The sequence below is a fragment of the Ochotona princeps genome, chromosome 15, assembly GCF_030435755.1.
Source record: "Ochotona princeps isolate mOchPri1 chromosome 15, mOchPri1.hap1, whole genome shotgun sequence".
NCBI classification, from domain to species: Eukaryota; Metazoa; Chordata; class Mammalia; order Lagomorpha; family Ochotonidae; genus Ochotona; species Ochotona princeps.
This window is the reverse complement of record NC_080846.1, coordinates 58,328,274-58,400,362: the sequence shown is the minus strand read 5'-3', so window position 1 is coordinate 58,400,362 and position 72,089 is coordinate 58,328,274. Positions and strand designations below refer to the sequence as shown.

The following is a 72,089-nucleotide window of genomic DNA, read 5'->3' as shown; positions in this document are numbered from 1 at the left end:
TTCTGGGTTGCCAGAGCGATGGTGAAGAAGGCATCTATCAGCACCTGTTGCAGGGAGTGGGATGCTGGATGAGTCAGTCCTGTTCTTGTGCTGTGGACAGGGTGTGTGTGTGCTGGGGAGAGGCTTGCTGCTTGCATGTGTGAGTTTTATGGGATGTTAGCCCAGCCTTCTGAGAACCCTGGAGTATTGGATAGGTGGGTTGGGGACATAGGAGGCATTGCCTGGGCCCATCTGATCTGGCAGCACCAAGGGTGGTCAGCAGGTTGGGAATGTTGTATGGTCTATTACTCTGGCTGAGCTGGTCTGTCCTTGGAGCAGCAGATAGAATGACTAGAATAGCCTGAGATGGACGTGGAAAGAGGATTTTAAGTGCAGATATTGCCAGCTGAGAAAACCTGTGTCAGCTGCAGCAATCAAGTCTAGAATGCTAGAGACTCTGTGGGCCCAGGAAGAGTGAGCCCAGCCCTGAGGTACAAGATGGAGGGTGGGGTCGCAGTGTCCTTAGCAGAGCCAGCCTAGACCTGAACTCACAAGCAGGGCAGCAGTGGGGGGTGCTTCGAATGCATGATGGTCTGCAGAGCTATTCCAGACCTGAAGCAGCAGCCTTAGCTTCAGGACCCAAATGGTAGTGAGTTGTGGATGGTGACACACCAGGCCTAGCCCTGTAGTCATCAGCAGGCAGGTTGCGGATGCAATGCAGTGAGCACTGCTGGAGTTGGCATGGCCCTTAAGTGATGGGACTGTGGGGCAGGCATGCTTAATAAAGAGGAGGTTGGCCGCCTTGCCTGACTGGCATGGATCAATGGAGCAAGCAGGGTGGTTGTGGACATGAGGGTGCTGGAGTAGTGTGTGAGGAGTCAGACTGGATAGCAGGCAGTTAGGGTCTTATGGTCCTGGTAAAATTAAACCTCAAAATGTAAAAACAGGACTTTCCCATATTTGCATACCATTCCTGGTGCAGGGTCTCCCTCTGGGGAGGGAGCAAAGGGACAGAATCAACATATCAACCCCCATCTCTGAGAGCTGTTGTCATATCAAAAGCAATGGAATATGGCTCACACAAATCTCATCTCTGAGTCACTCCAAAAGGAATGGCACTTTATATTTCAGTTTAGCATCAGGATGGTATTGCAGGGTGCCAGCAAGCTTACATTAGAAAATCTAGGATATAGGAGAATCAAGACGGCGGAATAGGGTAAGGATATGTTTAAACGGACCGAACAATATTCAATCAGGATGAAGCAGAGAGGACACATTCCAGGAAATAAGAGAGGACAGACTAAGAGCAGAGGGGTACCTGGAGAGTGACAGACACAGGAAAGCAGAGGACACAACTGTGTGGTGTTGCAGTGACTGATACTCCAGTGGCATTCAGCTAACAGGTGATCTGAACTCCACCAGTAGCCAGAACTCCACCAGCAACCAGGTGGGAAGGGACTTTCACTGAGAGCGCCGGAGGTGAACCCGGACAAAGAACTGTCCCTCTTGCTGGTCTGTTTGATTTGAGCAGGAGCAGAGACAGAGCAGCAGATCCCAGATGGGAAGTGTGAGAACAGGGTGGATTTCACAGCCCAGTCAGACCCCTAGAGCTGAATTGGTTGCCACTTTGCACAAGGAGGAAAGGCAAGGAAAAGCATTGAACATAAACTGAGCTCAGAGTGAACTCATTTCCAACTCAGTGAACTACATCAACATGGCATTCTACAGGTTCCACGCAAGACAGGTCTGGGTAGCCCTCAGGTCTGATGGCCAGCAGATCAAGAACTCTGGTAGTGGTACATCAGGCGCCATTTCGTACACCATGGAAAATACTTTAGGACTGGAGGGGACAACAGTGAACTGCGCATGTGATGAGCTCACCAGAAATCACTATATTCCACGGATTGCACTGGTCCCGCATGAAAATAATACGAACTATGGCATCGTACATGTCAAAATAGGTCCTTGTGGCACCCAGACCTAACAGCCAACAGGTTCCAGGAAGATCAGCACCACCAACAACCTAGCAATATGGGACACCTGGTTTCTCTCTAATCCTGGGACTCGCTGCAACCAGAAGAGGGAGGAAACTTGTACAGACAACAGTGCAGCCTCAGCATGGTATCACAGGAGGTGGAGAGTGGTGAGCCAGAGGTTGGGGCTACAGAGTTCTTTGTGGAAATCTAACATAAGAACCCAGACCTGCAATCGCCGGAGGGAGTGTCACAATTGGCTGCAAGCAAAGAGTTGTGTACCAACTGCAATAAATAAAATCAAACTGCAGACCTGAAGGTGACAGCCTTAGAAACCTACCTCAAGGAGAAGACTCTGCTAACCAGAAGCACAATGACCAAGAGCAAAAGAAGAGACAAAGACACAATGAATATGACTAAAAACTCCCCTGCAAAGAAGCAAAACCCTATGCCAACCTCAGAGTTAGATGAGGAAGACATCGAGAAAATGGGGGACACAAAATTCAGAAAACTCCATTTAAAGCTTCTGATCAACACAGAAAAGCACATATAAGTACTCAAAGAATTTAAGGATTATTTTACACAAGCAACAGCAGCAATAAAGCAAATCAAGGCTGATATATCAGAAATTAAAAACTCAGTAGAGCAAATTAAAAGCACAGTGGGGTGTCTCCAAAATAGAATGAAGCAAGCAGAAGAAAGAATCTCAGAATTGGAAGATATTTCCTGTCATCAGGGGGAAGCAAACAAAAAGCTGGAAGCAGAGCTGGATCAGGCCCAAAAAGTATTCAAGAATTGGAAGACACTATTAAGGGGCCAAATCTAAGAGTTATGGAAGTCCCAGAAGGTGCAGAAAGAGAAATCGGTTTTACAAATATATTTAATGAAACAATAAAGACAAATTTCCCTAATCTAAAGAAAGAATTGGGAAACAAGTTCCAGGAGGGGCACAAAACTCCCAACAGGCTTTGCCAAAAGAGATCTTCACCAAGACACATGATCATCAAACTCTCTTCAATTGAACATAAAGAAAAGATCCTTCAATGTGCACGTGAAAAATATCAGTTGACATATAAAGGAATACCAATTAAACTCACAGGAGACCTCTCACAGGAAACTCTACAGGCAAGAAGAGAATGGGGTGATGTATTCCAGATTCTAAAAGGAAAAAATTGTCAGCCCAGGATAACATATCCAGCAAAGCTTTCTTTTGTCTTTCAAAATGAAATCAAATACTTCTACAGTAAAGAAAAGCTAAAAGAACTTGCCTCTTTCAAACCTGCCCTACAAATAATACTTCAAGATGTTCTCTTGGGGCCCGGTGGCGTGGTCTAGCGGCTAGAGTCCTCTCCTTGAAAGCCCCAGGATCCCATATGGGTGCCAGTTCTAATCCCGGTAGCTCCACTTCCAATACAGTTCCCTGCTTGTGGCCTGGGAAGGCAGTCGAGGACGGCCCAAGGCTTTGGGACCCTGCACCCACGTGGGAGACCTGCAAGAGGTTCCTGGTTTCCGGCATCGGATCAGTGCGCACCAGCCCATTGTGGCTCACTTGGGGAGTGAAACACCGGATGGAAGATCTTCCTCTCTGTATATCTAGCTTTCCAATAATAATAAAATCTTTAAAAAAAAAAAAGATGTTCTCTTGGCAGAGAAGAGGAATAGCACCTACCAAAACCAAGGGCAAACGGGAAGAACATCCCAGTGAAATGACAACAGAAGACTAAACCAATGAACAACCCATTCCTAAAATGACAGGACTAAAGTACCACCCATACATGTTAACCCTGAATGTAAATGGCTTAAGATCAATCAAATGTCATAGATTAACACACTGGATTAAAAACAAAACTCATCTATTTGTTGTGTTGAAGAGACACATTTCACTAACAAAAATCAGCAGAAACTATAGCACATGGGTTTTCATGTTTTCTGTTAGTTTCATCTCTTCAAAACGCTTTCTTCTGATTAAATCATTCAGTGATTCATAGATCATAAAGTAGCATCATTTTCTTCAAGAAGGCTCTTGATTTTCATTTCTTCAGCTACATGTTAGTCATTTAGTAGCATGTTATTTAACTTCTTGGTGTTGTTAATTTCCTTTTTCTTCCAGATGCTGATTTTGTTTTGTGGTTTTTCATTTAAGGGGATGTACAGTAGTTGTGTAATGGAAACTGTCATATCTAGTAACATGTTATTTAACTTCATGGCATTGTAAATTTCTATTTTTCTTCCAGTTGTTGATTTTGTATTTTGATTTTCATTTGAGGGGATGTACAGCAGCTGTGAAATGGAGACTAACATATACAGAAGTGAGGATACAATGCAGTATGCATCGCTAATTCCAGACAAAGATGGACTTACAATGAAACTGCTTACTATATCTTGACAATAGAATGCTGAACTCTCTGCCATTATCCATGCCCGCAATGATGAATAAATGACTGTGTATGAAGAACTATACTTTAGTAATCATATAGAGAAACTAGGTGGGGGTGTGAATTGGGGCTGGGATAAGAGAAATTCCAGGAGCCTATGGAACTGCATCATAAAAAATAAATAAATAAATAAATAAATAAATAAATAAATAAATAAATAAATTCTGGTTAAAAAAAAAGAACAGTTTTTTTAAGGAATCTATTAGCCACTCTTGGTGATAACAGGGCCCACTAGAAATTGACAAATGACAAGTTCATGTGACAATACAGTCTGAATCGAAACCCAAAGATGAAGGAATGATCATTATCCTGAAGTCTATCTGTTAATCTGAAGACCCATATCCCAGTTTCCCCAGCAATATAAGTTATCCTAAGAGACATACAACAAGCAGCATGGATAGACTTTAAAAGTCTGCAAGCATTCATATTTCCCTGCCTTCTCTGCCTACATTCCATTACTGCTAGGCCTCACCTCTCCTGGAACTCTTGAAAGCACACAAGTGAGCAACACAAAGCACCTTAGAAATAAGATCTTTACTGTCATGCTCAAGCAGTGAGCAGAGTGTGAGAAATACAGACACACAAGGGCTATGCTCAGGGGCTACCTATCCTCAGACTCTGTCTTTAGGAAGCCAAAAAGCAAGCAGGTTCTGGGGAATCCAAGAGTCAGAGTTCCAGAGTAATGGTAGTGTTGTGCCAGATTTTTGAAATTCCCAGAAAAGCATAGAGTCTGAAGTCAGCGATAAGGCATAAAGGTGGTTTATTCAGTTTAACCTAGGTTTCCCAGCCACTTCCCCCAGCCAAGGTTGCTGTAGGAACAGAAGGACAGAAAAAGAGAGCAAAACAAGGGCCAAGGTTAAACAGCATAGGGTTTTTATACATTTCAGGACAATTCCATATAATTATACAGTCGTCATTCATCAGTCTTAGCTGTTAACTTTCAAAATGAGCTTTTGGCAGGCTTGTATTGGTAGGTTGGAAGCAAGCAACTTTCAAAAGGTGCAAATGGATGGGCTATAGGGCAATGACTCTTATCAAACACCAGGGACCTCCTTCCTGAGGAGTGGTCTACCTACGTGAGCTTCCAGGTGTCCTGCTGGGTGGGTGTCACATAGACTGTCAGGCCAGGAGTTCACACAGCCCTCAGCCAAGCAATTAAGGCAGAATCACAAAAGCAGAAAAACATCCAGATTCTTCAGAAGCATGTGACCAAGAGAGTGAGCCTCTCCTTATCATGGGCCTTTATAGAAGCTTGCGAGTGGAGTGGCTACAAAAAATTGCAATACCCCCCCCTCTCAGTTCCAGTGATGATAGGTAAGAGTCACAGGTGGGCAGAAGGGAAAGCCTAGATGGTGTGGGGTGTGGCTTCCAGGCTGGTGACCCTGAAATGGCTGCCTAGCCCATAATATTGGGAAAAGGAAGCCACAAGTCTCACCCTTTTTTCTGGATTAGGTGGTAGACATTTTTGCCTATTGTGAATAAGTTTTCTTTCTCTTTGCCCTTGGGGTGACTCATGTGAACACCTCCCCAAGATGATGCATAAAAAAACACTATTTCCACCATGTTCTTCAGTCTTTCCTCCTTTGGAGTGCCATGCTTCTGCTAAGGCAGGAATCACTTTGGCTCCTATTCTTAAATAAATCCTGCTTTGCAAACTAGAGTTGTCCACATGAAAATTCTCCCCTGTGAAACAAGAAATGATGTTGTTGCAGTGTTTTGCTTGAATTCCCTGCAAATCTAACCTGCCTTGCTCTGGAGCAGTTGAAATTCTGAAGGGGTGGGCAGGTTAGAGGTGAGTGTTGGGGATGCACAGGTGCCGTGGCCCTGGAACAGCTTGCAGGCAGGCTATAGATGTAGGACATCTGACTGGTAGGACTAGTGAGGTGACAGGGTGTTTTGGGGTGGGGGGACTCCAGACATACAGGCTCTGAACTCAGGGTCACCAGCAGAAGGGACCCAGCCTTGGAGCAGCTGGCAAGCACACTGCCTGCCTGCTGAAGGAGCAAGATCACTGCATGAGCTGGAATGACTTTCAAGTGGTGGGAGGTCGACAGTGTGCTGGCACTCATAGGCTAGAGGCAAGCTGATGACAGCTCACTGAGCCTGCCCCTGGATGGGTAAGTGCAGACATGGATGGGACATGTTAGTGGTGTATCTTCCACTCAAGCGTAATTCAGTTTGGCCCTGAAGTGGATGACTATTGAGCTGTGGGATTAGGGACACTGCCCAGGCCGTCTTGGCTATGAAGCAGATGTCAGGTGGACAACAGGAACAGAGTGCACTGGCTTGTTGAGCTTGGCCCTGGAATAGCTATTGGTGGAGGCCTTTGGCCTTTGGCTCACTATAGTAACCTCTAGGTGCTGGAGTGCATGATGATGTGTGTGCTGGGGATGCATAGGGGTACCAGCTAAGCCCTCGTGGCCCAGGAGTGGACTGTGGGCTGTGTGGAGTAGGTGTTTGAGCATACCTGGACAGGAAATGTCTGGCAGGTCTGTTGCATCCCATAGGGTTACTTACCTGCTGGTGAAAAAGCAACCAACAGAATGAGAGAGAATTTTAGCACACTACACAAGTGATAGGGGGCTATATCCAGGATTTACAAAGAGCTTCAGAAAACCAGGAACAGTAAATAAATAAATAAATAAATAAATAAATAAATAAATACTCTGAAACAATGGGCAATACAAATGAATAGACATTGTGCAAAAGAACAGATCTAAATGGAAATCAGTATGGAGTGTGCTTAGAGAATTGCAGATAAATCTGCCACATTGGATAAAGGGTGCAGATATATTCAAGATGACAGAGAAACACTGGACAGGATAAAGAACAGAGAGCAGATTGCAGAAAAACATAGGTGTCAGGCAGTCAACACGGATGTACCTGGAGACCTCCTGAACACAGGGAAGAGGCCACGGTGGAGGAGCAGTGCTACAGGGTACAGAAAACCTACCAACCACAGGTGAGCTGTGATGCAAACTCCAACAATACCCAGGGATCCAGTGGTAGCAACAGAATTAACCCACATGGAAGCCAGATGGGAGCTTGTGTCTGCTCCTGGAGCTCCAGAGGTGAAGGTAGGTTGGAACTGACATATCCTACTTAATAATCTGGCCCAACAACAAACTAAAAGGGAGCTGTGTACTCCTCAGGGCAGGTTGGTGGTGGGTTGGATCTAACAGCACAGATATCGAACGTTGGAGTGGGCAAGTTTCCAACTAGTCACACCCAGCTGATCCCACATTGAGGACAGCACCAGCTTACCATCCTACATAATCTGTGTGGTCCCTGGATCAGAAGCCCAACAGCACCAGCTCCCTGGCAGGGCCCTGCTGGGCACCATCTTGTGTGTTTAGATATCAATGCCCACTGGCGTCATCTTGTGTTTAGATAAGAGCAGTGCTGCAGACAAACCAGTTATCTGGGACAGTTGGCGTCTTCCTAAGCCAAATGATTGAGATTGATTGAGATTGATTTGCAGATCTCTTGGCAATACATCTTAGAAATCCAAACTAAGGAGCAAAAATCCACCAAACAGGATTAAATGTCAGAGTTAACTGAGGAAGACATTGAAAAAATGGGGAACACAGAACTCAGGAAACTTAGTATAAAGCTTCTGACCAACACTGAAAAGCACATAATACAAGAGTTCAAAGAATTTAAAGAGTTTGACACAGACGAAATGAATTAAATGAAAGCTGACATTTCAGAAGTTAGAATTACAGTAGAGCAAGAAATGAAAAATATGTCCTGTCACCAGGGGAAACAAACAAAAGCTAGAATAGAGCCAGATCAAGGTTAAAAAAAAAAAGTATCCAAGCATATAAAAATACAATTAACAGGCCCAACATAAGAATTATGGTAACTCCAGAAGACACAGAAAGAGAGGTTGGCATCTAAGGATTATTCATTGAAGTAATAAATGAAAACTTACCTAATCTACAGAAAGAATTGGGAAACAGCATCCAGGAGGGGCACAGTACACCCAACAGAGTTGATCACCATGATACATGATAACCAAGCAAGCTTTCTCAGTTGAACATAAGGAAAAAAATCCTTAGATGTGCACATGAGAAAAATCAAGTGACCTATAGAGGAACTCTAGGCAAACTCACAGCTGACCTCTCAGAGGAAACACCACATCGAGGAGATAATGGAGTGACAAATTTCAGATTCTAAAAGGTAAAAAGTGTCAGCCCAGAATAACGTATCCTACAAAGCTCTCCTTTATCTTTGAAAATGAAATAAAATTCTTACTCAGTAAAGAAAAATTCCAAAAATTCAAATCCTCCAAACCTGTCCTACAGCTGATATTCAAATATGTTTTAGTGAAATACACTTTTTTTGTCAGTGCATGGAACCTTCTCCAGAATTGACCATATTATAGGCCACAAAACAAGCATCACAAAATTTTTAAAAATCAACATTACACCATGCATGTTTTCAGACCATCGTGGAGTGAGGCAAGAGACCAAGAAGCCAAAAACTTAGGAAAGCTTGCAAACACATGGAGACTGAATAATATGATATTAAATAAGCAATGGGTTATAGAGGAAATCAAAGGGGGAATAAAAAAAAAACTGAAACTAGAGAAGGCATCAACATATCAAAACATATGGGACACAATCAAAGCAATGGAAAAAGCAATGTTCCTCTCAATGCTTGTGTTAAGAAACTAGAAAAGCATCAAGTAAATCTCTTAATCTTACAGTTGTAGGAAATAGAAAAGCAACAGCAAAGCAATCTCAAGATTACTAGGAATAAAGAAATAATCAAAATAAGGGAGGAAATAAACCGAACACAGACCAAGACAACTGTACATAACAGCAATGAATAAAAGAGCTGGTTCTTTGAGAAACATCAACAAAATAGACTCCCAACTAGCCCAACTAATAAAAAAGGGGGGAGAGAGAAAATATGCATTAATAGCGTCAGAGGAGAGAAAGGAAACACAGTAACAGATATGTGAAATATACAGAGAAGTATTGGGAACTATTATAAGCAACTGTATGCAAACAAATCAGAAGACGCAGTAGAGATGAATAGATTCTTGAACACATACAATCCACAAAAACTGAATCAAGAAGCAATCAACAATCTAAATAGACCTACAATATGCACTGAGATTGAATCAGTAATTAAAGCCCTCCCAACCAAGAATTATTCTGTACCAGATGGCTTCACTGCTGAATTTTACCAAACATTTAAACAGGATATTACCCCAATCTTCCACAAACTTTTCAAGACAATAGAAAAAGAGGCAATTCTTCCAAACTTTTTATGAAGCCAATACCACATTAATACCAAAGCCAGATTGAGAGGCAACAGAAAAAGTGAACTACAGACCAATACCCTTGATGAACAGAGACAGAAATTCTCAACAAAATGCTAGCCAACAGGATGCAACAGTTCATCAGGCAGATCATTCTCACAGACCAGGTGGGATACATTCCAGGTGTGAAGCGATGGTTGCCCATTCACAAATTGATGTGACACATCACATCAATGGAATAAAAAACAAAACCACATGATCTTCTCAATAGATGCAAAGAAGGTATTTGATAAAATGCAATACTTTGTCATGTTAAAAACGCTAAGCAAGAGAGGCATAAAAGGAACATTCTACAATACAGTAAAAACAATTTATGAAAAACTCTAATACAAGCAGCATTCTAAATGGGGAAAGATTGGAAGCCTAACCACTAAAATCTGGAACAGGATTTTATCTGGATTTAAAAAAATTTTTTTATCTGGATTTTAAAATTTTAACTAGATTTTAAAATCTGGAAGTAGTGTAGTGGTAAACTGTCACCACTACACTTCCATATTGTATTGGGCAGAACTATTAGGCAACAAAAAGTAATTAAAGGAATTCAAACTGCAAATGAGGAACTAAATTACCTCTATTTGCAGATAACATAATTTTCCACACAGGAGAACCAAAAAACTCAGTGAGGACACAACTAAAACTCATATAAGAGTAGGGCATGGTAACAGGATACAAAATTAATGAAAACAAATAAAGGGCACTAGTATACAAAAATCTTCATTCCTAAGAAATTTTAAGGATCCCATATGGATGTCAATTTTAATGCCGGCAGCCCTGCTTCCTTTCAGCTCCCAGCCTATGGCTATGGAATGCAATCGAGGGCAGCCCAAAGCGTTGGGACCCTGCACATGCATGAGTGACCCTGGGGAAGCTCCTGCCTCCTAGTTTCAGATGGGCTCAGCTTCATTGCAGCCACTTGGGGGGTGAAAATTGGATAGAACATTTTCCTCTCTGTCACTCCTCCTCTTTGTATGTCCACCTTGCCAATAAAAATTTTTAAATTTTAGAAAAAAAGAAATTGCGACTATAGTCCCCCTTAAAATAATGGAGATGAATCTTAAGTACCTAGGAATTAAGTTACAAAATATGTAAAAGACCTCTATGATGAAAACTATAAATCATTAAAAAAGGAAATAAAGAAATCTTTGAAAAATGGAGAAACTTGCCATGTTCCTTCACTGGCACAGTAAACATAATCAAAATTGCCATATTACCAAAAGTAACATACAAGTTTGATGCAATCCCAATCAAAATCCCAACAACATTCTTCTCAGAAACAGAAAAGATGATACAAAGGTTCATCTGGAATCACATGAGACCAGGAATAGACAAAGCAATCCTGAAGAATAAAAATCAACCTAGAGGAATCTCAGTTCCAGATCTCAAGACATACTACAGAGCAGCGGTCATCAAAATAGTCTGGTACTGGTACAGAAACAGAGAAGATCAGTGGAACAGAACTGAAACACCAAAAGGAGCCCACACATGCAGGGCCAACTAATCTTTGACAAGACAACTGAAAATAGTCCAGGCAAAAATCCTGGCCTATTCAAAAAATGCTGTTGGGACAAGTACATAACAGGTTGCAGAATAAGAAAACATGACACATACCTGTCACATTATGCAGAAATCAGCTCTAAACGGATCAAACAACTAAATCTATATCAAGTAACCATCAAACTATTTAAGGAAAAAATAGGAAGCACTCTCCAAGAAATAGGAACAGAGAAAGACTTCTTGGAAAAGACGCCAAAAGCACAGGTGTGTCATTACCTAACATCATCTAGCGGATCTGAGAACCATCACGGGGAGAAGGATCAGTGCTGTATTAGGCCACAGCAATAGGCAACTCACATCAGGGCTGAGACAGGGGACATGCTGTTCCTAGATAGGTTTCAGCAAACAGCAACATGGAGTGGAATTGGAGGAAGACTAGACTGAGCCAGGCTGCAATACATGCTGGTGGAAAATGAGTGGAGGCAAGCCATGGCAGTCAGGGGGATGTTGGTGCTGGACACATGATCTCTGGGTGCAGGAGATCCAGTGGGGGCCCTGGTAGCCTTGTCTGGGCCCTTGGGCACAGTTGTGTGATGAGCCTAGTTTATGAGCCCCAGTGGCTGTATGTGTGGTGGTTTCTGTTGCTTGGCCTGGGTCCTTGGCTGGCCAGTGCAATGGGTCCTGGGTCTGCGAAACCTGGGAGTAGAGGGTGTTGCAGGCCTCAGATCACCTGGCTTGGATACTTTACATGCCTGCTTGGTGGTGCTAGCTCAGTGAGCGCTGAGGGTGGGGCTCCACTGAGGCAGGATTGACTGGCTCGAGGTCTTGGTGCACTTGCAAGAACTGGTCCTCCTCAGTTGAAAAGGTGTTTTGGACAACTGGCCTGGCTCCACCTGGAGATGGAAGCCCACTGAGGCCTGGAAAGCACATCTGGACCATCCAAGAGAAAGGAGGAGAGAAGAGATTGAATAACTACCCCAGCCATACGATGACAGCAAATATCAGGGAGAAAGGAGACTCCAAGGTCAACCATGACAGCCAATGAACATTGAAAGGGTTCCCTCTTGCTTGAATCAGTGAGATGGACATCATTTCAGAACTATTGGAACTTCCTAGACAGAAACTGCAGGGCCTGGTCTCCCAAGCATTAACTCCACAGGTTAGCTTCTTCTTCAAGGGGTAACATGATGCACAATCTTGGCCTGATACATTTATGCCAGAGTCCAGCTCCAGTCGAGGTTCAGAACTCGCGAAGTGTGTGTGGAGTCGGCACAAAGAAAGAAAAAGACGGACCACCAGAATTCATTGATGATAGTGGACACGGCAATAAAGCCGTCTACTTTATTTATACAGAATCAATCAAACTCTGGCTCAGACCTTTAATGTCATGATTAAATGGATGTTTCTAAGAACAACCCTGCCATCTGCTTTATCCAAAAACAATAGCAATTCCTGCTACAATTCTTACCCTACAACCTAATCTTGTATCACAAAGAAAAGGAGAACCTAAAGATTAAGGAAAGGATGAAACCCTAAATACAGGTCCCTTGATTAGCATAAGGTCAATGGGGACAGCCAAGACAATAGGAACAATAGAAAGCCTTAAGACATTATTATTGACATTAACCTCCAAGCTTACATTGTGTAAAAAGCCAGTCTCACAATAGCGAAAATGCCTGGACAGATTAGAATTCTTCTGCTGAGCCAGCATAGTAGGCGCGGCGAATGTCCAAGCAAAAAGCACCCACGGAGACCATGGTGGTGGTAGAAGTGCTGGGAGCCGTCTGTTCCTAAGCCTCTTTGTTACATATTATCTCCTCTTCCCTCCAAGTCCATTAACAGGACAATAGGACGCCAATGAGTCTGCCTTAGGCCTGATTCCTGAGTGCTCAGCTAAAGCAATGTAAATCAGCTCCACAGCCCACAACACATTTAGTTCTTGGCTTACCCACAAGTTCCTGCTTCCCTGCTTCCCGTTTATCAGGATGCAACTGGGGGTCTTAGGAACTGCTAGAGCATTGGAAAAGTACTGGGAGGAACCAGATAGTATAAAAGGCAGGCTAGACTTCAGCAAAGTGGCATTCTCTTTGCACGAATGGTCCAGTGTGTGTTGTCTTCTTTTTAACCCTAGTCCCTCCTCTTAACTTGGGGTATATGGCGACGTGGGCGTTGCTGACAAGAAACCTTGCAGGGTGTGCCACATTGACAACCTAGTTTGGTATCAGGGGTCCAGTACCCATCCTTAAATACTAGGATGGTTGGGAGGCCTGGTATGGCTTCTCTGAATATCATTTAACCCTGACCTAAAACAGGAAGGAAAAATACAAACTTTGGAAATGATCACACCAATTTCTCCTTAATGATCTAATACACGCGCACACACACATTGAGTATAATTAAATTGCATACACACACACACACACACACATACTACACAGAAACCCGACTCATGAAAAAAATGATTAGGTCATACTCCCCCAGTCCCACCCACCTCTCGATGTTGGAGCTGCGTGGAACCTAGGCCTGCCTTGTTCCCAAGGCATCTGCTCCCAGTGTACTCACCAGGAAGGGTGAAGCCTCTTGAGTCCAGGCAGGCCAAGGCCCAGCTCATCCAATGGTCATAGTGGCTGAACCTAGGGTCCCAACCATGGACTCCAATCTGGCTCAGGTCCTCCCAGCAACAGCAAGTGTATGTGAGGATAGAGAAAGTATGTAGATTTCTACTAAATACCAGTTGCTCACATTTAGGAGGTGGATACAGAAACTGGATCTCAAGGTCATTTTTTAAATGTATCTTTTTAGAGACAGAGAAGTTTTATTTGCAAAGTGATCATGTGAGCAGGGGAAGAGGAGGGAAGGGGAAAGCACTTCTCGAGAGAAAACTAGGTGTTGGTGTGCTTCTTGAAATTGGAGACACCGAGTTAGTAACTTGAATGTTGTCCCAACCCTTGTTTACTGAAGCAGGATGTATAAGTGGAAAAAATGACCCACTCCTCTGTTTTCTCCCAATTCCTGTGAATCCCATCCTTCCACCCTATTCCACACATTCCTAAAATGTAATTACAAAAATCAAAGGATGTTAGGATGCTGTGAGACTGCGAATATTTTAAAACAGGAACTGCAAAAAATTCAATAAATCTCACTGTTGCAGGAAACCCTCTGAGGAGTGTCCTACTGAGGACTTGAGCCACAAGCTGATAAGCAACAATAGCAGATGAGGGGGCTCATGAGCAATATGGTGGGAAGCATGTAGATGTGTACAACTTCATTTTGTAATTTAAGTAAGATACTGATTACATGACACACTTTTAAAAAAGATTTTATTTTTATTACCAAGTCAGATTTACGGAGAGGAGAGTCAGAGAGGAAGATCTCCCATCTGATGATTCACACCCCAAGTGAGCGCAACGGCCAGTGCTATGCTGATCTGGAACCAGGAGCGTGGAACCTCTTCTAGGTCTCCCACATGAGTGGAGGATCCTAAAGCATTGGCCTGTCCTCAACTGCTTTCCCAGGCCACAAGCAGGGAGTTGGATGGGAAGTAGGGCTGCCGGGATTAGAACCGTCACACATATGGGATTCTGGCACGTTCAAGGTGAGGACTTTTGCCACTAGGCCACGCCAACAGGCCCTACATGACACATTTTGCAAAAAAAAAATTGCCTCTCTTACCCTCTGTGCTCATCATTGTTGGTCTTGATAGGGCCTCAACTCTAAATAATAAGCGGTAGAAATGCTCTAGGTTGTCGTACATGAGATGCAAGTCAATGGGCTTCACATTTCCCTCAACACCATGCATGGGACCCACTTTCTTCAATATTTTTTTTTCTTTGAAAAGCAAAATTACAGTGAGAAAGACAGAAGCAGGGAAATATCTTCTGTCCAATGGTCCAATGGCTCAATTGCAGTAGCTGAGCTGCTGTTGTGAAACCAGAAGCCAAGAGCAAAACCATGGTGGATTGGCAAGGATCTCGGACAGCTTACCTACTATGTAACAATGCCCATCCTCTTGCTCACTCTTACAATTGAAAGACTTCAGGCACAGGCCGACATCTAGTAGCTCATACAACGGCAAGAAACTTACTGTGAGAAGCCATGATACATGAAATCAGTGTGAATCTGAGTAGTAGTGGTGGCAGCTAACACATAAACTCCTCCTGAAAGAGGAACTCGAAGAATCTGATGTCAGACAATTCTTTTGTCTCTGAGATATGCCTCCTAGAGTCTTGGCAGTGTTTTGACCATCAGTCACCAAGATTCTTGAGGGCCATGACAATGGTGTTGCTTGGCTGCAGATCCACCAGAGAGAAACTCGTGAGGGATGCCCATTGATTGGGAAGATCATACAAGCATATATACAGTGGCGGGGGAAGGCAGAAGGGTGGTCTCAATAGTACTCCCACCATGCACTGTTATTGTAACTGGCCAGTAGGCATGCCTATCTCTCAGGACACTCTAATCAAGTCACCAGTTACATTCTGTAAGCAGGGTTGATACCTTAGTGTTTTAGGTCATTTGCAGGTAGACCAAGATAAGCTAGCACCTGGGCTGAAAGCTATGCCTTTGGGCATGATCATTACGTGTGACTGGTAAACCAAATGAGGGTTGCACTTAACTACTTAGAGTTGCTTATCAGGGAAATTCTAGAACAGCTTTGCAGAGACAGAGAAATTAAGATACAGCCTACTGCTCTGTATGTATGCCCAGTGAACAGGCCAAGATGGAGTCCCTGTTAGCTGAGACCACTGCCAGGGCTTTACCTCGGAGACACAATGTGCCATGTGCCTATGACGTGTTGTATCAGATAAGCTGGCAGAGATGCAGGAGTGATCTCCCATACTTACTATTCAAGGAGAGACAGTGGCCAAATAGGATCCACATTGGGCCAAATATAACAACACAATTTTGCCTCTGGAAAATATTCATCCTTCAAATCTGGGTCTTTAAAACTACAACTGCCACATGCATCATTTGATATCTGTGGTTCCAATATAATGATGTAATAGGATGAGCAAGTTTGTGATTCTAAAGAAGACAAATGTGTAAATGACAAGAATGGCTTTTGAAACAAGTGTTACATACTGAGCATTTATTATTAACATTTAGTCTGAAAACAGAATTCACATTTACCACCTCACAACAAAGGGAGATCACATACAAATTGCATTTTAATTATTTTAGCAACAAATACCCTCGCTTGTGAAATAAAATGATACTGCTCATGTTTATTATTTAACACTTGCTGAGACTTTCAGAATATGTTTTCACATCCGTTGCCTTTTACAATGTTTTGTATTTGCACTTTTGCTAATGGTTGCTTTTTCATTCACTTTGTAAGCTTCAACACACCATAACAGGTTTATGGTGGCCAGTCTTGTGATTGACATTCTTTTGTAGTTCTGAGGCCTGTGACCCTGCTAATGATTGACTTCAGAAAATGATTTTTCAGTCAATGCTGTGTGTTTGCTCATGTCTGTGAATATGCTACTTACTGAAGCCTGTACGCTTTCCACTGTGCTGAAAATGTTTGTGTATGATTTTTAACACACATGTAGCACATTTCTGCTTTCCCACGTGAATTGAGATGTTTAATAAAACTTGACTGCCTGTAACAGGATTTTCCATTTGTTATATGCATGCGTCTCTTATCATGTATGGATACTCTGATGTTGAATGAAACCTGTCTGGTAAGTAAAGGCTTGAAGATACACACTACAACCTTAAGGCTTCTCCCCTGTGTGGATTCTCTGATGTCTAAAGAGCTGTGACTTATCAGAAAAAGCTTTTCCACACTCACTATATTCATAAGGTTTTTCCCCAGTGTGGACCCTCTGATGTTTAATGAGGGTTGTCTTACAAGGAAAGCCTTTTCCACAATCTCTACATTCATAAGGTTTTTCTCCGGTGTGGATTCTCTGATGTATGATCATGCTTGACGTATGAGCAAAAGCTTTTCCACACTCACTACATTCATAAGGTTTTTCACATGTGTGTATTCTCTGATGTGATCTAATGCTTGAGTTATCAGAAAAAGCTTTTCCACACTCACTACATTTGTAAGGCTTTTCCCCAGTGTGGATTCTCTGATGAGTAATGAGGTTTGATTTATAAAGAAAAGCTTTTCCACACTCACTACATTCATAAGGTTTTTCCCCTGTGTGGATTCTCTTACGTCTAATGAGGTGTGACTTTTGAATAAAAGCTTTTCCACACTCACTACATTCATAAGGTTTTACCCCACTGTGGATTCTCTGATGTCTAATGAGGTGTGACTTACAAGGAAAGCCTTTCCCACACTCACTACATTCATAAGGTTTTACCCCACTGTGGATTCTCTGATGTGATCTAATGCTTGACTTCTGACAAAAAGCTTTTCCACACTCACTGCATTCATAAGGTCTCTCCCCAGTGTGGATTCTCTGATGTCTAAAGAGCTGTGACTTATCAGAAAAGGCTTTTCCACACTCACAACATTCATAAGGTTTTTCCCCAGTGTGCATTCTCTGATGTATGATCATGCTTAACTTATAAAGAAAAGCTTTTCCACACTCACTACATTCATAACGTTTTTCCACAGTGCAGATTCTCTGATGTGCAATGAGGTGTTGCTTATAAGAAAAGCATTTCCCACACTCAATACATTCATAAGGTTTTCCCCCAGTGTGCATTCTGTGATGTGCGGCCATTTTTGACTTACGTGTAAAAGCTTTTCCACACTCCCTACATTGATAAGGTTTCTCCCCTGTGTGGACCCTCTCATGTATGATTAATCTCGACTTACCAGGAAACTTTTTTCCACACTCCTTACATTCATAAGATTTTTTTGTGTTGAGTCTCTGTGGCCCAATTAGCGATACTTGCTGGTGAAAGGCTTTTCTGTAGTCATTGCATTCATACTGATTCTCTGCACTTTGAAAGATCTGATCGTTAATGAGTTCTGACTTCTGCTCCATGTTTTCTTTACCTTCATTGGACACATACAAATTGTCTCCTGTGTCAGTTCTCTGTTTTGTGGTAAGGCAAGATTTATAGTAGCCAACGTGAATTGCTTCTCCCACACTGACAGGTTGCTGATTACACGGTTCTTTGTGGTAAACTTGCTCACACATAAGGACTATCTTCTTCCCGCTGAAAGTTTTCTCATTTCCATTGTGTTCAAAAGACTGCTTAAAAATGTGGATCTTGTCAAACTGACTAAGAATTTTCTCACTCTCGAGGTCGTTCTCAGGGACATTAGAGGCATGCTTCTTTTCAAATGGTATTTCATCAGGCTTCCTGTGGGAAAAGCAAATTTAAAAGAAACTATGATATCATTTTCTCTCCATTGAAAAATGCAACAGATCTTAGAACTCCTCAGGGAGTTGTTGTTCCGCTCACCTCTTCCAACTTCAACTGGTCAATTAACAGTAAAAATTTGGTCTACAACTGGTTTTCATAATTTTTTTTCTATACTATCTTACAGGAAAGAATCACCGAGCTTTTCTGGTAACATTTGGTTCAGTGGACAAGATGGGAATTGAAAAAGAATTTTGGCTCTTATACAAGAGCTTTGAGGCTGAATGGAGCAAAGAGAAGATTTCAAGAGGTTTGTACTAAACCTCTGGAAATGACCCTTGGCACCTCATGCCTCTGCACAAAGAGGAACACAACCACACACTCACATACTCCCCAGCCACTGCCTAGCTCCAGCTAAACATTCAGATGGATTGTACTTGGATAGGCTTCAGCACACAGCAACATGAAGTGGAATTGCGGGAGACTAGACTGAGCCAGGCTGCAACACATGCTGGTGGAAAATGAGTGGAGGCAAGCCATGGCAGTCAGGGGGATGTTGGTGCTGGACACATGATCCCTGGGTGCAGGAGATCCAGTGGGGGCCCTGGTAGCCTTGTCTGGGCCCTTGGGCACAGTTGTGTGATGAGCCTAGTTTATGGGCCCCAGTGGCTGTATGTGTGGTGGTTTCTGTTGCTTGGCCTGGGTCCTTGGCTGGCCAGTGTAATGGGTCCTGGGTCTGCGAAACCTGGGAGTAGAGGGTGTGGCAGGTCCCAGGTCACCTGGCTTGGATACTTTACATACCTGCTTGGTGATGCTAGCTCAGTGAGCGCTGAGGGTGGGGCTCCACTGGGGAAGGATTGACTGGCTCGAGGACTTGGTGCACTTGCAAGAACTGGTCCTCCTCAGTTGAAAAGGAGAATTGGACAACTGGCCTGGCTCCACCTGGAGACGGAAGCCCACTGAGGCCTGGAAAGCACATCTGGACCATCCAAGAGAAAGGAGGAGAGAAGAGATTGAATAACTACCCCAGCCATACGATGACAGCAAATATCGGGGAGAAAGGAGACTCCAAGGTCAACCATGACAGCCAATGAACATTGAAAGGGTTCCCTCTTGCTTGAATCAGTGAGATGGACATCATTTCAGAACTATTGGAACCACCTAGACAGAATTCTTGCAGCGTGTGCCACATTGACAACCTGGTTTGGTATCAGGCGTCCAGTACCCATCCTTAAGTACTAGGATGGTTGGGAGGCCTGGTATAGCTTCTCCGAATATCATTTAACACTGACCAAAGCAGGAAGGAGAAATAGAAAATGTGGAAGTGATCACACCAATTTCTCCCTAGTGATCTAATACAGGCACACACACACATTTAGTGCAATTAAATTGCATACACACACATACTACACAGAAACTCAACTCATGAAAAAACAATGATTAGGTCGCATTTCCCCAGTCCCACCCATCTCTCGATGTTGGAGGTGGGTGGAGCCTAGGCCTGCCTTGTTCCCAAGGCATCTGCTCCCAGTGTACTCACCAGGAAGGGCCCAGGCAGGCCAAGGCCCAGCTCATCCAATGGTCATAGTGGCTGAACCTAGGGTCCCAACCATGGACTCCAATCTGGCTCAGGTCCTCCCAGCAACAGCAAGTGTATGTGAGGATAGAGAAAGTATGTAGATTTCTACTAAATACCAGTTGCTCACATTTAGGAGGTGGATACAGAAACTGGATCTCAAAGTCATTTTCTGTAATGTATCTTTTTAGAGACAGAGAAGTTTTATTTGCAAAGTGATCATGTGAGCAGGGGAAGAGGAGGGAGGGGGAAAGCACTTCTCGAGAGAAAACTAGGTGTTGGTGTGCTTCTTGAAATTGGAGACACCGAGTTAGTAACTTGAATGTTGTCCCAACCCTTGTTTACTGAAGCAGGATGTATAAGTGGAAAAAATGACCCACTCCTCTGTTTTCTCCCAATTCCTGTAAATCCCATCCTTCCACCCTATTCCACAATCCTACGTTTCTATACTAAGTTAAAGAAAAGAATCACTGAGCTTTCCTGGTAACATTTGGTTCAGTGCACAATATGAGACTTCAAAAAGCTTTCTGGCTCTTATACAAAAGCTGTGTGGCTGGACTTAGCAAAGAGCAGACTCCACAAGTTTTGTATTAAACTTGTGGAAATGATCCGTGGCTTCCCGTGCATCTGCACAAACATGAGCACACCCACCCACACATGTAATTAATCCCCAGTCACTGCCTACCTCCAGCTAAACCTCCAGATTGATTGTGCTTTTAGGAAGTAGTGGGTAGACATAGGAAATATAAAAGTTTAGGACTTTAAAGTCTCTAATCACCAACTGCCTTTTTCATTTTTGCTATCATGTCAATTTTCATTTTAGAAGCAAGTCTCTGGGTCTTTATATTTTGAAAAGTGTTAGATTGACAGTCCCCAGAAAAGGCCAATTTTCTTCATGACATAATACTCTCTAAGCGGATCCTGAATCCCAACTACCTGACATGGGACCAAATTTCTGGCCTCATTTCTCATGCTTCACGTTGGCTTAGTCTCAGGCACAAAAAAATATTCACTTTGGTTTGAGTTTTTATGCACCATCTTGGGGAGGTGTTCACATGAGTCACCCCAAGGGCAAAGAGAAAGAAACTTATTCACAATAGGCAATAATGTCAGCCATCTCACCCAGAAAAAAGGGTGAGACTTGTGGCTTCCTTCTCCCAATGTTCTGGGCTAGGCAGCCAGTTCAGAGTCACCAGCTTGGGAGCCACATCCCCACACCATCTAGGATTTCCCTTCTGCCCACCTGTGGCACTCACCTATCATCACCTGGAACTGAGAGGGGGTGGGATTGCATTTTTTTTGTAACAACTCCCCTCGCAAGCTTCTATAAAGGCCCATGTTAGGGAGAGGCTCTCTCTCTTGGTCACATGTTCCTGAAGAATCTAGATGTTTTCTGCTTTTGTGATTCTGCCTTAATTGCTTGGCTGGGAGCTGTGTGAACTCCTGGCCTGACAGTGTATGTGACAGCCACCCAGCAGGACACCAGGCAGGTCATGTATGTAGACCACTCCTCAGGAAGGAGGTCCCTGGTGTTTGATAAGAGTCATTGCCCTATAGCCCATCCATTTGTACCTTTCGAAAGTTGCTTGCTTCTAACCTACCATTACAAACCTGTCAGCTTGCTCATTTTGAAAGTTAACAGCTAAAATTGACCAATCATAACTGTATAATTATATGGAATTGTCCTGGCATGGGTTGGGGGGCAGAACAGGCTGAATCAGTTCACGTCATCCACTGGCAAATCCAAGCACCGGAACAGAGTGTGGGTCGAGCCAGAATTGGTTGCAACAAAAAACAGTACACATTACGGAATGCCAAGGTGAGGTGACGTATGCCAGATGTGAACACAGCATCCAACCAGCACACATGAGAACCAGGAGGGAGGGGGCGGAGCTGGCAGGGGGAATATGTGAGTGGGGGTTTCCCTAGCTGGACAGCTACTCCTACTGGAGATCATGAGCTGGGATGAGGACAGATCAGACAAGGCAGGGCTACAATACCTGTGGGCCTCATGTAGACTAGATCAGAAAAGGCTAGGCTGGGTGGATTATTCCTGCTGGTGTACACTACATCACAATGGTTGAGGGTTGTTTGGGCTTAGCCGCAACATCAGCTGGAAGAAGCTGGCACCGGGTGCTAATTCTGTCAAGTTGAACCACAGAACCACCTGGAGAGTGCATAATCCGGTAGTGGGAGTGGGCTGGGAGGAAAACAGTGGGATCCTCCCTCTTGGGTTACCACTAACACAGGAAGGCACAGAAACAAGAATAGGAGCAGGGGTGGCTAGACAGAAAGGCACCCAACAACATACATGAGGGCTGGATAGTTGAGCTGCTTAGATGGAACCAAGCTTTAATACCCACTGACATGTATGAGAGCTGAATGGGATGTGGTACAGACTAGTCTGCTACACATACTGGCAAACCAGGGTAGGGGGCAGGCTTGGTGGGGGTTACTGTGGGTTGCTTTGACTAGGCTGCAGCCCACGCTGGTTTGTGTGAGGGCTGAGTATGAAGTGGGAAGGATTCAGGCTAGACTGCAGCACCCATTGGTTCCAGTAGAAGACAGGGTTGGAAACAGAACCAACCCAGCAATTGCAACCACCAGCTGATCGAGCTTATGGACTGTGCCGGGCCCTGTGCTTGCTAGTACACACAAGAATCTGGTCTGGGAACACCTCAGACAAAGTTTCTTTGGGGATACCTCAGTCGAAATGCAGACTCAGAACCCTAACCATGAAAAGACAAGAGGACAGAACAAGTCAATCAACTACCTCAGCTATACGGTGCCAGTGAAAAACTGGGCAAATGGAGCCTCTATGAAGGACTGTGTCAATCAGTGGTTTCTTCAATGACCTCATCGTGCTTGGAGTGGAGAGACTGGCAACAATTCATACCTGTTGAACTACCAAAACCACGTGAGCAAGAGCCTTGGCGCATGCCCCACATCAGAAACCTGGGATGGGTGGAAGACTGGGTGGGCTTCTCCCATAAAATTTTTACCTCAGATATATGAAGGAAACAATATGGAAATAATAGTCTTTCCCATTTTCCAGTAACCCTGGAACTTTTTTACCCTAATTAACTATGTAACGATTGTAAAAAATACAATTTAAAAAATGGGAAAAGGAAAAAAAATTGTATTTATATTTACTGGAAATTTAGATATACAGAGAGGATGTGAGACACACAGGAAGATCTTCCATGTGCTGATTCACTTCCCAAAAATTTGTAACTTTCAGAGCGGAGCAGCTTTAAAGCCAAGAACGAGGAGATTTTCTGGGTCTCCCACGCAGCTGTATAGTCACAAGCCTGTGGGGTGTCCTCAACAGTTTTCCCAGGCCAAAGGCTGCTGAGGTCCATGCAGTTCGCGTGAAAGACACGAAGTTGTGAAGAGAACTTTTCCATTGAAGGCAAGGCTGCAAGGAATTTCCTGTGTCTACAACCAACTGAATAGCAGTTCCACCTCCCTTTGTATACATAATCAACAACCCCACAGAGATTTCTGTAATCTATTTAGGCATTGTCAGCCACTGTGGAGTTGCTTTTTATGATCAATGTTAGCTTGGAGGACGATGTTGGTGATAACGTCTTAGCAAATGGGCCTTTTACAATTCCGGTTCTCTCAGCTGCCCCACTCATCATGATAATCAAGGGTGTCAAGTCCCTACATGTAGCAGGAACCTATGCTTAGTAATGTCCTCCCGCATTGACCATAATCTAATCAAGGATGTTAAGTCCCTAGATGTAGTGGAAATCTATTCTTTCCCTCTTTCTCTAATCTTTAGGTCCCTCATTCCGTGATACACTTCCTCCATTAACTGATTCAAGAGTAAGATATAGGAGATGGAAAAAATGGCCGACCATGGAGGGTTGATGTAGAGGGGAAGGCAGAGAGAGAGGGCCAAAGAGTGCCGGAAGAAGGAGGAAGTATAGTTAAAAATAGTATAAGCAGGTGTGCGAACCTCCCAAGACACTGCGGAATCAACAAAATCCACGCAATCTGGAGAATCAACCAAAAATAACAACAACAAAAAAACCAAGGCAGCGCTCGATGGTCGGCTCAGCGGCGCCTCGGAAAAGGGTGAGTTGGGAACCAAGCAGGGGAAAGGCCGGCGGGAATTTTGACAGGAGAATATAGATAGGCAACTTTGGGAAGTCGCTGCACAAAGCCCCTCCAGTGGAGGCTAGAGACTGCAGGAGTGCTGAAACCTCTAGCACTGGTGGCGATATTAGTAACCTTGGCGGGACCCAAACAAAGACAGGGACGGATAACACACATTCCCCCATAACGAAACGCTGCAGTACAGGAAGGGCGCTAGGACCCTGAAGTGCGGTGGCTGGCAGCTGCTGCAGCAAGGTTGAAATCCCCAGGATCACAGCTAAATTAAATTCTGGGCCAACCCAGGCCGGGGGAAAGAGGCGGCGGAGCAGGGCCACCAGATCCCATACCTCAGACAAAAAAACAAAGCAAAAAAAAAAAACCATCAAAGAGACAAGACGAGCGCCTAGTGGCTGAAACCTAAGGCGCTGAAACCTGAAACCCAGAAGGGAAACAAAAAAAAAAACCGAAAACTCCCTGGGCCAGAAGGAAAACAAAAACCTAGGCTAGCAAGACCTCAGGCCACCCACTAGGTGGCAACAGAGGTCAAGGGTGAGAATCCAGCAACAACTTGGGCCACAAATATGAGACGGAATAAGAGAGTTAGTGACATAGACACAGCTTGCTCCACCCCAAAAAGCCACCATAAAGCCTGGTCAATTGCAGAGATTACAGATGAAGAAATTGAAGACGTCTCTAATAAGGTGTTCAGAAAAATAATTATAAAACTCTTCAGAGACAAGGAAAAATGATGGGATGAGCCCAAAGATTTTAAAAACCACATAATCACAGAAACAAAATCACTCAAAAACGAGATCCTAGACTTGAAGAACAAAGTTGAGAGCTTAGCCAACAGAATTACAGCAGCAGAAGACAGGATATCCAAATTGGAAGATTCCCAGAATGAAAGCAGGCAGATTATTAACCAACTAGAGTCACAACTACACAAGGCAACCAAGACGATCCAGGAGATGAACGACAACATCAAGAAGTCAAATATCAGAATCATGGGGCTCCCAGAAGGAGTGGAAAGAGAGAGAGGCATACAAGCAGTACTTGAGGAAATTATGCAGGAGAACTTCCAAAATACCTAGAACATGAACCCAATCCAAATTCAGGAAGGCCAGAGGACTCCCCACAGGGTGGACCCAAAACGATCCTCCCCAAGACACGTGGTAATCAAGCTACCCTCCAATGAATACAAAGAAAGAATCCTAAGGTTAGCTCAAACCAAAGAGAAGCTTACATTTAGGGGCAGGACCATCAGAATCACTGCCGACTTCTCAGAACAGACACTCCAGGCAAGAAGGGAGTGGAACAAAATCTTTCAAGTACTGAAAGAGAACAACTGTCAACCAAGAATACTCTACCCAGCAAAGATTTCATTTGAATACGAGAACGAAACTAGATACTTCCACAGCAAAGAGAAATTAGAAGAATATGCCAACACAAAACCAACTCTACAAAATCTCCTTAGAAATGTGCTATTCCCAGAGAAAAAGGAAGCAAGCCATAAGCAAGGATGGCAATCAGGGAGATCTCAATAAAGTTCATCCACGGAAATGACAATCAATTACCAAAATCCTCAAAAACACAGGCATATGCCACGGCAAAATTATAATTTCTCAATATTAACCCTCAACACAAATGGCTTAAATTCATCACTCAAAAGGCACCAATTAGCAGACTGGGTTAAAAATCAGGACCCAACTATATGCTGCTTGCAAGAAACACATCTAACCAGAAGAAACTTCAGGAAACTAAAAGTGAAAGGGTGGAAACAAATATTCCATGCCAATGGACGAGAGAAAAAGGCTGGTGTGGCAGTCCTATTCTCAGATGATACGGACTTCAAAGTAACAAATGTCAAAAAGGACAGGGAAGGGTGCTACATTTTCTTGAAAGAGAGTATCCAACAAGAACCAATCGCAATTCTTAACATATATGCTCCTAGCCAGGATGCACCCAGCTACGTGAAACAACTACTTTTGGACTTAAAGGTAGACACAGATGAACATACGATAACTCTGGGAGATCTGAACACCCCACTAACACCAACAGATAGATCAACGCAGTTCAACAGAGAGCCACAGAACTCACACAAACAATAGAACAACTGGACCTAGTAGACATCTATAGAATATTTCATCCTAAAGCCACAGACTACACCTTCTTCTCAGCAGTGCATGGCACCTTCTCCAGGATAGACCACATAATAGGTAGGACACAAAGCAAGTTTAACTACAAAAATATCAGAATCATACCATGTACCTTCACAGACCATAACAGAGTGAAACTGGAAATCAACAACTCAAAATGTCCCAGGAAATATGTAAACTCCTGGAGGCTGAAGAATATGCTATTAAACGAACACTGGGTTAGAGAAGAAATTAAAGACGAGATCAAAAAATTTATGGAAACCAACAAAAACCCAGATACAAAAGTCCAAAACTTATGGGACACTGCCAAAGCAGTATTACGTGGTAAGTTTATTGCAATTAGCGCGCATGTCAAAGCCCAAGAAAGGCAACAAATGCAGGAATTAAGCACACACCTCCAGGAACTGGAAAAGCAACAGCAGAAGGACCCCACAAACAAGAGGAAACAAGAAATTATCAAAACAAGACAAGAACTAAATCAGAAAGAAATTAAAAAAACCATTCAGAAAATAAATGAATCAAAAAGCTGGTTCTTTGAGAGGATAAACAAAATAGATACCCCACTGGCCCGACTGACAAAGAAAAAACAAGACAAAGCAAGAATTAGCAGTATCAAAGATGAAAAAGGCAACATAACAACAGACACTACTACCATTAAAGAAATCATTAGAAATTATTACAAAGAACTATACGCCAACAAATCCGATAACCACTTGGAAATGGAAAGATTCCTAGACTCCCACCACTTACCAAAACTCACCCCAGAAGCAACAGAAGACCTGAATAAACCCATTACCGAATCAGAAATAGAATCAGTGATTAAAGAGCTCCCAAAAGAAAAGCCCAGGCCCAGATGGTTTTATCGGAGAATTCTACAAAACATTCCAACCAGAGCTAACCCCAATCCTTTACAAGCTCTTCAAAACAATAGAAAAGGAAGCAACTCTTCCAAACTCATTCTATGAAACTAATATCACCTTAATTCCCAAACCGAATAGAGAATTAACAGAGAAAGAAAACTACAGACCGATCTCCCTGATGAAAGTTGACGCTAAGATTCTCAACAAAATCCTAGCCAATAGAATACAAAAAAACATCAGACAGATCATCCATCCAAACCAAGTAGGTTTCATCCAGGGAATGCAGGGATGGTTCAACATTAGGAAATCCATAAATGTGATACATCACATCCAAAAACTGAAAAACAAAAACCATATAATAGCATCAATAGATGCAGAAAAAGCCTTCAACAAAATTCAACACCACTTTATGTTAAAAACCCTAACCAGGGCGGGGACAGAAGGAACTATCCACAATATAATCAAAGCAATATATGAAAAACCCAAAGCCAGCATCATACTAAATGGAGAAAAACTGGAACCCTTCCCACTGAGATCTGGAACAAGACAAGGCTGCCCACTATCACCACTGCTATTCAATATAGTCCTAGAGGTAATTGCAGAAGCCATAAGACAAGACAAAAAAATCAAAGGAATCCAAATTGGAAATAAAGAAGTCAAGCTTTCACTATTCGCAGACGACATGATTCTTTACATAGAAGAACCAAAAAACTCAATACAAACACTCCTAGAACTCATACGAGAACTTGGCAGAGTGGCAGGATACAAGATAAATGAACAAAAATCAACAGCCATAGTGTACGCAAACGGCCGCAAGATGGAAGAAGATCTAACCAACAAGCTACCATTCAAAATAACAGAGAAAAGCATGAAATATCTGGGAATAAATTTAACCAAAAGCGTAGATGACCTTTATGAAGAAAATTACAAAACACTCAAAAAACAAATAGAACAAGACCTTGAAAGATGGAACAACATCCCATGCTCCTGGATAGGCAAAATTAATATCATCAAAATGTCTATACTACCAAAAGCAATATATACATTCAATGCAATCCCAAATTACCCACAGCATTCTTCATGGAACTGGAAACAATGATACACAGATTCATCTGGAAACACAAAAAACCACGAATAGCCAGAACCACTCTGAAGAATAGGAACTTAACAAGGGGAATTACAGTACCAGATCTATGGACATACTATAGGGCAGTGGTTATCAAAACAGCCTGGTACTGACACAAAGATAGAGAGGAAGATCAGCGGAACAGAATAGAAACAACAGATGGAAACCCACACAGATACAGTCAATTAATCTTTGACAAAAAGACAACAACCCAAGCAAATGGAAAGGTTTGTTCAATAAATGCTGTTGGGACAACTGGTTGATAGCCTGCAGAAACAAAAAGATAGACCCACATCTCTCACCATACACCCAGATCAAATCTAACTGGATAAAAGACCTAAACCTACATCCAGAAACCTTCAAACTTTTGGAAGAAAATGTTGGAAACACACTGCAACACTTAGGGGTAGGCCCTGACTTCCTAAAAAGACTCCAAAAGCAGTAGAAATCAAGACCAAAATAAACAATTGGGACCTCATCAAACTAAGAAGCTTCTGTACAGCTAGAGAAACAATCAACAAAGTAAAAAAACAACCTACAGAATGGGAGAAGATCTTTGCACAGAGAAACCGAAACACCAGAACAAACAAACTGCTGAAGAAATCGGCACGGGAAATGGGCAGACATTTCACAAAAGAACAAACCCAAATGGCAAACAAGCATATGAAAAAATGCTCAAGTTCCCTGGCAATAAGGGAAATCCAAATGAAGACAACAATGAGGTACCACCTAACTCCAGTAAGGATGGCACACATACATAATACCAGCAACACTTGCTGGCGAGGCTGTGGGGAAAAGGGAACCCTTCTCCACTGCTGGTGGGACTGCAGACTTGTACAGCCTCTATGGGAATCAGTTTGGCGAATACTCAAACAACTAAAAATCAACATACCATATGATCCAGCAATAGCACTCCTAGGGATATATCCAAAACATTTCCTACACAAGAAACCAACATGCACGCCTATGTTCATAGCAGCACAATCTACAATCGCAAAAATGTAGAAGCAGCCAAAATGCCCATCAATAGAAGACTGGATAAGAAAGCTATGGTTCATCTACTCTATGGAATACTACTCAGCTATTAAAAAAAAACAAAATGCAGTTCTTTGTGGTCAAATTGGCCCAACTGGAATCCATCATGCTAAGAGAAATGAGCCAATCCCAAAAGGTTAAATGCCACATGTTTGCCTTAATCTGAGATGAAAAGATGACAATTTGGAAGATAGTATCTGTATATTGTAATATTAGTGCAATCTCTAACAACCTGTATCCAATGCAATAAGATAATGCTTTATAATCTATAAACCAACAATTAATGTCAGAATACTTAAGATCTACATCGAAAAACTGTAAAACCTACTATACCCTCAATACGCTATGTTAATCCGTAATGGGGAGGGAGTGCAGGGAAGTCTTTCAGGACCATAAAAAAAGTGAGAAAAAAGTACAATATAGCCTATCAAGATCAAATCTGGTAATTCATAGACAACAGACTCAAAGCGGCACTAAACAACAATAAAACTACTATAACAATGCATGAGGGGGGAATCGGGTGCGATCCTGACAACCTCTTAACAGGAAGTCATGTGCGTGGAGCAGGGGGGCACTCCAGAGTGGAGCAGGTGGTAAGGAGGAAGCTTGGATGCCAACCATGAAGACTCCCAGACCTTCACCACAAACTATTAATACGAGCAACAAGGACTATATCCCAACTGCCAAGGAGGCCACAGGGAATTGGATGCCCTCAGAGGCCGAGTACTCTGAGGTCACCCACCCACCACTGGAGCTTCTGCAGGGGATGGAAGAAGTCAAACACTACCGTGCAGAAATCAACGTCATCAGAAAGACAACCAGAAGCCCTGAGCGGTCCGCGGAAACAGAAGAACAATAAATGTCCTTCGGGACCAGGGAGGAGAGCGTTCTCTGGTCCGAACCTGGCTCCACCTCTGGAGCCCCGCCCTCCCTCACAATGACCATCGGGATATCTTCGAAAACCCCTTACAGCAAACAAACAATCATACAAACTAAAAAAAAAAAAAAACTAAAATAAATAGACAAACAACAGAAAGTAGAGCTTGAAATCTGACAGGAAAGAGCTGGCGTGGATTGGCTCATGCCTCGCTGGGTGGGACACAAAGATTAGTTACTCCTCACCATGGTGTTGAGGATTTTCCTGCACACCCACCGCCCCAAAAAACTGTTCTGCACCTTAAATGTCGACAAATATCTTGTTAGAGTTACAAGCCAATCTAGATTATCCTAAAATCTGCCAAGATCAGCAAAATTATACTTGAACACAACAAATGGCTAAATACTAAAATGAAATAGACACGAGACAGCTGAATGGTACCTTATAGCCATTTTAAGGTATATAGCAGCCAGTCCTGAATATAAACTAAAATTGAAATGTCAATGAGATAATCATAGGACTTGGTTAGGACTTGCTTTTTTTTTTTTTTTAACATACAGGTTACTCAAAACTATGTCAATTCCGTAATATAGCAAATTGCTGTTGATGTTATATTGGGACTCTTAATTGACTGTGATGATATTCTACCAGCTCTAACTTCAGACCAGAAATGGTCTCCCCAAGAAACTGTTCAATCCATCTGGACAATAAGTAGCTGGACTCTGTGCTTGGTATATGTTTGCAAGGAAAGAATCTTGATTGAATCTGAACTGTAATACTGCATCAAAGTGGAGGAATCCACCAGGGGGAGAGGCGTGGGGAGGGGTGGGGGGATTCTCAGAGCCTGTCAAACTGTCACATAATGCAAAATAATTAATAAAAAAATTTAAAAAAAGAGTAAGTTGTAGAATCAGGATTGTAATAGAAATGTGTTACGGATTGACATGTACCATCTATTGAGAACTTCTTGACCACAGAATTAGGGTGGCTGATATCCTGCCTCAAGGGGAAACAATTGGCAGAACTATCCTTAGGAATGCCTGCTTGACCAGGTGTGAAAGGTGGGTGTCAGAATTTGTGAAGGCTTCTGTATAAAAAAAGAGGACAGTTTTTAAAATTGTCTATTATGATCCTGAAACTGTAGTGGTCCATTTATTTTTCTATGCCTACTCCAAGCACCCTTCTCAAGTTCTGAACTTCACTTGAGCTGGACTCTGGCAACAGGCAGAGAGCTGGATGTTATGTGGGGCTGCCAGGGCACAAATCACTGTCCATATATAATCCCAGTGCATGCAAGGTGAGGGTCAGCCTCTAGGCTACCATGCCATGCCCTAGGGTTTGGTCTTTACAAATGACTTTTGTGGGCCTTTGAATGACCCCCCTCTACATTTCATACATGAGTTGAGAAAAAGCCAGTTTCTTCAACTTTGTCACTCATGTGGCTTCCTAATTCTGAGAGCTGAACAGCTATAGAATGGCCAGTGCAGATTTGAAGCTGTGTAGTAGCAGCTATTTCCTTGCTGGTTGAGAGACAACCAATACAATGGGAAGTGTCTTACTCACAGGTTCCTGTCCAGACAAGAAATGCTCAGGGGACACTTAGAAATTTAAGACCTTTCTGAAAAATTTTGCTGTCTCCATTCAAGAGGCATACCATCTCCTGACTCTCTCCCAAGAAGTGCTATTTGATTTCCTCTGCTTTCTATATGCACCTAGTCACTTTGCAAATAAAACTACTGTCTGCAAATGAAAAAAGAAATAGAAAGAAGGAAATCCTATTTCTCAAGTCTCATTTTTGTACAATTTCCCTTTCATATTGCACTGCAATTATGGCCAGAGCTAATGCTAAGCATCTTTGTGGCAATGCAGCTCTCTTTTCAGTTATTATATAAATTTTGTGATTCAAACTTGCCTGAAGATTATTTCTTGATCTTTCTGATTAGCTCCAAACAGCTCATTCTTTCCACGGGGATCTGAAATGAGGAAAAGAGTAACCATATCTCTGAATCACATCTAAATGTTTCTTTTCAAATGTTCCAGTGAAGCCAATGAGATTTGTTGCCATTCTAGATACAAGACATTTTAATACTAGTGAAATGTGGACATTTATGAGCATTTTTAAATAGGCATTGCATCTCATCTATTAATGCCTTAACATAATACCTACTTTTTAAAATAAAAATTTCAATTATGTGAGATTGCATATTTAACTTAAACTGGGATATGACAGAAAATATGGTATAAAATTCAAAATAATGCTTGGGGTATCTTAACCCTATCTCATCAGTAGTTTGCCTTTTCCTGGCTACTCTGCTTCAAAAACAACTTCCTGAAAATGTATCTAGGGAGGTAGCAGATGTGATTCAAGTGTTTGGATCATGAAAAGACCCATATATACTTCTAGATTTTTGGTGATAGGCTGGCAAATTGCTAGAATAAACCTATACATGGAGACTATAGAATGCCTGTGTCTCACCAGCTGTCCTTCTGGAAGAAACTCAGTAAAAATCAAATATAATTCCAGTCAACATTTACTGAGCTATGTATCAATTCCCATGCCAATTACGTGCTGACCTACCTGGAAGTCTCTGCTTCACAGGTTTTTCCACTGTCCATGGTGCTGATTCTTGCTCCAACTTGAAGATCACATTAGGCTTTGTCATGGAGTACCCTGTTAATGGAGAATGATGCAGAGTTTCCAAAATCACCATTAGTCCTACCAACCACCACACTTTATAAACTCTTCTTTCACTTGTCATCTATACAGAAGTATTCTGTTTTGGTATGACAGAGTTTCAATCACCCAAGGACAGCAGATTGTGGTAAGTCTCAAGCATCACCTCCCTATACAGGGTCCTCTGAGTATTGTCCATTGTCTGCCATTCTTCCTGGGTAAAGTCCACAGCCACATCTTCAAATGACACCAACACCTGTAACAGCATGTCTCCTCACTTCTGGATCATTAAATAGAAACACTAACAGTACATTCTCTGTATATTTAATTTGCAACTTCTATGAATGTAGTTTAATTTACAATTTATACAGCATCACAGAGTAACAGTTAAATGAAAATATCTTGTGCTGTGTTACTTTTGCAATTTCAATATTACAACAGAATATTCCATATTCTCATAAAGGTTGTTTTCTGTAAAGATTCTAATTCTAATGAACTGTTGAAGCCATTGTTAGAATAGCTCTCCAAGTGGAAGATATGTCTCTGTTATTGCCACTCTCATTTTCAACCAAATTAACATAAATAATCATATTGACACTGAGCCAAAATATTAACTCAGCAGCTATAATACTAAGCTGAGTTTAATTCTTCTCTGTGTGTTCAATTTGCATCTTCTAAAAATGTACCCTGCGCACTGCCAAGAGGGGCTGGAGCACAGCTCTTCTAGGATTTTGTAGAGAACTTTAGCATCAGTGTTCATCAGGGAGATCAGTCTGTAATTTTCCTTCTCTGTTAATTCTCTATCCAGTTTTGGGATTAAAGTGATGTTGGCTTCATAGAATGATTTTAGAAGAGTTGCTTCCTTTTCTATTATTTTGAAGAGCTTGTAGAGGATTGGAGTTAGCTCTGTTTGGAATGTTTTGTAGAATTCTGTGGTGAAGACATCTGGGTCTGAGCTTTTCTTTGTTGGGAGATCTTTAATCACTGACTCTATCTCTGCTTTGGTTATGGGTTTGCTCAGTCTTCTGTTGCCTCTGAGGTAAGCCTTGGTAAGTGGTGGAAGTCTAGGTACCTTTCCATTTCCTGGTGGTTTTCTGATTTGTTGGAGTACAGTTCCTTGTAGTAATTTTTGATTATTTCCTTAGGGTTGCAGCGTCTGTTGTTATGTTGCCTTTTTCATCTTTGATGCTGCTAATTCTCACTTTCTCTTGTTTTTTTCTTTGTCAGTTGGGCCAGTGGGGTGTCTATTTTATTTATCTTATCAAGAAACCAGCTTTTTGTTTCATTGATTTTGCATAGTTTTTTATTTTTATTTGGTTTATCTCCTCCTTTGTTTTGATAATTTCTAGTTTCCTATTGTTTGTGGGGTCATTCTGCTACTGTTTTTCCATTTCCTGGAGGTGTGTGCTTAATTCCAGTATTTGATGCCTTTCTTGGGCCTTGACATGAGCACCAATTGAAATGAGCTTACCACATAACACTATTTTAGTGGTGTCCCACAAGTTTTGGAATGTTGTATCTGAGTTTTCATTGGTTTCCATAAATTTTTCTTATCTCTTCTTTAATTTCTTCTCGAACCCATTCTTTGTTTAATAGCATATTGCTCAACCTCAAAGAGTTTATGTATTTCCTGGGACATTTTGAATTTTTGATTTCCGATTTCATTCCATGGTGGTCTGAGAAGGTGCATGGTATGATTCCAGCTGTTTTGAAGTTAGTTAGACTTGCTTTGTGTCCTATCATGTGATCTGTCTTGGAGAAGGTTCCATGTTCTGTTGACAAAAAATGTAAAACCTGCGGCCTAGGCATATAAGGTTATATAAATGTCTACTAAGTCCAGTTGTTCCATTGTTTGTGTTAGCTCTGTAGTTTCTCTGTTGAGCTTTTGTCTCATTGATCTGTCTATTGGTGTTAATGGGTGTTCACATATGGCATGATTATTTTATGTTTATCTGTATCTCCCTATAAGTCTATAAGTAATTGCTTCACATAGCTGGGTGCATCTGAATTTGTGGTATACATATTAAGGATGGTAATCACTTTCTGATGGATCATTCCTTTCAACAATATCAAATGCCCATCCATGTCCTTTTTGATGTTTGTCACATTGAAGTCTGCAATATCTGAAATCAGGACCACTACACCATCCTTTTTTTCTCATCCACTGGCGTGAAATATCTTTTCCTATCCCTTCAGTTTCAGTTTCTCAGCATATTTTCTGATTAGATGTGTCTCTTGTAGGCAACAGACAATTGGGTCCTGTTTGTTGATCCAATGTTTTAATCTATGTTTTTGACTGATGGCTTTAGGCCATTTATGTGAAGAGTTGTTACTGAGACACTGCGATTTTGTCCTGCCATGTGCGTGTTTTTGTGGGTGTTGGTATCTGATTGTCTTGCCTTGCGTGGACTTTAGTGGGGAAGTCTTCCCGTGTGCCATCCTTGCTTATGGTTCCCTTCTTCTTTTTCTGGGATTAGCACATTTATAAAGAGATTTTGTAGGACTACCTTTGTGCTGGCATATTCTTCCAGTTTCTCCTTGCTATGGAAGTATCTAATTTCATTCTCAAATACAAATGAGACCTTTGCTGGGTACATTATTGTTGGTTGACAGTTGTTCTGTTTCAAGATTTGAAAGACTTTATTCCATTTTCTCTTTGCTTGAAGCATTTGATCTGAGAAGAAAGCAGTGATCCTGACTGGTCTGCACCTAAACGTAAGCTTGTCTATGCTTCGTGCTAGTCTCAGAATTCTTTCTTTGTATTCGTGGAGGGGAGTTTGAGTACCACATGTCAGCATGAGGATCTCTTTGGGTCAAATCTGTTGGGGGTTCTCTGACCTTCCTGATTTGGGCTGGGTTCATGTTCCAAATGTTTTGGAAATTGTCCTGTATAATTTCATCGAGCAGCGCTACATACCTATCTCTCTTTCCACTCCTTCTGGAAGGCTTATGATTCTGATATTCGACTTCTTGATGTTGTCATTCATTTCCTGTATAGCCTTATTGGCCTTGTTCAAATATTTCTCCAGCTGATTGATGTTCTGCCTATTTTCATTCTGGGAATCTTCCAATTCGGACATGCTGTCTTCTGCTGCATTAATTCTGTTGGGTAGGCTCTCAACTCTGTACTGCAGGTCAAAGAACTAATTTTTTGACTAGTTTTGTTTCTGTGTTCATGTGGCTTTTGAACTCCATAAGCTCCTTCCATCAGTTTTCATTGTCTCTGAAGAGTTTTATAATTATTTTTCCTGAATTCCTTGTCTGATAGGTCAGCAATTTCTTCATCTGTCATCTCTGTGATTGACCAGGCCTTTTGATGACTTTTTGGGTGGCACTGGCTCCTTCCTCTGACTCATTTCTTTTCCTGTTACCTTGCCCCATATCTATGTGATCTGATATTGCTGGCTTCTAATCCCTGACCTCATCTGCCACCTAGTGCTGACCTGGATTTTTTTCCCTTCTTTGTGCTGCCTGGGTTCCCCTCCCCCTACTTCTTCAGTCTGTGGTACTGTGGGCTCCTTAAAACAGGGCAATATTTGCAGTAGCTATTGGATCTCCCTTCTGTGGAGTTTTCGTGGCCCTGGAATTGGTGCCACCCAGTTCTACGGAGTTCCAGGTCCCAGGTTCGCCCAGGTTCTTTGTTTCTGTGCCTAGTCACCCTCTCCAACCCGTCTGTCCTAATCCAAGCCTACCATGAATTGCTTAGTTCAGGCACCATTCACCATGTTTTGTTTCCAAGATCCGCCTGCCCCTCACCTCCTGCTAAGGGCAGACAATGCCTTTCGCTCAAGTCTCTGCAGCCAGGGGCACCTTCCTTGTCCTTCTCACGTTGCTGATCCTAGTCATTCACAACTGTTTTACTGCTGTGTGCCACATTTCTCAAGCATGGCTGCACTGGGGGATTTACCACAGTGCTCCCCGTGGTTCTTTTCCTTTCAGGCTCACTTTAGGCTGCTCCCACCCGTAACTTTTAGGGCCCTCGGTCACATCAGTCTAACTCCGTTGGCCACCTTGACTCCACTCCCCTGTTATTCTCTTAAACAATTGAAATAACATGTTTTAAATTCACATTGTACTCAAGATCTTAATTTTCCATTAAGTGATTAAAACAATAGTAAGATGACCAATTTAATAGGTAAGTAGTATAAAAATAATGAAATAAAAAAGTTTCAATTCTACAATTTACAGACACGGATCATTAAAACTAGGGTAGAATATCATCATTCGCTATTTAACAAACATATAAATCAAAAGTGACAAATCATGTTTGCAGCAATACTGATATATACCACTGGTACCCCCTTTTTGTTATTGCTCGTGATTTTTTTTTTTGATTACTCTACAAAACAATTTCATTTTTGTATATCTGTGTTTAGAATATTTCACTCAAGATCTTGGCCTCTAGTTACACTCATTTTGGTATAATACACAGAATTTTGTTTCCACAAATGACTAACAGCCCGTTGTACACAGATAAACATTTTCCTCACACAATTATCTAATGATGGACACCTCAATTCATTCCACATCTTGTGTATTATGAATAGTGCTGTTATAAAAAAGATGGTATCTCTTTTTTTAATACATTTTTATTATTGTTATTATTTTATAATACTGTGTCATATTCCCTTATCCCCTCCCCCACAAGTTCCGCTATATCATTACTAACATAAAGTTCTTCATACACAGTCATATGTCCATCATTGTGGGCACGGACAATGGGAGAGAGTCCAGAATCCTCTTGTCAAGTTATAGTAAACAGTTTCATTGTAAGTCCATCTTTGTCTGAAAGTAGCAATGCATGCCACACTACATCCTCACATCTGAATGTTAGTCTCCATTTCACAGCTACCATACATCTTCTTAAATGAAAAGTCATGATTCAAAATCAACAATAGAAAGAAAAATAGAAATTTACAATGCCATGAAGTTGAATGACATGTTACTAGATATGACAGTCTCCATTACACAACTGCTGTACATTCCCTTAAATGAAGAGCCACAAAACAAAATCAACATCTGGGAGAAAAAAGAAATTAACAAGATCAAGAAGTTAAATAACATGTTATTAAATGACTAATGTGTAGCTGAAGAAATGAAAATCAAGAACCTTCTTGAAGAAAATGATGCCATGATCTACAAGTCATTGAATGATTTAATCAGAAGGAAGTGTTCTGAAGAGATGAAAACAACAGAAAACAACAAAACTCATGTGATATAGTTTCTGCTGATCTTTGTTGAAGTGTGTCTCCTCCAGACAATAAGCAGATGGGTTTTGATTTTTAATCCAGTATACTAATCTATGACGTTTGATTGCGCTTAAGCCATTTACATTCAGAGTTTAATATACATGGGTGTTACTTTGGTCCTCTCATTTTAGGAATGGTTGTTCATTGGTTTAGTCTTCTGTTGTCATTTTATTGGGATGTTCTTCCCGTTTGCCTTTGGTTTTGGTAGGTGCTATTCCTCTTCTCTGTGAAGAGAACATCTTTAAGTATCCCTTGTAGGGCAGGTTTGGAAGAGGCAAGTTCCTTTAGCTTTTCTTTACTGTGGAAGAATTTTATTTCATTTTCAAAGACAAAAGAAAGCTTTGGGGGATATGTTATCCTGGGCTGAAATTTTTTTTCTTTTAGAGTCTGGAATATGTCACTGCATTCTCTTCTTGCCTGTAGAGTTTCCTGTGAGAGATCTCCTGTGAGTTTAATTGGCTTTCCTTTATATGTCAACTGATTTTTTTCACGTGCACATTTAAGGATTTTTTCCTTATGTTCAATTGAAGAGAGCTTGAAGCTCATATGTCATGGTGAAGATCACTTTTGATCAAGCCTGTTGGGAGTTCTGTGCCCCTCCTGGAACTTGTTTCCAAATTCCTCCTCTAGATGAGGGAAATTTTCCTTTATTATTTCATTAAATACATTTGCAAACTCAGCTTCTCTTTCTGCACCTTCTGGGACTCCCATAACTCTTAGATTTGGCCTCTTAATAGTGTCTTTTGATTCTTGAATACTTTTTTTGGCCTGATCCAGCTCTGCTTCCAGCTTTTTATTTGCTTCCCACTGATGACAGGAAATACCTTCCAATTCTGAGATTCTTTCTTCCGCTTGCTTCATTCTGTTTTGGAGACTCTCCACTGTACTCTTAATTTGCTCCACTGTGTTCTTGATTTCTGATATATCAGCCTTGATTTGCTTTATTGCTGCCTTAAAGTCTTTGAACTCTTGCATGAGCTTCTCCTTGTTAATCAGAATCTTTTAAATGAGTCTTATGGATTCTGTGTGCCCCATTTTCTCAATGTCTTCCTCAGTTAATTCTGAGGTTGGCATAGGGTTTTGCTCCCTTGCAGGGGAGTTTTCAGTAATATTCATTGTGCCTTTTTCTCTCCTTTTGCTTTTGATCATTGTACTTCTGGTTAGCAGAGTCTTCTCCTTGGGATAGGTTTCTAAGCTGTGTCACCCACAGGTCTACAATGCGATTTTACTTATTGCAGTTGGTTGGCACACCTTTTTGCTTTCAGCCACTTGTGCCACAACCTCCAGTGAGTTCCAGGTTTGGGTTCTTACGTCAGATTTCCACCATGGTCTCCACAGCCCCAGCTCTTGTCTCACCACTCTTCACCTCCTGTGATACCGTGCTGAAGCTTCACCATTGTCTCTGCAACCTTTCTCCCACTTTCAGTTGGAGCAGGTCCCAGGATTAGAGAGACACCAGGTGTCCTATCTAGTTAGGTTGTTGGTGGTGCTGATCTTGTCGGAACCTGTTGGACGTTAGGTCTGGGTGCCACACGGACCTATTTTGGCCGGTACGATGCCGCAGTCAGTATTATTTTCCTGTGGGATCAGTGCAATCATGGATCTCAGCAAGTTCTCGCGAGATCAGCACATGCGCAGGGGACTATTGTCCCCTGCAGTCCCAAAGCTATTGCCACAGTGCCCAAAATGGCGCCTGATGTACAACCACTAAGGTTCTTGATTTGCTGGCCATCAGATCCGAGGGCTATCCCAGACTTGCTCTGGGTGGAACCCGCAGAATGCCACGTCATTGCAGTTCACTGAGACAGAAATGAGTTCACTCCCAGCTCAGTGCATGCTCCGTCCTCTCCCTTGCTCTTTCCTCTTTACAGAAAATGGCGCCCAATTCAGCTCTAGGGGGCTGACTGGGCTGTGAAATCCATTCTGTTCTCATAATGCCCACCTGAGATCTGCTGCTCTGTCTCTGCTCCTGGTCAAATCAAATGGACCAGCAGGATGGACAGTTCTTTGTCTGGGTTCACCACCGGAGCTCCCAGTGAAAGTCCCTTCCCACCTGGTTGCTGGTGGAGTTCCGGCTGTTGTGGAGTTCAGATCGCTGTGCTGGAATATCAGTCTCTGCAATACCACACCGTTGTGTCCACTGCTTTCCTGTGTCTGTCAGTATCCAGGTACCCCTCTGCTGTTGTTCTGTCCTTTCCTACAACCTGAAATATGTCCTCTCTGCTTCATCCTGATTGAATGTTTTTCCGTCTGTATAAACGTGTCCTTACCCTATTCCACCATCTTGATATCGATGGTATCTCTTTTACACAATGTATTCATAACTTTCAGAAAATACAACCAGTAGTGAGATTACTCAGACTTACAGTAATCTCATTTACATTTAATACTTTTAATTTTATGTAAGCTTTTAAAAATTTTAATCATTTTACAAAAGTTTTTTTTTTGTTTTTATTGCAAAGTCAGATACAGAGACAAAGAGCTACAGCGAGCAAGTTATTCCATCCGATGATTCAATGCCCAAGCTGTCTCAATGGCTGGTGCTGTGCCAATCTGAAGACAGGAGCCAGGAGCTGTTAAGGGTCACCCATGCAGGTGTAAAGTCCAAGGCTATGTGCCATTCTTGACTATTTTCCCAGGCCACAGGCAGAGAGCTGGATGGGAAGCAGGGCTGCAGAGATTAGAAATAGTGTCCATATGGGATCCCAGCACATTCAAGGCAAGGAGTTTAGCTGCTAGGCTACCATGCTGGAACCAGCAATCATATTTCTAAACATTTAAGAAATTTTATACTATTTTTCACATATTGATTTAATCTATAACTCCATCATCATTGTATAAATATTCTCATTTTTTACTTCCTTACCAGTATTTTTTATCCTTTCTTCCAATAAATAATAGCCATTCTGACAGGGTTGTGATGCCTCACTGTGATGTTGACTTACATTTCCCAAATGTAAGTCATTTTGAAGACAATCTGCTGAAGTCCTTTGATCATTTCTTTAACCAACAGAGAATGTTTATGTTGTTAAGGTCACATGGAGCTTAAAGATAAAGTTCCCAATTTGAACAACACATGGAACTTCCTGTGTCCTGATATTTGACAAATAATTAAGAGTGATACAGAGGGCCAGACATGGTGGCCTAGCAGCTAAAGTCCTTGCCTTGATAGCACCAGGATCCCATAAGGCGACCAGTTCTAATCAACACAGCTCCATTTCCCTTCCAGCTCCCTGCTTGTGGCCAGAGAAAGCAGTCGAGAATGGCCCAAAGCTTGGGCAACCTGAACCCACGTGGGAGACCAGGAGGAGTCTGCTGGTTTCTGGCTCTGGATCGGCACAGTTCCGGCTGTTGCTGTCACTTGGGCAATGACTCATCAGATCGAAGATGTTCCTCACTGTCTCCTCTCCTCTCTGTATATCTGATTTTGCAATAAAAATAAAATCTTGAAAAAACAAAGGGATAGAGAAACCCTAATAATCCAAAAAGCTTATTATACAAGTACAATCTCTCTATCAAAACACAAAAAACAAAAACAAAAAAAAACTAATATTTCTTAATGAAACATGGCTTTTACTTAGATTTGGGATTTTTTGTTTCCCTGTTTTTGAATCATTTATTTATTTGAAAACCAGAGATAGAGAAATTGGAAAAGGGGCCTGGCACAATAGCCGAGGGGTGAAAGCCCTCACCTTGCATGCCATAGAGGTGCCAGTGTGTGTTCTGGCTAATCCGCTTCCTAGCCAGTGCCCTGCCTGTGGTGTGGGAATGAGGTAAAAGACAGCCCAAAGCCTTGGGACCCTGAACCTGTGTCCTAGGTCAAGAAGAAACTCCAGGCTTCTGATAAGCTCAACTCCTTCCACTGCAACTCTTTCAGAGTGAGAGTAGATGGAGAGTCTTTGTGCCCCCTTCTTTCTGTATATCTGCCTCTCAAAAAAATATATACAGGGGCCTGGCGGCATGGCATAGCAGCTAAAGTCCTCACCTTGAATGCCCCGGGATCCCATATGGGCGCCGGTTCTAATCCCAGCAGCTCCACTTCCCATCCAGCTCCCTGCTTGTGGCCTGGGAAAGCAGTCGAGGACGGCCCAAAGCTTTGGGACCCTGCACCTGCATGGGAGACCTGGAAGAGGTTCCTGGTTCCTGGCTTCGGATCCGCACGCTCCGGCTATTGTGGCTCACTTCGGAAGTGAATCATCGGACGGAAGATCTTCCTCTCTGTATATTTGACTTTGTAATAAAATGAATAAATCTTTAAAATATATATATATGTGTGTGTGTGAATTTTCTATGTTTATTGTGAATGATGTTTACATATGTGATCAGGGTGGGAAGGTTCAAGGATTAGGGAAAAGTTTATGTGATCCTTGTTTCCAAATTTTCTATTTCTTCTTCTTATGAAACTGGATCATATTCTGGTTGTTCATTTCCCATCTAGCTCCCTGCCTGTGGCCTCAGAAAGCATTAGACTAGGAGGCCCAAAGCCACGGGACTCTGCACCTGAGTGGGAATCCTGGAAAAAGTTCCTGGCTTCAGATTGGCTCAGCTCTGGCAGCTCCAGCTACTGCAGCCACTTTGGGATTATACTAGGGGATGGAAGATCTGTCTCTCCTTCTTTGTGTAAAACTGAGTTTCTAATCAATATAAAGGAGAAAACATATTTAGCAAATTGTACCTTAACAATGGCATTATACTTTTATTTGTAGTCATCAAGATTTCACTCTTCTTCACACATTACAGCACATTCAGTGTGGGCTGGGTTTAAGAATTGTTAGACCAATACTAAACATAGTTGGGACACTAAAAACGTTATTAAGCTCAACGCATGGAAGAGTTACAGGACAACCTTCATTTAATTTGTGCATCAGTCACAAACTAAATAAGCATTATTACAATATAAGTATGACTGTCAACTCAAATTTTACCTGGTGGGCATGACTAACAGCCTACCTGCCTATGACCTGAGGCATGGCTTAGAGCCGTGTTTGCAGTACTTGACCTGTGACATGACTGGAGGTTCTAAAGGGACAGACATGTATTCTAGCCAATTACAGTGTCATTGTTGTGTGGGAGGGCTGTCTGGGGCTGCCCTTCTGCTATCTCTCTTCCTAGTGAGTTGTGCTCACTTTACAATAAATGGACATGCTCCCTCAGACTATCCCTGGTGGTTCTCAGAGCCCAAGAACTCTGACACCGCGTCCCCTTGGTGGTTTTGGGCATGTTGGCAGGAAAATCCTGAGACTCAAAAGCAATAAAAACAGATACCAAAACAGAAAAAGAACTAAAAATATTTCTACAAAGAAGATAATCAAAGGGCTAATTATTTCGCACAAAAAGATTTTCAGCATGACTGATCATTAATTGAATGAAAATGGCAATCACGATGATATGCCACTTTATCCATTGCAATGGCCTTCATTAAAGCAATCCAAGCAAGGATGGCTCAAGCTGCCTTCAAGCAGCCAGGCCCTGTTCTTTCCTTCCCCCAACTAGACTAAAGTGGCCAGTAGGGCTAGGGTTCTGCTTGCGCACAGGCCAATTCCAATGGCTTAAGCCTTCAAGTAGCCAGGCTGGGCTATGCCTTTCCCACCACCAGCCAAGAGGTGACACTTGGTACAAGCTCACGTTTATGCTCTCAGCAAATGCCAGGATGTCTGAAGCTGCATTCAAGCAGCTAGGCTGGGATGCTTGATTCCAGGAGCAGGATTTGCGGATTGCTCAGGAGAAGGGTAAGGGGGATGTGTGGGAGGCAGGACCACTGAAGGAGTATGTTGCAGCTGAGGAATGACTTCTGAAGGATTTCTACTGACAAAAGCCACTTAATTTGCAGGTAAATGAGGGGGCTAACACCTAGTGGTTTGGAAACTATAACTGAAAAAATTTCTGGGTCAGACAAGTACACATGCCCACATGGGAGACCTGAACTGGGATGGTTAACATGGACTACCACCACCCACCAGTGCACACTTAAGTAGGGCTGGGGACCTGTCTGGTAGGGAAAGGTTACACTACTACCAATGAGTTTCATAGAAGGGGCAGATAATGTTAAGCTGGGCCATGATACCCACAGGCATGCATAAGAACTAGGTTTGGGGATAGATTCTGTGGGGAATATGAGGGCTCAACCTGTGGAACTGCAATTTCTGAAGGCTGGCTCAAGAGCTGAGAGTTGTAAAGAGCTGAGCAGCACAGGACCATGGAACCCTCTGACACTCATGGATACTGGGATTGGGAACAGGACACACTGGTCCAGGCTGCAGCACAGAGCAGTCTGCTGATTAAAACAGCAAGCAAAGGAACCATGGTGGAGGTAGACCTAGTATGGGTTATAGGGTGTCACTTTGATTGGGATGCAGTTCCCAACGGGTGTACATGAGAGCTGAATGTGGGATGGGCACAGTTGGGCTTCACTACAGCATCCACTGGTTTGCATAAGAGATGGGACTGGAGACAAAACTTATCCAGCAACTGCAACCACCTGTGTGTGCATAGGCTGATGTGGGTGACAGAATGAGCTGACCCCATACTGGCAAGTACAAACACAAGTCTATGATCATCTCAGAGAGTTTCTTCAGGGATACTGACCCCTGACCCAATGGACACAGATCTCCACAAATTTAGACAAATGTGGAAACTGCTTTAACTTTGGAGTTCATGTATCAGAACTGGGCTTCCTCATTTGCTGAATGAACATGCTCAGATGCACATAGGGGATATGGCAGTCTGTTGGAGCCTGCAGATGAAGGAGGGTAGAAAAGATTGGACAACTACCCCAGGCAAGCGTTGACACTAAAGATCTGGCTGAATGGAAACTAGTTGGAATGTCAACCAATGGACCGTGGGAGGATTTCTTATGGAAACCACTTGAACAGAACCCTCAGAGCATGCTCCTCAGTGGAGACCCTGGAAAATCACATGGCCATTTCACAACCCAAGGTTCTATTGTAGGGATTGTGGGAGTGGCTTTTCTCCTTCTCTCCACCATCCCCCAGGCACAAAAAGAAAATTTGGAAACAATGGTCTCTTCCACTTTCCCCAAACCTCAATCCTTCCTTGCTTAATCAGTATCCACATGCGCATGCATGCTCCCTTCTCAACTGTGTAAACATCATCAAAATAAAATTTTAAAAAAGAACCATAAGAAAAGAATTGCTGCAATTCAAGACACACATTCTGGAGCTTATTTTTATGGCAACCAAAGCACATTCTTATTTGTAACTATACTTCCTATTGCCAATGAGAAAGAACCAACCATCATCAGAGAAATATAGAAATCAAAAGTTTTCACTTTACATGGCCAACACTTGAACAATAACAGCTAAAATGTCAAATAGCATCCTAAGCACTGACCTCCAACTCTCAAAATAATAAGAAGCCAAATCTAGGAGTAGAAAAAGGAAAATTTTGAAATACAGATTAATGAAGAAATGAATAAAAACTGTATTCAGCAATACTGAAGATAAAGGAAACATTCATTGTTCTTAAAAGGAAAACAAAATCAATAAACTTTTTGCTAAATTAATCAAAAAGTAGGCTCAAGTATATAACATCAAACAGAAGAGGGACATATTACAATTGGCATCACAGTAGAGGAGCGGATCAGGGCTGTCTGGACAAAGTGGGTTCTGTCACTGCTTGTGAGATGAAAGTCAGAGCTGCTAATTTTTTTTTCTTCTTTTTAATAAACATTACTTTTATTGGAAAGCATGATATATTAAAAAAATAAGGAGGAGAGACAGAGAGGATGATCTTCCATCTGCTGATTCACTCCCCAGTGGCCACAAAGGCCGGAGCTGAGCAGATTTGAAGCCAGGAACCCAGAGCTTCTTCCGGGTCTCCCACACAAGTGCAAGGCCCCATGTGTTTGGGCCGTCCTGAACTGCTTTCCTATGCCACAGTAAGGGAGCTGGATGAGAAGTGGGGTTGCAGGAATTAGAACCAGCACCAATACAGAATCACAGCATGTGCAAGGCATGGACTTTGTCCACTAGGTTATCGTGCCAGGCCCAGCTGCTTTATTTCTGATCCAGCTCCCTTCTAGTGCCCATGTGAATGCAGAGGATGTCCCAAGTACTGGATTCCCTGTACTGATCTGGGAGAGCTGGGAAGAAGCTTCAATCTGGTCCTGCTTTAACCACCATGGTCACTTGGAAAGGGATAGAACAGAAGGAAGATCTCTCTAACTCTCCCTCTTTCTCTAGAGTTCTGCCTTATATATCAATAAAATAATTTTGTAGACTTTTTTATTTTTTTCTTGCAAAGTCAGATATACACAGAGGAGAAGAGACAGTGAGGATGATGTTCCATCTAATGATTCATTCCCAAAGTGACAGCAACAGCCAGAGCTGCGTCGATCCGGAGCCAGGAACCAGGAATTTCCTCCAGATCTCCCACATGGGTGCAGGTTGCCCAAGCTTTGGGCCATCCTCAACTGCTTTCTCAGGCCACAAGCAGGGAGCTGGATGGAACGCGGGGCCAACAAGATTAGAATGGGTGCCCATACGGGATCCCAGCGTGTTCAAGGTGAGGACTTCAGCTGCTAGGCCACTGCAGCAGGTCTGATAAAAAAGTCTTTACTAGAAAAAAAAAAAAAAAAAAAAAAAAAAAAAGGACGTGCAATGGATCACTAGGGACTGTCAACAGTAGTTATATCAAATAGTAAAAAAAAATGCTTAATTTCTGGATACTTAACATCAGGCTACAAACTGAATGAGAAGGACATCAAAAAACCTGACACTACTAACAAGCAGTTAACAGTGAATCAGGAATAAATCTCTTCAAACCAAAGGTCAACGCTAGGTGTCTTCACTGCTAGATTCTACCAAATTAACACCAAATTTTCTAGAATTATGGTAAAAAACTAAAATGAAAAATCCATTCCAAAATTATGCTGAGCCTAACAATATTTGGATTCCTAAACTTGACTGAATCAGCAGTAGGAAGATCTTCAACTATGACTGACGGTTTAAAATAGGATTAAAAAAAAGATGGGATTGCTCAGTAAAAACGCAATCTCCATTGCTGTACAATTAGTTCTGTACATATTTACTTAATGCTTCTTCTGAAATAATTGCTCACAGTCCAGAAATCTAGCTTAAAATCATTAAAGTGTCATAGACCAATACATCTGATAAAACAGATGTAAAATTCTTATCATAGGGCCCAGGGCAGTGGCCTTGTGGCTAACGTCCTCATCTTGCATGTGCTGGGGTCCCATGTGGTCCCCAGCAGTCAGCGCTTCCCCATTTGGGGAGAAAACCATGAGACCTAAGATTTTCCTCTAAGTCTCTCCTCCTCTCTATATATCTGATTTTGAAATAAATAAAATCTTTAATAAAAAACATTCTTATAAACACATGTAAAATAAAAGAAACATCACAACAATAAGCTCACATGTACTAACCAAAGTGCACCTAACTAGAGAATGTAGAAAATGGACCAACAAACCAAAGATTTCACATAAACAGGATGAAGGACAAGCATCATTCAAAGCACCTTATAGAAAGCACTCAATGAATTTCTACATTTATTTTGTAATAACATACATGTAAGTTGAGGAAATGTACAAATAAATAAATATATCCAAATATACCTCAGTTGTGGTACACAGAAATAGGCCTTAATAAAGTAATATCTACAGGTAACAAACCTATAGCCATCATACAACTGAATGCCAAAAAACCAAAAGCATTTAGTCTAGGATATGTAGCCAAATTAGAATGACTACTTTTTATTGTCATGTAATTTAATATTCACACAAATAAAGTAGATAAGGTAAAGAAGTAAAAGGCACAGAAATAAAAACATACTAAATTAGTACACTAAAAAAGATACTAAATTAGTTTTGATTCTAGATTTCATTTGTTTCCCCCGATGTTATTAATAGTGAAACCTAATGAATGCCAAGAGATTGCATTCAGTCATTAAAAACAACAAATTCTTACTTGTTACAAAATAGATGAACATGGATGTAGTGAAACAAAATAAGGCTAATGTAGAAAAAAACTAACATGTTTTCATATATAAATGCTAAAAAATAGCTGCAAGCTTATAATTGTGATTGCTACGGGTTGTTAAGAGTGAAGACCAGGGATAGGAAGGAGGTAGAAAGGTAGCAAAGAGAGACAGAAGGAACAAGATCCACTGTTCCATCCCAGTGCATGGTGACTACAGTTCACAATGATAAGGCAACTGGAACGGAGGACCCTGTGTGCTGTAAATAAATAAATAAATAAACAAACAAACAAACAAACAAACATGGAAAGCCTGGGTACCTGGTTTACTCAGCTGATGCTGTACATATAGTTAAATACAACACTGCAACCAGTGATAATATTCAAGCACATGTTGATCAAAATTCACTAGATTTTTTCAAAAATCAGAATCATCCCTTCACACTAAAATGATCTATTTAGAAGATATTAAACACCCCAGCTCTAGGCAGCTGCCTTGTTTGTATTGTACCTAGGTAAGTATTACACAGGTGGGAGAAAAGCAGCTAAGCACTGCTGGGCATCCTGGGCCTGGTTAATGCCAAATATGTGTTAACAGTACCAGTGTGTCAGCATAGTTGCACTTCTTTTTTTTTTTTGAAGATATGTAGGAAGGAACTCAGCCTGTGTTAATGGAGCTGCCAACAGCATGGCAGCTGCTGGGGGTACCTAACTCAGCTCGGACTCAATACTTGGAGCACTAGCAACAAACACTGATGTCAAGTGCTGAGTGAATCCTGGGAATGTGGGCAGCCAGAGCACCAACTGGCACCAGGCTTCACCTGCTGGCTTCACCCAGAGGTGAGCTTTAGAGTCTTGGGGTGTGGAATTGTTACCTAAGGACATTCATGGATAAGGCCACTGTACGTGTAGGTAAGAACTGAATCCTTAGGGATTGCCAGTGACAGGGCCAATGCACTTGCAGGGAAATGGGGGGACTGAGACATGGTGGTTTGGAGGGGAGAGAACAGAAGCACTGTATGGGTCAGACTTATACACCAGCCCATATGGGAGTCCTGAGTAGGGATTCTTAGTAAGGAATATTGCTGACCATCACTTGATAATCCATGCCAAAGTTAGGGCTGGGGATCTGTCTGACAAGGCTAGATCCCACTGCCTGACTGAATGTTGGAACAGGGATGGGTCATATTAGGCAGGGCAATGACATTAGCATGTAGGAGAACCAGGTTCAGGAGTAGATTCTGTGGGGGATATGTGGGCCTAAACCTGTAGAAATGCAAGTCCCACTGGTTAGGTCAAGAGCTGGGTGGGAGATGGGTTGAGCTAGGTGTGATCATAGAACATGTCAACATTCATGGCCACAGACACCGATAATAATCCAGGCAGGTCCAGGCTGCAGCACCAGCATATGCATCCTAGAAGAGGGTGTGCAGCATGCCAGGCCGCAACATTCATAAGCTCACACAAGGCCAAGATGGAGGGGCAGGCTATGCCGGGCAAGGACCGAGCACCCACTGACATGAGTGAGATCCAGGTCTGGGAGTAGACAGAGTAGGAGAACTTGGGAAACTCTCCTGCTGGGTCATAGCTCCTGCTGGTGAGCACATGATCCAGGTCTGGGGGTTGGGCAAGGTGGGCAAGGTGGGCAACTTAGCTCCACCTGTTGGCGAATGTGAGGGCTGGTTGGGCAAGGGGGCAGAACAGGCAGGGCCAAAAAATTTTACCTTACCAGCAAGTGAAGAAACTGGACCTGAGCACAGGTCATTCCAGGGTAGGGTGTCACATCTACCAGTTTTCATGGGCCAGGGATAGGTATAGACTGAGCAGGTCCAGGCTACAGTACCCACCAGCAATAGTTGGGAATGGGGGCAGGCTGGGTCCGGCCAGGCTCCAACATTTCAAAGCAAAGGCCAAGACAGGTGAGGGACTATGCCCAGCTGGGTCAGAGAAACCACTGGAAAAAGCAAGATCTATGCCTGGAAACAGGCCTGGCTGGGGAGCTAAGGGTATATCCTGACTAGGTTGTGGTTCCTACTGGTAAATGTGAGGGGCAGAGTAGAGGCTGTTATCTGGTCTGGACATGGCTGCAGTCTCTTTTGGCACATGTGTGGACTAGGTCTGGTGTGTGCAGACTGAGCTAGACTGTAGCACCCATTGGTGCTCATGATAACAAGGCTTAATGTAGGATGCACTAGGCTACATCTCTCCTGCTGAGCTATGTATGAGGTGTGTCTGGATGTGGACGATCCTGGGCTGGGCTGTAATATCCAAAAGAGAAAACCAGAATAGCCAATTGATGGCCAATCAGGAAAGGCCACTGTTCCTGCTAAGACAGGAGAAGGATGAAGTAGGGCTGCACCATGGACCCATTGATCTGGCATTGGGATAAGTTCTCATGGAAGAGCTTGTACAATTCCTCTGTTGGGACATAGTCCCTGTAGGTGAGAGCAAAAACCATGACAGGGAACAGCCTAGACCAGGCCAGGTTATGGTACCCAAGGGCATACTTTTGGCTCATGTCTGGAGCAAACCAGGCTAAGCCAGTTCATATCACCCACTGGCAAATCTGAGAGCCAAAAAGGTATGTGGATTAGGCCAAATTGGGCTGCAACACCACATGATTCACATTAGGGATGGGACTGACAGTTGGTTGGATTACCTAGGCTGTAGCTCCCACCTATGAGAGCTTGAACTGGGGGCAAGCTGGTCCGGGCCATGCTGTAGCACTCAATGTGAAATGCCAAGCTGATCTATGCTATGCCAGACTGGGCCACAGCACATAACCATTACAAGTGAGACCCATGGGAAAGCAGGAGAACCCAGGAGGGGGCTGCAGGGAGCTCCCCCACTGAGCCACTACTCCCAATGGTGAATGTGAGAGCTGTTATTTGGGCAGACGAGGGCTATAACATCTGTTGGCCTGCATGTTTAATGGAAGAGGGAAAATCCGAGGTGGGCAGACTGCACCTACTGGTACAGCATAAGTTAGAGTGGGTGAGGGTTGGGTTGGATGGGCTTTGCCACAGCATCACCTAGCAGATGATGGCTCCAGCAGAGGGGTTGAGGCAAATTCTTCCAAGCTACACTGCAGAAACTCCTGGAGAGTGCAAGATCCAGGAATGGGAGAGAGCCCATGAGGGAAACAGTGAGCACCTCTCTGATAGACTGTAACACTCATTGGTATGTATAGAAGAAAGGGCTGGAGACAGATCTGATCCAGCAATATCAACCACCAACATGTGCATAAACTGATTTGGTTAATGGAATGTGCTGTACCCTCTGTTGGCATGCACACACAAGAATCAGGTGTGGGATCACATCAGATCAAGTTTCTTTGGGGATCACCCCAACTGAATCACTGGATTCAGAACTCCAACCATGGAGAGAACTGCAGGTTCCATGGACTGACAATGGAGGGTATTTGTCAGAGCCAGGCCTCCTCAGTGGCTTTGATGCAACAGTGAACAGCATGTTCAAGTACACATGGAGGATATGGCAATACATTGGGGCACGCAGAGCACACTAAGTACCAAAGCAGAGCACAAAGAACAGAACAATCTGATCAACTACCTCAGACAGTGCTGGAGGTGAACACGTGGGCAAACGGAGACTCTAAGATGGACTATATCAACCAGTAGATTCTGCACAGATTTCTTTGTGCTTGGAATGGTGAGATCGGCAGTAATTCAGAGCTGTTGAACTATCAAAACCTCATGAGCACGACCCTCAGGGCATGCCCCACATCAGGGATCATGGGATGGTTGGGAGGCTGGGTGTGGCTTCTCCCTTGATCTCCTCCTTTCCCCCAGAAACAGGCAGGAAAAAAAAGAGATTGTGGAAATGGTTATCTCACTTAACTTCCTGTAGCCTTGACCAACCACCCTAAACAACTATGTAACAATCACCAAAAATAAAAATAATTAAATAAGAAGAAATTAAACAGTCCCCGATTGACAGAGTATATAGTGTTTTTTTTTTTAAAAATTCCTTAAAAAAAGAAAAGCAATTTACTTATTTGAAAGTGAGAATTACAAAGCAACAGTCAAAGCCACCCAGGCAGAAAGATCTTCGCTCCACTTGATTCCTCCCCATGTGGCCACAAGAGGCAGCAAGGTCCAGGCCAAAACAGAGCAGGCTGAACTCCATTCTGAGCCTCCACAGGGGTGCAGGTGTCCAAAGAACTGGGCCATTTCTGCTCTCTCCCAAGCACATGAGCAGGGAAGTAGATCAGAAAGTGAACATCAGGACTTAACTAGTCTTTATATGGAATGCTGGTATTGCACGCAGCAGTGTAACATGTTATCTGAAAACATGCCACAAGGATGGCTTAAATAAATCTGGTAATCAAAAGTCAGGTTGCTTTTTCCAATGAACCTTCTACTCATCCCATACCTGACATACAATGATGTTATTTGGCATTTTGTATAATGTAAATGCCACTGCTGGAAAACTAACCTTGAACCTAGATGGAAAGGTACTTACACTGTTTTTACAATGTCACTAATTGCTTGACAGGAAGAATGACAGAAAAACAGATGTTTTGTGCGTTTTTTTTTTCCTGAATGCATTTCCTTGCGGTGTCTGTGTCAGACTGACTCCAGGTCTCCCTCTTGTATCTCACCTGTGGGTGGGACATATGCAAGGACTTATACCACCACCAGATGCTTCTCAGATGCATCAGTAGGAGGCTGGATTCAAAGGGTGGAGTAGCCAGGACTAGAAACGGGTGCATTGTAATTACATGCATTCATCCCACCACACTGACACACCCTTACACTGTTTTATTCATTTTAATACTGCTGCCAACTTACTGTGAATATATCTCAGACAGGGCAAATTGCAGTCATCTAGTGGCTTATGTCCTCACCTTGAACATGTCAGGATTCCATATGGGCACCAGTTCTGATCCTGTCAGCTCCACTTGCCATCCAGTTCACTGCTTGTGGCCTAGGAAAGCAGTTGAGGATGGTCCAAAGCCTTGGGACCCTGCACCCATGTGGGAGACCCAGAAGAGTATTTGGGCTCCTGGCTTCATTTTGGCAAGCACGGGCTGTTTCAGTCACTTAGGGAGTAAATCATTGGATGGAAGATCTTCCTCTCCGTCTCGCTTACTCTCTGTATATCTGACTTTGCAATAAAAATAAATGAATCTTTTTAAAAAATAAATACATGTCTCTCTCTCTCTCTGAATATATATATATACTCATATACACATATGTACACATACAGAAAACCTGGAGAGGAAGTTTCAATCAGCTTTGACAGTTCCATTCTGTAGTTATCAATGTTTTACCTTCTTTCTTTCATTTTTCTTTTATTTTAGCTTAAAAACTATCATCATACTCCTCAAATACAATGTAAAGCAAGCTGAGAAGTAAACAAACAACTTACTGAAGGTGTGCTGATGTTCTCCAGCCTGGAAAGCATGTAGCAGGCTGCAAGGCTACACCTGCAAGAGAAGGTGGAGACAGGGAGCTATGCATTGGTCTTGATTGTTCCTAGCCTCTTCAGTGGTTCCTTCTGTGCTAAGCAACATCAACTTGGAGGCAGACACAGTGGCTGGAAAATAAAATATGCTTCCCTGGGCAAGCATAGTGCCTTACAAGTGACAAGGAGGCATCCTGAAAATAGTATCAATAATTTCAATAATTGACAGTGATTAAAGTCAAGTAATCATTAGGTCAATGCAAAGAATTACTTTTTATTTAAAAATAATATTACTGGGACCGGCACTGTAGCCCAGTGACTAAATTCCTCACCTTGCACATACAGGGATCCCATATGGATGCTGCTTTATATCCTGGCTGCTATATTTCCCATCAAGCACCCTGCTTGTGGCCTGTGAAAGCAGTCAAGGACAGAACAATACCTTGTGAGCCTGCACTGCATGGGAGACTCACAAGAAGCTGGATTCCTGGCTTCTGCTTTGGCTCTGCTCCGGCCACTGTGGTGACTTGGGGAGTGAGGCAGTAGATGGAAGATCTTTCTGTCCCTGATACTGTAAATCTGACTTTCCAATGAAAATTTTTAACAGATTAAAAAAATCATAATGTTATTGCAAAGCACTAACTTATTTTTTCAACAAGTATTGTTCACATTAAAAAATACCATTGAAAAACCATATTGTCACTAAAATGTTTGTTTCAGGAAAGTAAATGCATGGTATTAAGTACTTCAATGTTTCTATATTCAAAGTAATTTTGTGTATAACTATATATGAAAATTGAATATAACATTTAATCTATAAAGTTTTCTAGTAACTGTTCCAAATGAAAGTTCCTAAGTCTTCAATGACACTCCCCAGTTCCTGAACCCTCAACAACACTTGACTTTGCCATTTCAATTGCCTCAGCCCATAGGACATCCATAAAGGACAGCAACATAGTTTGAAAAATCTTTTTATTTTACCTGATTAAATAGTTACATTATGGCAACAGCAAGAGAAAACCATTAGATTCGAATGAGTGAATGTCATGATGCAGGAAGCTGGGCTGCTGTTTGGGATAGATCATATCTGATACCAACATGCCTTATTTATGCCTACTGGCTCTGTAACACTTCCAATGCAGTATCCTGCTACTGTGCCTGGAACACGGTAGGTGGGTTCCAAGAACCCTGTGGGAAACCTAGATGCATTCCTGTTGCTGGACTAAGCATGGCAGGGCCCTGACATCTTGGGAATGAATCAACCCATTCTCTCTGCAATTTGCCTTTCAAATACACATAGTATTTATAAAAATGATTACAAAGAAACATACTGCATCTAGAACAACATATTTAAATTGATTTGTGGATATATCTTGCTAAGTAATAAAGAATTACATTTCAAATTCAATTCAGAGAACTTCACAAAGACACTTCTACAACTGACATTTTTATACATATTTGGGCATTCTACTTCTTTTTTTTCTCCCTTTATTTTATATTTAATTTTATGATACAATTCTATGGGCTCTGGGATTTCCCTTACTGCAATATTCTATGCCGTATGACCAGCAGTGATCTAATACACTACTCCACAACGCAAGCACCAAAGGTTAGTCTTCTTGACCCATTCCTACCAAAAATGTTCTTATGTACCTTAGGTGTCTGACCATATTCTTTTTAATATCTCCTGCCTGATGATTCACTCCCCAAGTGACTGCAACGGCCAGTATACAATGATGTGAATCCAGGAGCCAGGGAATTCTTCCAGGTCTCCCACATGAGTGCAGGGTCACAAGGCCTTGGACCGACCATGACAACTTTCCAGGCCACAAGCACGGAGCTGGATGGGAAGTGGGGCTGCCCATCCAGGATTAGTAGAAATACATATGGGATCCTGGCGTGTTCAACCTGAGGATTTTAGCCTCTAGGCCAGCACCCAGAGCCCTGATTGTACTTTTTTTTTTAATTAAATAATTTATTTTAAAACCTGTTCTTCAAAAGACAAGCACATTAATGTTCCCTTTCCCCAAAAAACCCTGGACCTAAACAATCACAGTAATTCATGTCACTGATGTGTGACCATCACTTATGGTTACATTTATATTCAAATGCAAAATATCCTATGGAGGAAAATCACATTTAATGTGGATCAGAGTAAAATACATAGTAAAATAAACTTGGAAGTTTTGAAATGATTTATTGCATCCTTTAGGTGTTAAAAAATACGTAAGAACTCACCAGCAAATTTACAAATTAAGCTCATTATTTTTCAATTATGACCATCACCTCCATCAATTTTTAGCTATTTTTACCTTATAAAACATATTGGAGTTGATCATAGTGGTAAACATTCTGCTTGGAACCACAACCCAGAGTGCCTGGTTTGAATGCAAGCACCATGCCTGATTCCATTATACCTGCCTCAACAAGGCAACCCCAGGGCATCATTGATGAAGTTCAAGTAGACATTTCAGTTATATTGAATACTTAGATTTAACACATAGCTTGTAACTACTAACAATTATTTATTCATTTATTTATTTATTTGAAATGCAAAGAGAGCTTGCATCTGGTGGTTCATGCTGCCCACACTTACAAGAGCCAAGCTGAGTCAAGCCAAAATTATAAAGGAACTATTTTGCTACATATTTTATTATTATTATTATTATTATTATTATTATTATTATTATTATTTGGAAAGTCGGGTATACAGATGAGTCAAGTCAAAGCTAGAAATGAGAAATAGTATCCATATTTCCACAGGGATAGTTAGAAACCCAGTTTGGTGGCACAGTTTTGCTGTCTATCCAGGAAGTTGCTACTTAGAAGTAGCCAAATCCTGAGCTAGAAATCTTAAAACACAACATGGGTAGCCATATCACTTGATAAACTTACTGTGCTGCCATACACGCTTCATTAGCTCCCAGTTTTAACGTAATCTAATATGGGACAAGAATCTAGGTAGGAAACCAGCTTCTGAGAGTACTCTCTTTCCATGCTCTCTGTCCTGGCCTCTAAAACAAAAACACAACAAGATGGCACCAGCATCCTGTGGTTAAGCATCCACCATCAGTGCTGTCATCTCGTATGACAATTTGGGCTGCTCCGCTTACAATCCAGCTCCCTGCTAATGGCTAGGAGAGAAGTAAGAATGTTCCAAGTCCTTGAGCACCTGTGCTTATGTTGGAGGGCTAGGATCAACTCCAGGCTCTTAACTAGCACCAGCCACCTTCAGCTAGTGAGGACAGTTAGGGAGGGAACCACCAGATAGAAGATCCCTCTCTGTCTCTGCTACTTTCTCTGCAATGCGGCCTTTCAAATAAAAATACATTTTAACAGAATATATATTTTAAAAGAAGAAGAAGAAAACCAAAGAAGCCCAGTCCTCTCTGGACTTCTCCCTAATACCTTTAATACTTCCAGTCGAATGTCACTGCAAATGTGCTGCTTCTATAGAGATTCACCCACAGTGGACACTGCATATGGTGAAGATGGGAACTAGGTGTCCTCAGGATCAATAAACAGCCAGATCACCCATGCAGGCCCTGGGCCCATACCTCTCAGCACCACTCAGCCTGAACATGGTTCTGGCAACAGGCAACTGAAGATAGAAAAAGCAGAGATGTCATCTGCTGGCAGTCAGCAGGTGGTGGAGGTCTGAGTTCTCAGTTGCAATTGACCTGGTCATGATGCAGGAGGGAGGTACCAGTTGGAGGGTCAAATATCACTAAGTCTCCCTGCCTTGATCAAATCTTGAATTTACTTTAAATATGTCTTTTTTAATGATGGTAATTACCAGAAACCATGGTTACTGTGACTGTTTCAAAATGTCTTAGGTTCCCGTAGAAAATGATGCCAATGGACAGAAGAAACACCACGTGAAAGTACAGGAAATTGGAGGCTGTGAGTCAGCCAGGGAGAGACCTCAGCAGAACCCAAATTAATAACCACCTTGCTCTTAAACTTTCAACCATTAGAAACACAAGAAATGAATTACTCTGATTCAAGACAGACGTCTGATAGTATATTTTGATGGCAACTCCAGCACACTCTTATTCTCCACTTCTTCCTGCCAATGAGAAAGAACCTACCATCAGAGCAATATAGAAACCAAAGGATATGACTTTAGATGCCTAACACTTAAAATAGCAACAGCAGCAACAAAAAGTCAAATAAGCAACTTAATACTGATCTCAAAGTCTTAGAAAAATAAAAACCCATCTAGGAGTCGTAAAAGGAAATTAGAAACAAACATTAGTGAATGAATGAAAAAACTATATTAAGCAACACTGAAGACAATGAAAATATTGATTTTTTTGTGTTTGCTTCGGCAGCACATATACTAAAATTGGAACAATTTTTTAAACACAATATTAATAAAGCTTTATCTAGATTAAGAAAAATTAGAGCCCTGCATGGTAGACTAGTAGCTAAAGTCCTAGCCTTATAGGTGCCAAAACACCATATGGGCACTGGTTCTGATCCTGGCAGCCCTGGTTCTCATTTATCTCCCTGCTTGTGTCCTGGAAAAGCAGTCAAGGATGGCCCAAAGCCTTGGGGCCCTGGACCTGTGTGGGAGACCCAGAAGAGGACAGAACTCCTAACTTTGGATCAGCACAGCACGGGCCATTGCGGTCACTTGGGTAGTGAATCTTTGGAAGATATTTCTGTCTGTCTCTCCTATTCTCTCTCTCTCTCTTCAAATATATCTGACTTTGCAATAAAAATAAATAAATCTTTAAAACAAAATAAATCTAAAAAAAAGAAAGAAAAAAGATAGTTGTGATTATTATAGACTGAGAAGAGTGAGGCCTGGGGAAAGGAAGGAGGTAGAACAGGGAGCAAAGAAAGTGAGACAGAAGGAACAGGATCCAGTGTCCCATCCCAGTGTGTGGTGACTACAGTTCACAATAGGATAAGCTTATGCAGGGAACTGGAAGGGAGGACCCTGTTTAGTGTAAAAGAAAGATACAAGGAAAGCCTGGGCACCTGGTTTGCTCAGCTTAGGCTGTATATGTACACAAACACTGCACTGTACCTTGCGATAGTATTCATGTAAGGTGTTGATCAAAACTCTGTGAAAGTTTAAAAAATCAGAATCATCCCTTCACAGTAACAATATCTAAAAAATTTAAACTGTTTCTATCAACACAGTATAAAATACATTTAGGCCTGGGGTGGCCTAACAGCTAAAGTCCTCACCTTGAATGCATATGGACACTGGTTCTAATCCCGGCAGCTCCACTTCCCATCCAGCTCCCTGCTTGTGGCCCGGGAAAGCAGGCAAGGACGGCCCAAAGCTTTGGGACCCTGCATCCCTGCATGGGAGACGCGGAGGAGGTTCCTGGCTCCTGGCTTTGGATCAGCTCAGCACCAGCTGTTGTGCTCTCTTTGGGAACGAATCATCAGATGCAAGATCTTCCTCTCTGTCTCTCCTCTCTGTATATCTGACTTTGTAATAAAAATAATAAATAATTTTTTAAAGGTAAAAAAATAAAACTAATCTAGTACTTTTTAAATTCTTCATTAAATTTTTGTTATTTAAAATATTTATTCATTTTCACTGGAAACTCAGATTTACAGAGAGGAGACCAGAAGAGAAAGACCTCCCATCCACTGGTTCACTGCCCACATGGCCACAACAGCCGGAGTTGAACTGATCTGAAGCCAGGAGCCAAGAGCTTCTTCTGGGTCTCTCCTGCAGATATAGGATCTCCAGACTTTGGGCTATCCTCTACTGTTATCCCAGGTCACAAACAGAGAGCTGGATAGTAATTAGAGAAGCAGGGACAAGAACTTGTGCCCTTACGGGATCCTGACACGTGCAAGATTAGGACGGTAGCAACTAGGCTATCATGCTGGATTCTCTCTTTTCCCAAGAAAATGTAATCTTACTTTTATTTTTTTTTTTTGCCTTTTGTTATTTCATTTTATGATGATTTCCATAGGCCTTGGGATGTTCCTTACCCCCTCCTTTTTAACGACTCAAAAACAATTCATTTATTTGCTTAAATGTGAAAATGACACAGCAAGAGCCACAGACTGAGATCTTCCCTCCACTTGATTATTCCCGGTGTGGCCACAAGAGGCAGCAAGGTCCAGGCCAAAACCAGGAGCCTCAATTCTATTCAGATCCTCCACAGGGTGCAGGTGTCCATGGAACTGGGACATTTTATTCTATCTTCCAACACCTGAGAAGGGAACCACACCAGAAAGTGAACATCCCATTACAACTGATGCCTCTCACATTCTTTTCAACAAATAATACAGAAATTGATCAAAATGTACGTGACTTTGGATGTTGAGTCATTGAAAGAAAAGTGTTTTGACACCAAATGATGGTATAAACATTTACTTTATTCTGGTTCCTTTTTTTTTTTAAGATTTATTTATTTTTATTACAAAGTCAGATATACAGAGAGGAGGAGAGACAGACAGGAAGATCTTGCATCCGATGATTCACTCCCCAAGTGAGCGCAATGGCTGGTGCTGTGCCGAACCAAAGCCAGGAGCCAGGAACCTCTTCCAGGTCTCCCATGTGGGTGCAGGGTCCCATGCCTCTGGGCCGTCCTCAACTGCTTTCCCAGGTCACAAGCAGTGAGCTGGATGGGAAGTAGAACCGCCGGGATTAGAACTGGTGCCCATATGTGATCTGGGTGCATTCAAGGTGAGGACTTTAGTGGCTAGGCCACGCCGCCGGGCCCTCATTATGATTCCTTTTAACATATAAATCTTTATTCAAAATGACACTACCAAAAATGAACAAGATTGTTGCTCTTGATAGTAAGTAAAATGAATGACAAAAATTACACACAGCCTATAGGATAAATGAAAACAGTGGGGACTATTTCTGAACTTCTCAAGAAACTGGAAGTATACCTGAATTTCTAAAGAATTGAGACAGCGTTATTTACAATTGTTTTGAGATTATCTGCAAATACAATTTACAGTCTCTAGAGAAACTACTCAAGGAAAAACCTAGAAAATATATCCTTGATATCCTAATACAGGACAGAATATGCAACCGTCTAACATATTTAGTTAAAATGAGGAGATGTGGGTATCTAGTAGAGTGGATGAGAAACTGCTTAGGAGATGCTCACCCTACATTGGACTTCCTGTGTTTGTGTTATGGCTCCACAACAAATTCCTTCTTGCTGCAAACTTACTCTCTGGATGCAACCAAGAAATTACTCAACTATACAAGTTTTTGCACCTGCTGAAATGGACACAGATTTAGTTCCTGGCTCCTGTTTTTTGGCTTGACCTTATCACAACCTTGCAAGAATTTAAAGAATTAAGAAGCAGATGGTCCATCACTCTCTCTCTCTCTCCATGACTTTTATAAATGAAATATACAAATAAGAATTACCTTTTAAAATATTAAGAGAAAAAGAATTGCAAAGTGAAAATTGGCATGAGGGCCGGCGGCATGGCCTAGTGGCTAGAGTCCTCACCTTGAATGTCCTGGGATCCCAAATGGGCACCAGTTCTAATCCCGGCAACTCCACTTCACATCCAGCTCCCTGCTTGTGGCCCGGGAAAGCAGGCAAGGACGGCCAAGAGGCATGAGACCCTGCACCTGCGTGTGAGACCTAGAGGAAGTTCCTGGTTCCCGGCTTCGGATCGGCACAGCACTGGCCATTGTGCACACTTGGGGAGTGAATCATCGGATGCAAGATCTTCCTCTCTGTCTCTCCTACTCTCTGTATATCTGACTTTGTAATAAAAGTAAATAAATCTTTTTTTAAAAATTGGCATGGATGTTTGGTGCAGCTTTTCACACATAATTTTGAGGACCACACGCTTGTTCCCAGTGATTCTAAATAGAGCAGCTCATTCTTTAAAGGAAAATCTCATAGAAAGGCAAAGGAAAGTACACACCGACTGACAGTAATGAGTACAAGTTTATACAACAGTATAAATACTCATTCCGTGGGAACTGCTACTCAGCAATGTGATTACAGATCTCAATTAACACTACATGAAGACAATAAAGTGAAACCAAATTCTAGAGAAACGGAAAATCAGTGTACATGGAGGAAATGTTAAACTGTAATCCTTCTACCCTGCCCATACCTCATACACCATCAGGATTTATCCCGTCTGTAACATAATATTGCCCTACAGGCAAAACAACTGCAATGCCAGCTAAGGTAGTCAAATGGGAAATATTTCTGTTAAGGTGAAGAGCTCCCAGGTGAAAGACCATTATTTCAAAAGAAAAAGAAAAAAACTCATGTGAAAGGAATAGAGGTTCCTCTTGATGTATAGTTTGCCTGAATTATAGTTTTTATGAAATTGTGAATTTGTGTAATAGTATAATAGGAGATATTGTTGAATTTCTAACTGTTTATACATTTAAATTCATATATGTAATGTTTGTTTTATGGATTACAATCTGAATTTCTAAGAAGCATGTTGACTTTTGCAATAAAGGTGCAATATGGAATGGTTCACAATTGGAAAAAAAAAGATGAAACTATCACAAAATTTCAAAAAATTAGGATAATCTGAACCATTCCAAAAGTATTTTTTTTAAAAAAACTGCAATGAATTAGCACGTGAGAAATGAAAAGCAAGACAAGTACTGTCATCACACCAAAAACTAAAGCAAAGGCCAGCATTGGGGTATAACATGTAAAGCTGCCAACTGCAACACCAGCATCCCATATGGAATCACCTGTTCCACTTCCAGCCCAGCTCTCTGTTCATCTCCTGGGAAAAGCAGTGGAAGATCATCCAAGTGCCTGGGCCCTGATCACCCACATGCAAGCCCTGGAGGAAGCTGCAGGCCCCTGGACTCAGCTTGGTGCAGCACTGGTTATTTTAGCCACCTGTGCAGTGAGCCAGTGGGTAGAAGATCTCTGTGTCTTTTTTTTTTTTAAGATTCACTTATTTTTTATTGCAAAGACAGATATATACAGAGAGAGCAGGAGAGACAGAAATATCTGCTGTTCGCTGATTTACTCCATAAGTGGCTGCAACTACCGGCACTGTGTCAATCCGAAGTTAGGAGCCAGGGGTTCTTCTGGGTCTCCCATGGGAGTGCAGGGTCCCAAGGCCTTGGGGTGACCATGACTACTTTCCCAGGCCATTAGCAAGGAGCTGGATGGGAAGAGGAACTGCCGCAATTAGAAGCAGCGCCCAAATGGCTTGCCAGGGCGCTCAAAGTAAGGACTTTAGCCTGTATGTCAAGGCGCCTGGCCCTTTTTCTTACTTGAACTCTCACTTGAACAAAACCAAATAAGATGAAAGAAAGAAAGAAAGAAAGAAAGAAAGAAAGAAAGAAAGAAAGAAAGAAAGAAAGAAGGAAGGAAAAGAAAAGACATATCTAAGATCTATTTACCATACGATATAACTTAAAAAATATTAGTTTAGGAAATCACAAACATCAATTATCAGACAGTACTAGGATTTAGTCACCTTTGAGGATGGAAGAGTAGAGACCGGACTTAAACTGACAAAGGATTTTTTCAAAAAGCTTGTCTGCAAAGTCGCTGTGCCAACCCAGGCCTCTGCCAAGCACAACGCCAGCACCACATGCTGCCCCTCAACCTTGCAGCAAAACTCGCAGGAAAACAAGGCTGTTGGTTCTAACTGCTGGAGTCTGTGCTGCTCTGGTGTCAGCAACAAGAAAACTGCCCCAGACCCTTAGGAGGAGCTTCACTGAGGACTGAGCTGGGGGCTCGAGATGCTCTTTTTCAACTGAAGACCTTTAAACAAAAATGGAAATTATGCCCAACATGAAGGTGGAGCTGATTCTGAGCACTCCCCCTCCTCCTCCTCACTGCACAATGGGTTCAACTGGGAGGCCTAGTGTTCAAGGTCAGTGCTGCAGAGTGAGGACCCCAAGAGCCCCCTCCTGGCCCCCGCCCGCCCGCCCCGGGGCCTCAGGAGATGCTCTCACACACTCACCCTTCCCAGCTTCTGATGAGTCGGGGGTCCTGCAGAGGCTCCTGCGGGGAGGGAGCTCACAGGGCAGCACTGGCTCAGCCACCTGCGCCTCTCCACCAGCACAACCAGCAACGTGGCTATGGCAGCGCCCACAACAACCTCCTGCCCGCTGCCACAGGGCTTCCTTGGCGTGCGTGCCTGATTGGACCGCCTCCATGACTACGCATGATGTCATAATTCTCAGCCAATCACAATCACAAAGCAGAGGAAGGCAGTCAGCTAGGATTCTGGGGAGTGAGGGGCGGGGCTTCACCTCAGGCTGGAAGGGGCCTCCTCTCTTGCAGCTTGAGCCTTCCAACAGCAGGGGCCGCTGTCGCCTCTCACATCAGTCCACCTCCTGGCCACTCCTTCCCTCTCTGCTTCAGGTTCAAGTCTGGAAATCCAGAAACAGATCCTAGGAATCTGCAAGTGAACCTCATTAAATGTTCAATAGATTCTGAGACTTTTCTTCTGTACAATGGCTTTTTTACCCATTAGTTCATTTGACTTTTTTTTTTTTAAGATTTATTTATTTTATCACAAAGTCGGATATACAGAGAGGAGGACACACAGAGAGGAAGATCTTCCATCCAATGATTCACTCCCCAAGTGAACCGCAATAGCCGGTGCTGAGCCAATCCGAAGCCGGGAACCGGGAACCAAGAACCTCTTCCGGGTCTCCCACATGGGTGCAGGGTCCCAATTGATTGGGCCATCCTCGACTGCTTTCCCAGGCCACAAGCAGGGAGCTGGATGGGAAGTGGAGCTGCCGGGATTAGAACCGGTGCCCATATGGGATCCCGGGTTGTTCCAGGTGAGGACTTTAGCCGCTAGGCCATGCCGCTGGGCCCAGTTCATTTGACTTTTTAAAATGCAGATCTGGGCCCAGCGAGGTACCCTACTGGCTAAAGTCCTTGCCTTGAATGCACCAGTATCTCATATAGCTTCCAGTTTTAATCCCAACAGCGCTGCTGCCTGCCCATCTTGCTCCTTGCTTGTGCCATGGGAAAACAGTTGAGCGCAGCCCAAAGCCTTGGGATATGGAGGAATTTCCTGGATCCTGCCGTTGGATCAGCTCAACTCCCGCTGATATGATCATTTGGGGAGTGAATCAAAGGACAGAACATCTTTCTGTCTCTCTTCCACTCTATATCTTACCTTGCAATGAAAATAAGTAAATTTAAATTAAAAAATGAGTAACTGAAGAATATTTGAAAATATGACATAAAGTAATTTTTTCAGTCTCATTTCTCTGACTGTTGTTTATTTCCTGGTCTGTATTTTCTGTTTTCATAGTGTTCCTTATCTGTTTCTTATTAGTACATAGTAACTTGATTGTATATATTGATCTCCTGTCCAGAAATCCAGCTTGATTCTCTCGTCAGTTTAAGTTTGGATTTCCACAAAAGGCCCATTAGTGTACATTGATAGTTTTGTGGCTCAAAATATGACCATTCTGCTACAATTTCCTTTCTGTGTTTTATCTCCTAATTACACATTCACAACAATGTATAAGAGACAAACCAAGAAGAGGGCTTGTCCTGATTCAATCGAGCAAAAGAAAACCTGCAGTGACATATGTAATTCATATTATATTTCCTATGTTACATTATGATATGTTTTGTTATGTTACGTTACGTTATGTTATGTTATGTTATATTATGTTATGTTATGTTATGTTATGAGTTTTTGCAACTTAGTTTCCACAGCTTATGGCTTTTGGTTTCTGTTTTAAAAACATTTGTTTTAGGGATGTTTTAAAAATGTTTTTTGGAAAATCAGATATACAGAGAGGAGGAGAGACAGAGGACAATCATCCATCTGCTGATTCACTCCATAAGTGGCCACAATGGCCAGTGTGGGGCTCCTGCAGGTCTCCCATAGGTGTACAGGGTTCCAAAGCTTTTGGCTGTCCTCAACTGCTCTTCCAGTCCACAAGCTGGGAACTGCATGGGAAGCAGGGCTGCAGGGATTAGAACTGGTGCCCAAATGCAATCCCAGCACATACAAGGTAAGGACTTAGGCCTTTAGGCTATTACCCCGGCAGCTTTTTAAATACATCTTACTCCTTAGTATTTCAGAAAATCCTCTCATAATCTTGTGAACGATTACAAGTTTTATGAAGAATTGTGTTTATATTCCAGAAATTGATTATTTACATGGCATTTCTTTCTTAATGACTTCCAATAATTTATTTTGATATTTAGTTATTTAGTGGAAAGACAGATTTACATAGAGAAGGAGAGACAGAGAGCAAAGGCTTGAATCTGCTTGTTCCCTTCACAAGTGGACACAACAGCCAGAACTGAGCTGATGAGAAGCCAGGAGCCTCATCCAGGTACTCCATGTGTGTGCAGGGTCCCAAGGCTTGGTACCATCCTCAACTGCTTTCCCAGGCCACAGCAGGGAGCTAGGTGGGAAGTGGAGCAGCTGGGTATGAACAGGCACCATTATGGGATCCCAGCACATAGGCAAGCCGAGGATTTAGCAGCTGAGCCATCATGCCAGACCCCTAATTTTGATAATTTTGTTAATGGATTGCCTCAATGGCTGGTTTTCACTAAATACAACACAAACTTGAGACTATAAATGGATCCCCACCTACTGTGCTGGTTTATGTGACATGTTCTGCATTTCTTCCTGTGTTTTAGAAACTTATCCAAGCCTTGTCTGCCTCCTCATGTCTCGAGCCCTATATGCCTGTAGCTGGGCCTAGATGTGTATATCTCTGACCTTGTTCCTGGGACTTCAGGTTTTCTGCAGGTTCAACACCTCACATGAATGTGACCTGTGCTCATCCTTGCAGTTTGTCATTAAAGAAATCTATCATTTGTGCCTGGCACAGTAGCCTAGTGGTTAGAAGTCCTTGCCTTACACTAGCAAAGATCCCATCTGAGCAATGGTTCCAGTTCTGGTTCCCCCACTTCCCATCCAGCTCCCTGCTTGTGGCCTGTGAATGCAGTTGAGGATGGCCCAAAGTCTTGGGACCATGCACCTACGTGGGAGACATGGAAGAAGTTCCAGGCACCTAGCTTCGGAATGGTGCAGTCCAACCATTGCGGTCACTTGCGGAGTGAATCATCAGACAAATCTCTGTGTTTCCTCCTCTCTGTATATTTTAGTTGCTATAAAAATAAAATAAGTCTTTAAACATTTTTTATTTGAGATAAATATTGTCTAAATAAAAACATAAGAATAACTAGCCTCTTGTGACCTATGAATAATGTTTGTTCATGATTAAATACAATTCTATGCTTTTTTGTAAAACATTGATTTATTTTTATTGCTAAGTAAGATACAGAGACAGGGGAATCTAATCTGTACCCTTTTATGTAAACAGATTCTATTGCAATCAGATAATTTCTGCCTTCAAGGCATTCTTGACAGGCATTCAGAAATCCATAAGCTTCAAACTCTGGCACTTTATTTAACTTCTGTAACAAGATAAATATTGGAATTAGCACTTGTTATTTTTTTTAAAGATTTATTTGTTTTTTTTACAAAGTCAGATATACAGAGAGGAGGAGAGACAGACAGGAAGATCTTCCATCCAATGATTCACTCCCCAAGTGACCGCAATTGCTGATGTTGTGTTGATCCAAAGCCAGGAGCCAGAAACCTCCTCTGGGTCTCCCACATGGGTGCAGGGTCCCAAAGGCTTTTTGCCATCCTCGACTGCTTTCCCAGGCCACAGCATGGAGCTGGATGGGAAGTGGAGAGGCTGGGATTAGAACCAGTGCTCATATGGGATCCTGGCTCATTCAAGGTGAGGACTTTAGCCACTAGGCCACGCAGCCAAGCCCTTGGAATTAGCACTTGTAAAAATAGTTTAGGCAAGTTGTGAAAGCCAAGTGCAAATGTCCTTTCCTTGCACATGCTGGGATCCCATATGGGTGTCAGTTCATATCCCAGCTGCTCCACTTCGCTTCCATCTTCCTGTTTGTGGCCTGGGAAAGCAGTAGAGGATGGCCCGAGGCCTTGGGACCATGCACTCATATGGGAAACCTGGTGAAGGCTCCTGGCTCCTAGCTTTGGATCATCTCAGCTCCAGTGGAGGCTGCCACTTGGGGAGTGAACCAGCAGATGGAAGACCTTCCTCCATATTTCTTATTATCTCTGAAATCTGACTCTCTAATAGGAAGCAAATAAATCTTTTTTAAAAATAATCTTTTTATAATGCACTTTGAAGCATGTATAAATCTCTGTGATGTTGAAATCATGTGAAACAAAAATCTGTACATGTATAAAATATGCGTTTAAATTAACTTCAAAGGGCTGAGGTAATATATACACCTATTCAATGTAAATTTTGAAAGGTTTATTGACAGGTACACTTTTAGACAAGTATGATGAGTCTCTATATAAAGCCCAATAAACCAACCAGAAACACAATTGTGTTCTCAGTGCTGACTGAATGACTGGGCTAATTCTCAACTCCAACTGAGAAGTATGCCTGTGGCTCTGACAGAACCCAGTATTAGCTCACAGCTCTGCTGTGGAATCAGTCAGCACACAGCTGGGTCGCCAGACCAGACGCTGCCCTGCCCACATCTTACCATTGATGCTGAACAAGCAAGGCAGTGGTCCAATGATGGCCAGTCAAGTGAAAGGCCAGGGGCGGGAGGAGGGGAATCCAGGAGATCCCTGACACTGATGGAATTAGAAGTTTGGACATCCTGTTCTGGATGTAATAAGATATATCCTAAATGTAATTATAAGCAGCAGTCGGGCCTGGCGGCGTGGCCTAGCGGCTAAAGTCCTCACCTTGAATGTGCCAGGATCCCATATGAGCACTGGTTCTAATCCCAGCCTCTCCACTTCCCATCCAGCTCCATGCTGTGGCCTGGGAAAGCAGTCGAGGATGGCAAAAAGTCTTTGGGACCCTGCACCCATGTGGGAGACCCAGAAGAGGTTCCTGGTTCCTGGCTTTGGATCGACACAGCATCAGCAATTGCAGTCACTTGGGGAATGAATCATTGGATGGAAGATCTTCCTGTCTGTCTCTCCTCCTCTCTGTATATCTGACTTTGTAATAAGAACAAATAAATCTTTACAAAACAATAAGCAGCAGTCAAGTGAATGATTTTCACCACAGCCTCTGCCTCTTTTTGATGCAAGGCTGTCTCTGCCAGTGTCACTGTCCTGGTAGCTGGTTTCCTCTGGAAAGTACTAGCAACATCAGCCCCCAGTGACCATGCCAGTCACTTCATGTGCAGCCTTGCTCAGCACCTGAGCGGCTCACCTCTAGGTTGCGGTCCCTACATGCCACTCCAGGATAAGTGTTTGTGCCTAGGTCCCCAATGACCATAACCTGAAGGTCAGCCCTTCCAGGCAGAGCTTGGCTGTGCTGGCCCAGTGAGTCTCTACAATGACCCCTCCCACAAGCCATCTGCAACATGGCTAGTAGTTTTTTTTTTTTTTTTTGGATTATTAAATTTTTTTATTGTATTTTTGTTGACAATATTTACATAGTTAATTACGGTAAAAAAAAAACTGTTCAGGGGGTATAGGGAAGTGGGTAATAGTATTATGTCCATATTGTTTCCATCATGTATCTGAGGTAAAGGGGGGTATTGACGGAGAAGCCCCACCCAGTTTCCCACCCACCCCAAGTCCCGGATGTGGGGTATGCTCTGAGATCCTTGTTCAAATGGTTTTAATAGTTCTCCAGTTATGAATCGCTGCCAGTTTCACTCGATGAGGTCATCCACTGATTGACACAGTCCATCATAGAGTCTTCATTTGCCCAGTATTTCGCTGCCAACATATAGCTGAGATGGTTGATTGACTTGCTCTGTCCTCTGTCTTTTCTTGGCTAGGGTTCTGAGTCCTGCAGTTCAATTGGGGAGATCTCCAAAGAAACTTTGAGGTATTCCCAGATTAGTTTCTTGTATGTTCTTAGCAAGCACAGGGCCCGGCACAGTCCATCACCCCGATCAGCTGGTGGTTTCAATTGCTGGGTTGGTTCTGTTTTCAGTCCTGATTTCCACTGGAACCAATGGGTGTTGCAGTCCAGCCTGGTTCTGCCCAGCACACACTCGGCCCTTGCATCAACCAGTGAGAGCTGCAGCCTAGTCGGGGCGACCCACAATAACCCCCACCAGGCCCGCCCCCTACCCTGGTTTGCCAGTATGTATAGCAGACTAGTCCAGTCTGTTCCACATCCTATTTGGCTCTTGTACTTGTCAGTGGGTATTAAAGCTTAGTTCCATCTAACCAACTCAATTCTCCAGCCCTCACAGATGTTGTTGAGTGCCTCTCTGTCTAGCCACCCCAGCCCCCACCTTAGTTTTCATGCCCTCCCTTGGCAGTAGTGACCCAAGAGGGGGGAACCCACTATTTCCCTCTCAGGTCTCTCTCAGTCCCGGTTTATGCACACTTCGGGTGGTTCTGTGATTTGACTTGACAGAATTAGTCCCCAGTGCCAGCTTCTGCCAGTTGATGCTGTGGCTAGGCCCAAACATCCCTCACCCACTCTAATTTATGCTTGCACCAGCAGGAATCATCCACCCAGCCTGGCTTTTCCCTGATCTAGTCCACGTGCAGCGCACAGGTGTTGCCGCCTTGCTTAGTCTGGTCTGTCCCCATCCCAGCTCAAGTTCTCCAGTGGGAGTAGCTGTCTGGCGAGGGGACCAGCCCCTTAATCCTCCCGCTGGCTCTGCACCTCCCTTCCTGGATCTTGCGCATGCTGGATGGGTGCTGCAGTCAAATCCAGTACAGGCAATCTCACGCTAGCGTTCCATAGTGTGCACTGGTTTTGTCGCGACCAGTCCCAGCTCAACCCACACTCTGTTCTGGTGTTCGGATTTACCAGTTTATGACATGAACTGACTCAGCCCGGTCTGCCCCTGACCTATGCCAGATGTATGCCAGTGGGAAACTTTCCATGGCCTATTCTGGGCTGTTTCCTATCATGCTTCTTGCACTTACCTGCAGGGACTGTGTCCTGCCAGAGGAGTTGCCCAAGCTCCTCCATCAGAACCTCTCCCAATGCCAGATTTTGCACATACCAGGGGGTCCTTGAGCCAGCCCTTTTCAGCTCACTCATGTCCTAGCAGGAACAGTGGCTTTTCCTGACTGGCTTTCACCCCATTCTGGTTCTTGTTGTTGGACGTTTCAGCCCAGCCATGGATCGTCCATACCCACGTACAGCTCACACATGGCTCAGTACGGGGTTGCGATCCAGCCTAGTCAGTCCCACATCCACCCTGGTTCTCCAGGACACCAGATGATGTTGGGGTCTGGCCTGGCCTAGTGCATCCAATCCCAGTCCACACTAGTGCCTCAGGAGATTGCAACTGTTTCCTAGATAGAACGCAACCCCATTCCAGCACACGCGCCCCTTGGTGGGAACCTCAACCCAGTTAAGGTGTCCCCTTACCTCCCAAACTGGGCCTGTTCCTAGCCATAGATCATGCGCCTGCCAGTGGTTGCTCTGACTCAGCTTGTCTCAGTCCCTCACTTGTCCTGGCCTCTGCCTTAGACTGTGTGGCTTAGTATCCTTGACACAAATAGACCAGTAGGTGTGGGGAGCCATGCAGTTGGGTCGGATGGCATGGGTGTGTGATGAGCACTGCTCCTTGGTTAGCAAGGCTACGAGGAGTTTCTAGCAGCGAGGCAAGGCCCGGCGGAATGTCTCTGGTCACCTCATTGCTGCCTCACCCCGTTGTATGGACACTCAATTACCTCTCTGATGTTTCATAGAATTCTCCTGAGGGTGTTGTTGCTGTTTTTCTACTAATGGGAAGTGATTCCTGTAACTAGTATGACACCTCAAATTGATCAATCATGTTATGATAAAAACATCTTTAGCGACGTAAGGCTATGACACACAGCTAAAAGTATACAATAGTACAATTGAGCCCACAATGTCTCCAAACATCCTGTTATGTGCCCACTTTTGTCCTGGAATTTGCCCTAGTATAAGTAATGTTTTCCTTAAGAAATGGCTTGATAATATCTTGCAACTGATGGCAATAATGGAGGAACAAAGAGTTTGTTTACCATGCGCCTCGAACTGTTACAACACATGATATGACGCATTCTAGTTTCTCACCACAGAAAGCAAAAGTATATGTGGCATCTCCTAAAGGGAAACAAATGTGAACCCCCTCAAAGTGGCTTAAAATCTCTATCTTATATTGGCACTTATGTTTAGGGAAAGAAATCAGTTTATAAAAACTTTTGTCTTATATTGGCACTTATATTAAGGGAAAGAAAGCAGTTTATATAGATAAAAGGAAGTTTTTTGTAAAGGCCCTCTGTAGATTGGCTGAGCTGCCTTGATCCCCTTCACTGCCGTTTAACAAAAGAACAAAAAACAATTGAATCATTACTAGGTGAAGGTGACGGTAATTAATGCATGACTTGATTATAAGATTTAGCAAAGAATCTATGTTATATGCTTTTATAAGATCCTTTTATGATCTTTTAATTCTGTACTCTTAATATTCTAAGCAATATTAGTTTGTTTGTGTTTAGTAAAAATTGATTTTAAGTATAAGTAAATCATTTGTCACTATGTAACCACATGCACTGCCATCTGTGGAGTTCCTGGCTTTAGCCAGGTGATTACAGGTTTCAGTGAGTAATGATTGTTGAAAATGTTTTTCTTAGGATTGTTTTTTG

The 72,089-nt window shown here is 42.6% G+C and overlaps 1 long non-coding RNA gene across 1 annotated transcript; it reads right to left on the bottom strand.

Moving 5' to 3' along the window:
* Positions 1-33,040: 33,040 nt before the first annotated feature.
* LOC131482082 (uncharacterized) lies at positions 33,041-63,853 on the bottom strand. The gene is made up of 3 exons (XR_009246756.1): positions 63,736-63,853; positions 53,490-53,547; positions 33,041-33,152 (listed from the first exon to the last, which is right to left on the bottom strand). It is a non-coding gene; the product is annotated as an uncharacterized LOC131482082 (long non-coding RNA).
* Between the last annotated feature and the right edge of the window lie 8,236 nt (positions 63,854-72,089).